The sequence below is a fragment of the Telmatherina bonti genome (assembly GCF_933228915.1).
Source record: "Telmatherina bonti genome assembly, chromosome: 16".
NCBI lineage: Eukaryota > Metazoa > Chordata > Actinopteri > Atheriniformes > Telmatherinidae > Telmatherina > Telmatherina bonti.
This window is the reverse complement of record NC_136614.1, coordinates 23,331,743-23,403,831: the sequence shown is the minus strand read 5'-3', so window position 1 is coordinate 23,403,831 and position 72,089 is coordinate 23,331,743. Positions and strand designations below refer to the sequence as shown.

The 72,089-nt window shown below is 38.0% G+C and overlaps 5 protein-coding genes across 6 annotated transcripts; 1 reads left to right on the top strand and 4 right to left on the bottom strand.

Moving 5' to 3' along the window:
- Window positions 1-2,778: 2,778 nt before the first annotated feature.
- Window positions 2,779-3,363, bottom strand: lnc.lemp (lncRNA encoded micropeptide). The gene is made up of 2 exons (XM_079255274.1): window positions 3,169-3,363; window positions 2,779-3,014 (listed from the first exon to the last, which is right to left on the bottom strand). Exon 1 carries the CDS (start codon window positions 3,350-3,352, stop codon window positions 3,182-3,184), a length of 171 nt encoding a protein of 56 aa, XP_079111400.1. The 5' UTR covers window positions 3,353-3,363; the 3' UTR covers window positions 2,779-3,014; window positions 3,169-3,181.
- Window positions 3,364-5,545: 2,182 nt separating this feature from the next.
- scml4 (Scm polycomb group protein like 4) lies at window positions 5,546-17,229 on the bottom strand (the record flags this gene model as incomplete). Its single annotated transcript, XM_079255124.1, has 6 exons — window positions 5,546-5,671; window positions 6,608-6,753; window positions 7,103-7,315; window positions 11,928-12,057; window positions 13,397-13,599; window positions 16,998-17,229. The coding sequence occupies 6 exons, from the start codon at window positions 17,227-17,229 to the stop codon at window positions 5,546-5,548; spliced, it is 1,050 nt and encodes a 349-aa protein (XP_079111250.1).
- Window positions 17,230-24,443: 7,214 nt separating this feature from the next.
- Window positions 24,444-40,893, bottom strand: sec63 (SEC63 homolog, protein translocation regulator). Of its 2 annotated transcripts, none has more exons than XM_079255989.1 (20): window positions 40,676-40,893; window positions 39,548-39,647; window positions 38,408-38,522; window positions 38,046-38,158; window positions 37,866-37,927; window positions 37,426-37,484; window positions 37,195-37,245; window positions 36,995-37,103; window positions 34,447-34,541; window positions 33,966-34,098; window positions 32,737-32,829; window positions 32,512-32,657; window positions 31,779-31,926; window positions 31,472-31,554; window positions 31,228-31,296; window positions 30,992-31,147; window positions 30,697-30,879; window positions 30,396-30,596; window positions 27,541-27,645; window positions 24,444-26,883 (listed from the first exon to the last, which is right to left on the bottom strand). In XM_079255989.1, exons 1-20 carry the CDS (start codon window positions 40,797-40,799, stop codon window positions 26,746-26,748), a joined length of 2,283 nt encoding a protein of 760 aa, XP_079112115.1. In that variant the 5' UTR covers window positions 40,800-40,893; the 3' UTR covers window positions 24,444-26,745. The 2 variants fall into 2 exon arrangements, with proteins under 2 accessions (XP_079112115.1, XP_079112116.1); XM_079255990.1 differs by having other exon boundaries at window positions 30,992-31,144.
- A 1,616-nt stretch (window positions 40,894-42,509) lies between these two features.
- Window positions 42,510-44,424, bottom strand: iyd (iodotyrosine deiodinase; the record flags this gene model as incomplete). The annotated part of the gene is made up of 5 exons (XM_079255565.1): window positions 42,510-42,692; window positions 42,866-43,022; window positions 43,186-43,345; window positions 43,493-43,690; window positions 44,226-44,424. The coding sequence occupies 5 exons, from the start codon at window positions 44,422-44,424 to the stop codon at window positions 42,510-42,512; spliced, it is 897 nt and encodes a 298-aa protein (XP_079111691.1).
- Window positions 44,425-46,716: 2,292 nt separating this feature from the next.
- Window positions 46,717-68,126, top strand: ppp1r14c (protein phosphatase 1, regulatory (inhibitor) subunit 14C). Its single transcript, XM_079255212.1, has 4 exons — window positions 46,717-47,025; window positions 61,258-61,341; window positions 63,391-63,423; window positions 65,588-68,126. The coding sequence occupies exons 1-4, from the start codon at window positions 46,792-46,794 to the stop codon at window positions 65,660-65,662; spliced, it is 426 nt and encodes a 141-aa protein (XP_079111338.1). The 5' UTR covers window positions 46,717-46,791; the 3' UTR covers window positions 65,663-68,126.
- The last annotated feature ends 3,963 nt before the right edge of the window (window positions 68,127-72,089 follow it).

Genomic DNA, 72,089 nt, shown 5'->3' with positions numbered 1-72,089 from the left:
GAAAGCCAATCAGGAAGCTTATTAAACATGACACTCCCTGAGCACACTCAATATAGACGAAGGACACACGTTCTAAGGTCTTCGTGCCAATTAGGAAAATCAGATCAATCACAGCAGTCAATGTGAACTCTTTCTCTCACACATTATCTCCTCAAGTCACTAAAGCATCTCATCTCCTTTGAAAACTTGAGCACACACACCAGCACTGATGCCGCATACAGTCACGCACAGATTGCTGCAAAATAAACAAAGAGCAGACAAGCAGATACCGTCTACACACACGCATGCTCACGCACTGCATTCCAGAAAGCTATTCATCACAATTTAGCCACAGCATAAGACATTGAGGGACAATAACACTGTCTAGAATCCAAAACGCAAACAGCTTCATACTTCTCCTCCCATGGCATACACTTTTTAATTCCTACTAAGCTGTCATCCATCTTTTCTTTTTTTTTTTTTTTCACCCCTTTTAAATCTTGGCAACGTGTTTCAAGTGGATTTGAAGAGAAAGCCTAATTCTGTTTTCAATGATAATGCATGTGTTTTCATCAAACAGACGTCTCTTTACATCTGATTCCCAATTGATGCATAGATTTTTATGCATTTATTTCTTTTTCTTGCATAACTAAAGTGAACTTTCAGACTTGATAAAAGGATACCACAAAAAGACAGCTTACATGGGATCATATGTGCTATAAATATAGTCTTCTAGTGAAGCATTTTCACACAAATTTGCATAAAAAACTTTCGATTAACTTGGAATATAATTCTTCTTGCAACTAAGTATTAGAATTTGTAATGAAGAGAATTAAAAGCCACTTTTATAAGTGTATCTGTGTTTTTTTTTTTTTTCTATTTGTATAAAGTGCTTGATCATCTCCTTAGATATTTTAGGACCAGTGGTTCTGTGGAGAAATTTCCATGTCTTTGCACTTCTTCCTCAGCACCATGAGATATATACATATATAAATAAATTTAAACATCTGTTTATTCCTGGATGAGTTAAAGCTCAACCTCCACCGATCCTTTTACCAATAGCTGCCCTCTAAAAATCACTGATAGAGTCCTTAAGGAAAAAAAGACTTTTTAAGGTCTTGTCAAAGGCTTGTTGAGACATAGTAATAGCCCTGCTCGTCTGGTGATGATGAAAAAGAGAGATCTGCTCACAAGATCTAATTTCAGAGTCAGTGACTGGAATGCTGGAGGCAAAAACTTCAGAGCATGAAGTATGAAAGTGCACTAGCGCCACCTATGGACAAGTTTAGGATGCTCACTTCTACAGCTGGGACGAATGGGGAATATATTGTCAAATCAAAGCTGGCACAGTGAATCACCAGCATAAGTAATCAGTCCCAAAGATTTGATTCAAATATCTTGATACTGAACAAAGAAAAATTGTTCATATTATTTAGCTACTTCATTACAAATCATTTACCCCCCAACTCACCAGCAGATTCTCTCTCTCTTTTTAATTCATTGTTTCCAGTTCCTGCCATGAGCCATCCAGCTGTGTTGGTCTTTTGATCTGTTCAGGATCAACTTTCCCTGGAGCAGCAACCTTGGCTTCCCAAAAGCCATTCAAAGAGGTGCATTGTTTTCCCTGACAGTAAACCTCAGATTTGTGAAGGGCACAGAAGTTCAACTGGATTAAAGTACGATGAGGACAGAGACCAGGTCATTATTCATTCATCTCTGAGGCCTTTGCAGGCTTGCCAAGCAGTGAAGTACTTGGGTGCATGTGGTGGAGCATTGTGCTGCATATAGATCATAGTCCTGTACCACACAGTTCACAGAAATTCAGTCTAGCAGTTGATAATCAGCCTCAAAGGTCCAACTAGATCTATCAGGAGTTGCATTCCTTTAATTGCTCCATAAAACCTTTGAAAGCTCTGCCTTCATGCATTTCTTGGCCCAAAGACTTTCATTTAGCCATACAGTATGTAGTTCTGTACTGTCCAGGTAGGTTATAGGTCTGGAATATTGTGACAAAGAAAAAGAGCAACATTTCTGGCAGCTTCACATTTTAGTTAATCGTTTTTCTGCTGCCAACATCCACCTTTTCCAGTATTTTTAACAATGTATTCACAATTCTCTCTTTTCCAACATGCATCATTTGTGATAACGTTTGGCAAACTTTGAAATTTTGGTCTTTGTCTCCCTCTCTGCAGAAATAAAAATCAATCCGTCACAGAATTATTCATCATCAAATAGGTAGATAGACATGGATGTATTTTTTTAAAAAATAGGAAAATATTTTTGAGAGGTTTTTGATGATGCAGGCCATTATTGCATCTAGAGTCATGCTATTACAGTGTCTTTGATATATTTTAGTGTTTTCCTTTGCATAAGAAAATATACTTGATATATTTGGCTTTTCCTTTGCATAAAATACCATAAAACGGACACCTAAGTCCTAAAGTCACAAATACAAAAAGGAATTGAAAAACCTTGACCCCAGAAAATAAATAAATAACTAATCCTTTTACGATTAGTAATGTTTTGCATAATCCACTGAAATCCGAGGTGTACCTTTCAATATATTCCAGCAGATGGCGCAATCGCTCAAAACAAAATCCTGTAAAAATTCAGCTTTAATTGAGGAAATTTTACAGGCAGCAGCTCAGGTTCAAACCTTGCTGCTGAATGTCAGGCGTTTCCATCACTTTTATAAAGAAGTTCACTGACAGTCTGTAAAGTAAACTGTCCATCAGTTCAGGAGTAACTTTCCTGTAGCTCACAGATGTAGCTTCAGAGGGAGTGGCTTTCAAACACAAGTCAATAAAAAAACACTAATTTATTTGATCAGACATGAAAATGCCACGCTAGAACAGAGATTTTAGAAAACAAGTCCCTCATATCAGTGTAGGTCTGGCCAGGAACGGAGCTTCTGTGGCTGGAGATCCAAGCAGTTTGGGGAGTCTGAAGATAGTTCTTGTTATGCAAGGTGGGTTGGTAACAGGCATGTAGGAGATCCAGGATCCTGCAGCCCCATGAGGCAGAAAACTCCCAACCTGTCATGTAAAGGATTAGATTAGTCCAACAGAAATGACAGGGGTGAATTAAATAAATCTTATAACTCTCCAGTTGGGCTTTGAAATTCAATAACAACCACTCTAAAGCCTACAGGCCAACATGAAAGCCGGCCCCATGTGTGTCGTTACTAACCTGAATTTACCATTCAAGCCAAGTCCAGTTTCTTCTGCGTTTCTGACAGCTTTTCCTGCAGCCGTTTTTTCCTCCAGTCCAGAAACCTCCTCCTCATTCTGTTTGCTTGCCAGCCTGTCAAGAAGCCAACAGCGAAGGAAATCACGAGGCCAACTTGAAGCGTCCTCTCCGAGACGTCTGCCATGTTCACCTCTGTCTGCCAGCTGCGTGTTTGTGTACGAAAATAACGATACAGGAAGTAGAATGTGTGTCCTCTCGCGATAACACACGATAACGTTATCGCGTGGTCTTCGGGTTATTTTTTTCCTCCTGAAGAATTACTTTTAATAATTGAATTAATTTTAATTTCATTGGTTACATTTGTTAGTGTGGTTAAATACATTTTGGTTAAAAAAAAAAAAAAAAAAGACTAAAAGTGTTTATTTTATTATTATTACACATGTATTTTAAAGGAAAAAGGTTTTGTTGTTTTTGTTGTTGTATTTTTGTTGTTTAAACCTTTTAAATTAAGTTTTCGTAATGACAATTTATGTAATGTGGAAATTTAATGCACCCCAAACTAGATTACTATACTGAAGTATAAGGAGCTTATTGTAACAGTCAAGAGTGCTTAGTCCTAAGAGATGCAAATAAAACTTAATATACTGCAGACATAGAAGTCGAAGTATGACAGAAAAAGAATGCAAAATAATTAAAGGGAGAAAATGTATTAATAAAATCATATCAGAGAGGCACAAAGTATCTATGAAGATGGAAAACAGCTCAAATTTAAGTAAATGATATAGCCACACAAAACAAGTAGAATAGCATACTAGAAAAATAAGATATGTAAAAAGTTTATTCAAAATAAAAATACCTAACAAACAAAAACCAAACTTAAAAAAGATATGAACCGTCCAGAAGAACATTTTTAAAGTACACACTTTGAGACAGCATCCACAAAGTGGAGATTCAAGGCCTCTGGTTCTTTTGTGCTTCAGCCTCACAGTCATCGGTAAGATTAGATGATAAATGTCTGGATTTACAAATATGCCCAGTGACCTCCTATTTAATAATCCATCAATGGTCATAGTTTTTAATCATCAAAGTCAGTTCCAAAAATACAAACAAGCTATATTCATAAGACTGTTTGTGACAACAAATTATAAGCAAAACACATAAAACATGAAAGTTTTAAAAAAAAATTACTTTACAAGCTTTAAAAAGTTTGGTTTGTGTTCAATCATAATGCTTGACATACACTGCATGTGATCGATACATTAGAAAATATGTTTTGCACATTAAATGACAAAACTTCTTTATTATAAAAGACACCACATCGTTAAAAATGACTTTTGTGTGTGTGAGTTTGACTCTTTTTTTCACATTTTGAGATGGAATGATGCTTAAGCAGATGCTTTTGAGAAGGATGCATCATATGAAAAGACTGAACCATCAAACTGAGATATGATGAAGAACGAATAGGCTACATTGAGTCTTGAGACTGTAGTGGCAGAGACTAAAAGAGCACCACGTTGTATTATTATGAAACTATTTGTCCTGTATCACAGTATTTTACAGCCAGTTGCAAAGTGACTTTGCAAATGTGAAGTGTTTTCTTTCCTTCATGTTGCACCTTGTGACTCTATAGGCACCTCTGATTGGTGAAACATCTTATTACTGAACTGTTGTGCTAGGTTGAGGTTTGTGGTTACACAAAAATAATAATAATAATAAAAATTTAAAAAAAAGATTTTTAAAAAGTAGAAAAAAAGCAAATCAATCCACATACCTATCATAATCAAATAGTTTTAAACTTAACATTGAATAGTTTGAAAGTGGTTGTTGTTGTTTGTTATGATGCCAAAGAATAAAAACATACATACATCATGGTTTAGAGAAAAACTTAATATATTAAAATATATATTTAAAAAATCTCATTGCTGCCCTTTTTCTATTTGACATATATGTAAAACAAAAAAAAGCAGCAACAATTTTTTTTTTGTAGAACATGAGTTTGAGGTAAAACACCACACAAGTTTCCCTGCCATGTTGAAACCAGTTTTGTCAAAGCATCATGACACAGAATTATGATCTACTCAGATTAATCCTGCTGACAGGTCAAGTTTTCATATACAGAAGCTGCCATGTACTTCCAGCCAAACTTTTTATAATGTAAAGCCTCTCAGGTGTTCAGTAAATAAAAATGGAGGTAAAATAATAGTTTTTGCAATAAAGAGTCTGAATTTATCCCCTCAAAATGTCTAATTTTGTGAACAAAACTGTATTCTGATGCAGTGAAAACCATCAAGTATGAAGTCTGAATTGTGCTTGTGATGTGCTGATGATTTTTTAGTTTGACAGTCTGCGCGAGGGCTCCATATTCCTCTACAGTAAATCACCACCGGTTCTGTTTGAGCCTGTCGATGTGGTAACAGAGTTTGAGGGCAGGTCCCAGCTTCAGTCCCAGGTACTTCATCATCATCTCACTTTTCAGTAGTAAGAGAGCATCCCCATCTATTTCCTGAAACACAAAACAGAGCAATAAGTTAAAAATAGCAGAGAAATATAGTAAAATATAACATGAAAACGTTCCAATTGTTCAATGTGTATCTTTAATCCTTTAACCCTCTTCAGACATTTGCAGTGAACTTTTTTTGTTTAACACTGATATTTTGAATCTATCATAATTTATTATTTATTTATTTTGATGTACTCTATAAAATATTTACTAAATACTATATAATCATAATTTTATTATGTAAATGTTTTTTTAAAAATATAGCTGTATTATTTTCTTTTTCTATTTATCACACAGGCAAATTTACGTAATTCAAATGTATGCATTTATATTCAGTTATATCATGTATTGATTTATTCTTCAGTGAGTGGTCATGTATTGGATAACTCACTAACATTCACTGAAGTGGTTCATTTACAAATATACCATCCTCATTCATGAATATTCAAGAAAAAAGCTTATTAATAGGTGTCCACTATGCTATTATAACCACAATGCATGAAATTGTTAAAAAAAAAAAAAAAAGACCGGAACACCATTTGCATATCAGTGTTTGCATTGATCTAAAAAGAGGTGGGTCTAAACAACTCTCTGCTCAGAGAAAGAGTTGAGGTCGTGATGGAAACACTCTGGTTGCTTTAAAAAAATGAGTCCAGAGAGAATACTGAAGGTAGCACAGCGCTTCACAGAGATTTGAAAGGTGTGGGACTTTGGGAGAGATCTTACAATGTCTTTAACATTTTCCTTTAATAACATTAACTGAGCTTACAATGACTCATAGTGAGGACCACAGGGCACCAAGTGATGGATTAAATCTAGAAGTACAAGCGTGTTCTGCCCCTTTCCTATCTTAGTGTTGTTAATGCTGACATATGAAGCTTCATTCATCAATCTGTCAGTTCATGTCTCAAGCCTCAATATCAGGAAATCTGAACTCACATGCTTCCTGAAGGTTTCAGCATGAGGTCCCAGGGCCTGGGGATCAGCCTCTTTGATGAACCAAACCACATCCTCTACACCCCAGTTGGAGGGATCTTTGCCAGCAAAACGCTTGCTTTCTCCAATATCTGGCATCAAGTTGTAGGCTGTGTATCACAGAGAGACGGGAAGAGTAAATGAGTGCAGTCTGGAAACAGATTTGCAACATACCAATAGTGACAATAATCATGATGTTCAAGGAATTAAATCTTGACAATGTTTTTGTAATTTGCATATAATAAAATAGTAATTTGGTCTTGTGAATGAAATTAAACATTGTGGACTTGTTGGAAACTTGTCGAATGGGTCCTGGGGTTGCTTTTGAAATCAGTTGGACCTTCTGGCAGAAATTTGTACATAAAAGAAATATTTTAATTGTTGCTGAGGATATAGTAGGAATGTTTTGTTTTTTTTTTGCTGTTTTTTTTTTATTAAGACAACTATATGAAGCCTCACCATTTCTGTTTCCATCCTGGAAACTTGCAGGGCTTGATGCTTGTCTGCATACAGCTAATGGAGCAGAGCAACTGCTGCTACGGTAACTATAAGAGCGCTTAGTTTGGTAATTGGATGACATGACGTTGAAGGCTGAATCACTGGGATCTACGGCATAGCGCTTCGAGTCCACAGGAGGGTCACATATGAAGTCACCTGGCAATGGTGTCTCAGCTGGAGGAAGAAAGAAATATTATAAGGAAAGTATTTTTTGTTTACCTTCCTGTAATTTTTTTGACTGGCTGACATTATGATTGCCATAAATGAATTGCAATTCAATATGGTACACTTATGTCCCTTAATGTCTAACAATGACAATGACAAATACCCCACCAGCTATGTTCACATCACCAGGCTGAACTGACTTGAATTAAACTTTTATCTTGAGCTGCGTGGACACAAAGATCAGATTGTGAATACCTCGCATGTGGATATATGGAGGTGAGGACCGTCAGATTGGATTAATACACCTTTTTGCTTACACGTCTCCTGAACACTGCAGCAGTACTACAGCTGCAAACAACAGCAAAATATTTAGCCGTCTAGCTTGTCTTGTCTTCACCAGTTTTTCCTGTTTAGCTGTCTGCCATTATGTTTGCTAAATATCCTTAATACATTTGCTGTAATAGCTTCAATTTCAGAAATGTTTGTATGTCTAAACTACTGAGTGGTCTCACAAATATCAGAATCAGAATAACTTTATTCATCCTCGAGGGGCAATTTAAGGGGGCAAAGAGCAGCATGATAAACAACAAATACTGATGAAAAAAAAAAAAAAAAAAAAACTCAATAAATGAGAACAAAGTGACAATTAGCATATTTGAAATAATAAACAAAGGTTACGGTCCTGGTTCATAGGGTTCAGGAGGAAATATTACATCTTCTGTTGTGATATTGATAAAAGATGCCTGCAAGAGGGTGTCGTGAAGTTTCAGAGACAAATAAAATACCTGCATGTGGATCTGGATCTTGCTTTAACACACCTGACTCAAATGGATGGATAACTGTGCAGAACTTCATTACAAGGGGTGTTTCTCAATTAAGGTTCTACACACTTCCAAGAGCAGATTCGTCAGCTGCATGCGACATAGTGGCGTGCCAAGTGTTGTCTCAATTCAAAGGCTCCTTCTTGTCCACCTTTCACATCCGCACTTCATTTGGCTCTAGATGAGCTTAAAATGAATGATACAAGAGATGCATCCTAAGCGCCCTCTCCTATCCCAGAATTGATTGTACCATTGATAGAAAGGAATGAGCAGCAGAGCGCCGGTGTTAGGTACCACACCAGCCAGACCGTTTGTTTATTTATTTTCATGTATACACACACACACACACACACATATTTGTCCCAGCAGACAAGCTGGGAGGACAGCGGTATTGTGTCCAATAACCACAAATGAATTTAATTACAGTCGTCCTCAGATGTCTTCGTCCCCTTTTATTAAAGAAAAGGCTGAATTTAATACAGTCACTCAATTAACTGGAGACTGAAATTCAGAAAAATAACTAAAAATATCTTCAATTGTAATTCAATGATAAAAGACACTGTCATTTAATTGAGTTAAAGAAAAAAACAAACAAATAAATCGCTTCTGGACATGTTTTTTTGATGAACAGTGGGACAAAATACCTGTCAACAGGTGCAAAAGTCTGACTGGGAGGAACAAAAAACATCTGACTGGAGTGGAAACATCAAAGGATTTTTTTAAAAAAAATATTAGTTTATGAGTGATGTAACGTGTTATTTTATCATAATGGTTTGCTTTTTAAAAAATCTTTCTGTTGAACCAGAATTAGAAAAATGTCATGATTTTCATAAAATTTCCATTTATTGTTACTTTAGTCAATTTCAGCTTATTTCCCAGGCAGCTGTTTTTCCTCCTTCTTTAATGGGAGGTCTATGAATCCATATGAGGACGACTGTATATGTGTCTAAAAAGGATTATTTTTCACTGAAATTAATGTCAGCTTGACAGGATGAGCTATCAGCCAGAGGAGAGCTCGTCTAAACCGCCTCCTCCACATTTGTAATTTAATCACAAAGGAAAATGAAAATAAATCTGATTTAAATTACTGGCACCATTTTCTGTCATTTGAAAAATATTTTCATTTTTTGTGGAAGAATGGGATCAGTAATTAGATAAACTTGGCATATGTAGTTGCTAGGCAACAGAGGACTGGCGCACTATGGGTAATTCTCATGCACTAGATAGGCCGTCTCATTATACTGACAGTAAACACACTTACTTGTGTGCAGACGACGTTGAACACTTTGTAGCCTATGTAGTCTGCGCACTTGGAGGTGTGCAGACCCTGAATTGAGAAACACCCAAGCTGTTGGATGCTTTTAATTTGAATCGGGTGTGTTCAAGCAGGGAACTAAAATCTGCAGGAAAGTGGACGCCTTACATAATGTTTTAACAGTTACCAATCTCAAGAAGGTCCTGAAGTAACATGATTCTGTGCAAATTTGATTTGATAAAAAGAAGTGATTCCTTACAGAATCCAAACTCACTCAGCTATATGTTTGTTTTACTAGGCATGGTGCTTATGTTATTCATAAGAACTTAGGCCTAGCGCCTATCTGTTACATTGTTGATTACTACAAGTCTAAAGCTCAGCTGTGTGTCACCATGCATGATAAAGAAAAGAGGATAAAATTAACTTGACCATCTTGGAGGGAGGGGAAGGAGGGGCACCCCTCCCTAATACAATGGTAATGGAAACACTGTATGTCTTTGTACTATTTTCAATTAATTATTGGATAATTGCTTTCTGTTGACATGTTGCACAGCATCCATATTCTTTTGGAGATGAGGCTGTAGTTCAAAGCACCACTCTACTGAAATGCTACTTTAAGAGCTGCTGAGTGGCTCTTTATTCCAAACTGGATATGAGAAGCAAAATCAGGATAACATGTAACTCAGGTACCACTGAAAATCACTGTTCGTTGTTCGGCTCTAACAAATTTGCAAGAAGTGTTTCATGTTGTTTTCTTGGACCAAAACAACACCTTTAGGGCTGCTTGCACAATGACAGCAGTTACACTTTTCAAGCTTTTTAAACAGAAAATTTTCATGAAAATATACCACTAATCTTTAAGTAAGCTGAGTTAAAGCCTTTTCAGCATTTAATAGTAGGGATATAAAATGGATGAAGGGTAGACAGTATTTCCTGCGACTCTGTGCTCTTTGTGCCAACTATTTTTCAGCTTGTCAGTAATGCAGATGTCTTGTGGTTGCGCTGGAACCGGGGAGTTATGGATTCACCTGATGGCAGATTTATACAGAGATGCTCCTGAATTACCTCAACATTGTCCACAGGCAAAGGTCAAATGAATTTTATTGTATTCCAAGAAATCAATTAAGTGATATCATCTGCTCGTGTGATTGTGCAAGACAACGTACTGACGCAAGGACACACTATTAAATGTACACACAGAGAGCAGCACAGCCTTTGTTTCATTCAAGAGATTGCTAATATTTTAGACTTAGAGATCCCCATATGTGTTTTTCTTTGTTAAAATATATCAAAATGATTTTTATTCCGGGATAATATTATTTTCAACTGTTTTCGTACATCTTCACATTTCATATAAATCCACTGTCGCCATGTGCGTACTCGGGATGGGGGATTGGATTGAAGTCAAGATTCAATGCAATCGGTTGATTTTCCTCATAAATTGGCTCAAACTGGTGTTTGTCAATTGCCCTGAGATGACATTGTTGTAAAGCTGAAATGAATTAAATATATAATTATAATAAACTAAGTTATATCGTAACAAATGTATAAGGTTTTGGTTAAATAAGTGTTTCCAATAAAATCTTAATCGACTGTGCTATATGCTTGAAATGTATATATAAGTAAAAAATACAGGGACTATTTTCAAAATGCTTCTCCATTTCACCAGTGGAAGGATTTACATATCTGTCTTGGTGTCACCACAGGAAGTGCACTGGTTTGTGTGTATGCTTACATGTGCATTTGCACTATTCCTCTGCATGGCTATGCCCTGACATCAAACACTTTTCATGATTTGCAAGAACAAAGCATGAACAATTGGTCCTTGACACATGAGAGTCCCATTCTAACATCAAATGCATAAAAAGGCAGTCTTGAAATATTTGATTATTCAGAACAGTAGAGGCCATTAGTGAAAAGAAAAAACAATGAAAGGCAGAAAGCCCATGTGAAGTCAGTTTTATTTTTCCAGATATTTGCCTTTCTGCAGAGCCAGATGGGAGGATTAAAATGCAATGTGGAGTTTATTGTGTTTGAAGGTGTTAAGTTTTATCTTAAAATCTTGTAAGAAGAGATAGTAAATCTGTAGGCATTTGTGATCTTTTTGATTTAATGGGATTTGATTTAACATTCATAGTCAGTATTTTGCATATAAAACTGCACATATAGGGATCGTAGCAGACAGCAGTCACTCACTGGCAAATGTGAAGACAGAAATGTGTATATTAGTCCTGAATTAAAATCATAGTTAGAAAAGGGCAGCTAGTGGTAGAAGGTATAAAACGGAAACAAAAAAAAAAATCACACTCTTACCCACACCACAAAGTGCTAGTGTATGAAGAGTGCATTAAATATAGTCTTTTTTTTTTACTGAGGAACATGCAGTCTCAAGGTTATTTTGCAATCTGAATGAAAACTGTACTTCTCCAGCATCACACCATTCTGCCTTTTCCTTCCTTCTTTGCACTAAACCTTTAGCATAATTTATGTCTGCTTTACTGAATAGAAAAGCTAATATAAGTTAATATTTTGTCTGTCCTCTTACCTGTTAGAACCTGTGGTGTGGCAGAGTGGGGGACAATCGCAGCATCCTGTGGGATGGAGCCCATCTCAGGCTCTGGCGTGCTGCTGGGAGGTGAATTAGCAAGTGGGGACATTACCATCCTGGGCTTCAGCTGCACAAGAGAAAACATGTACCAAATTATGGTAGATCTATAGTTTTCTTTAAACAAGAACAAATATATTCAGTAGAAGGAAATGTAATTATTATTTGAAGAAGCAGTTTTAAGTTTGAGCTAACAGCTGGAACTGAACGGTGTGTTAGCAGAGGATATTATCATGAGGAAAAAAGGAAACGTGAGCTATTAGTGAAACTCATCAGTACTATTAGTACACTTCAATTCTGTAAATGGAGACAATTATACAGATAATGATATTTTTACACAAAACCTTCATGGGATAGCCCTAAATTTCATGTGAGCTTTCCAATCAATTCTAATCAACCACTGCGGCAAAGCTTGTGTCAATATCTTTATTTATATCATTATTTATGACAAAAAAAAAGGCACCACTGTTCGTTAACGTAAACAGTGACTTATCATTTGAACTTTTGTGTCGGAGAATATTCTGTCTCTTCGAGTCATCAGATACTTTCACATCCGGTGCAAAAAAAAAAAAAAAGTGTGAACATTTTTTTCCACAAGCTTGATTTTTTTTTTTTTGTTGTGTGAGAGTTACACAAACGATTAATATTTTCAGTAATTACATTTTAAATTTCCACTATATGTACACGCTCATGCAAGTACAAAAGATGTGCAGAAATAACAGCTGTGATGTAATGTTACATCTTTATGAAGACATATATAGCTGTTACACTCTCACTGTGTATTGTATTGCTATATTTGCTAAAGGGCAAAGTACCACAAGGTGAGTGAATGAAGCTTTTTCTGCAGATAGTGTGTTAGTGGGCTGTTATTATCTGCACTGGAGGTGTGTGTATGATGATATCTTTTACAGTTGGCCTTGCTGTTACACTACTTGAACAAGCTAGCATGGTGCTATATATCTCCATTTAATTACCTGTTTAATGTTTACCTATTTATGCGTATAAAAACAGCCCATAGTCCCTTCATTAACGACATAAAACATGCATTGTATCCAAAATTTGATACACATCCTCAAATACAAATTTGAACATATTTACACTGTTTGCCAGGAAAAGAGAAAGTCCAAAATGCCATCATGAACAGCTTCAAAATTACTTCTTTTCTTCCTTTGGGCCACAGTGAAACTGTTTAAAAGTTTTTAAAGTGTTTATAATGAGCTCTTCTGGCTGCCCAGGTCCAAGCAGCGTTTAGCTTGGCTAAGCATGCATGGTTATATCCTGTCTACACATACAAGTTAAAAACCACTGCTGCTTTCACTACACAGCCTGTGCGCACAGTGTTTAACACTCACATCAAAGAAGTGGTGATTCCAGTCCATAAAACGAAAATTAAACAAAAGCTGACTGACCTTAAACCCAGGTTTCCTGCCTCTCTTCTTGGGAACCTTGAGGGACGACAGAGGCTCAGTGTAGTGGCTCTGGAACTCAAGTTTACGGATAGGAGGACGTCCTCTCTTCCTGCCCGGCACCTTACCCTGAGGCCCCACTGTATACTGAGGAACAAGAGTGGAAGTCTGCATCTCTGAACTAGCAGACAAGGTACTCATCAGACCTGCGAGAGACCAAAAAAAGTCTTAAAACATAAATCGAAAGTAGGAAGCGACAGCTTCTTAAAAGCAATCAAACAAGGCTTCAGGATCAAACTGGAGCGGAAGCTTAGATGTACATGTGATACTACCCCTTCCACACACACTCTCACTCTTTCTCACACATATATACGCAGAGAAATGATAGGAAATAGTAGAAACAAAGCCACATAAAGCTTTGTACTGAGCCACACCCCTCCCCCTCTTCGGCTGCAAAGATTGCAATAAATATCATTACAGCACTGCAAGAGAGAGACAAAGCCCCGCACATGTACGCGCACACACATACACAGAGGAAATGAAAGCAAAGCACAGAAACCCACAACACCCACACAATCAAACAATCAATGACGTATGCTGTCACACACACACAACAGTAGTGTCAAGGGTTTGTCTCAGTGCTACTCATTCACAGGGGCATTACTCTTACACAATACAGTTCTTCCTCAGACCACTGAGTCTTTTTCACTGATGCAACATTATAAGTACTCTGACATGACCTGTGATTATGAAGCTAAAGGCTGTGCTTCCACTGAGGCTGGACAGTCTTGCATTTGCATGACAGTCTTTCTATTCTTCGCACATAACACACCAGTCTAACTTCATTAAAGTGCATAATGACATATCTAAAATCCGATTTTTGAGATGACATAGTATTTGTTACCGCCAAAAATAACAGGAAATCAGGAATATAAACTGACCATGTGAAGACTATGGTACCTTCGGTCCTCTTTCTCTGGCTCGGTCACATGAGAAAAAAAAAAATTACCCTGAATTAGCATTACCTACCATGCACACAGCTGTCAGTTTATTTGTGACTGCGTGTGATGCTTCACTCCAGCAGCGGGTTTCCGGATACTCCCCTGACAGCTCTGCTTGCTCCAGCTACGGCTGCTGCTACACTCTGTCAAGACGCCGGCAACTCTGCGAGCCCGTCTGTCTTCCTCAATCTCCGACCACCTTCCTCCGACCCAACCCCCTTCTCCTCTTCTCTTCTACCCTAACCCCCTCTTCCTGTGTGTCCCTTTACAGTTGTCATAGCAACACGCCTCTAACATCCCGTGGCAGCCAGCAGACTCAGTGCCGAGCTCAAAGCGATGTCTGTCTCTGAGTGTGTGTGTGTGTGTGTGTGTGTGTGTGTGTGTGGGTGGGGAGGTAATGTAATTACAGTTGCTGCAGCTCGGGGTTTTTCCTAGCTTTTTTTTTCTCATTTAAAAAAAAAAACAACATAGGATTCCAGCTGTGCTATGATGTGCTACTAACACTTGCAAACTGTAATCTGAAGCTTTTCCTGATGGAATTTGTATTTCTGTGCAAAGAGTCCAAAAAGAATAATGCTTTAACTCTTCAAAATGTCTTCCATAGACTTTAGGTATAAGACAAATTTTCCTAAAAAAAAAACAAAAAAAACAACAAAGTTACAGCTGAAGTGCATCAGGATTTCTCTGCTGTTTTTGTTTTTTGGTCAAATCTGACAGTGCTGTCAAAGCTTATTCTCCTCTCTTTATATCTAGACCTCTTCTGACTTCGTGCCGGCAAAAGCAAACTGCTTTTGTTTTTTATCTATAATACAAGAAAACAAACACAGAGGAAAAAAAAAAAAGCACCAGCCAAAGGCAAGAATGCATGTATTCCCCCCAACAAAGGTGCAGATATTTAAAAGTAGGAGGCTCCAGGGTGCCTATTTGCACCAGACAGAATTCATTTTTTAGGAACCCCCCCCAATATATATGAATTAGTTACGTTCAGGTTGCAGTAGCGATTACTATTCAGAGCCAAACGTATAGGTTCTGACTCAATCAAAATCAGGTTAACCTCTGAAAGTGGGGGCGGATCACACATGCAGCTCCTGCTGAGTGAAAAGAGATTTGTCAGGATTTGGATGTAGAGCAGTTGCTCACAAATAACGGAAGTGACAGGCCAGGCACAGTGTGGAATGTCATTATGCCGAGTCTTTACATGATAATAAAAAGTGCCAATAAACAGTGAGGTCAAGACAGGCTGTGATACTGAGTGCTTGCACATGTTCCTGAAGTAAATCTGCTCTGAACGTGATTGTTGGAGGTGTGTGTGTGTGTGTGTGTGTGTGTGTGCGTGTGTGTGTGTGTGTGTGTGTGTGTGTGTGTGTGCAGTGGGGCACATAAATCATAAAAGTAATTACACAGTGAGATTAATCCTGATGTCCCTCCTTAATCAGTCGTGTCCCATTACAGCGTGTCACATTACACATAGAGACAGACAGAGAGAGAACAGATGATTGTCTCTTTCTTAAAAAGAATGGGCTCTAAGAGGTGGAGGGACAACACTACTTTTTGCACCATTGCTCTGCAATCTAACACAATGCATCTGGGACCAAAGTCTAATTTGTTTACAGCTAATTAAACAATTAAGTGGTCAGTGAACCCTTACACTGGATTTTATTTTTCAACCAAGGGGACATTGCCTCCTTTTGGAAGCTGCGTGTTTCAAAGCTGTTGGTGTTCCAGCCTCAGTAATGGAGCAACAATCAGCAGTGATTAGCATAACTTAATCACTGGCTTCAGGGGAGGCAGATTTGTATCTGTTTCCACTTATGGAGAGGGGAAACCGCGATGAAGTGAGTTATGCTAATGCCTTGCTAAACTGCACACCTACACACCAAACAGCAAAACAGTCTAATCAACTGCCAGGGCTACAAATACACCAAAATAGATGCATATAATTCAAAAAATAAGTGGATTTCATTTTAAAATTACCCACTCTTACTTGAAACCAGAATTGATTAGTCTGTCTGCAAGTGTGTGTGCATGTGTACATGTGTGTGTGAGATGTTTGTGCTCTCTAATCAATGTAACAATATAACAACCCCCTCTGAATTTATTTACAGCTCAGGCAGGGTGTCACCATGGTAACAGACAGTGAAATCGGATACTGCAACAAAGTCATGTGATAAGGTGGGAATAAATAAACGCATACAAAACAACAATGCGTGCATTAAGTAGGCAAGCTCACGCACTTCATGTCTCCTATGCACACACTCACACACACACACACACATAATGCTTCTCCTTATCTCCAATAAGAGCCCTCATAACAATTCAGAAGAGAGGGAGGGTGAGAAGATGTGCTGCTCTTTTCACTAGCTGTAGGTCAAAAGGAAAATGGAGAAATCAGACAAAGTCACACCAAAACACGTTTTCAATAAGACACAACAGATTGAGCGTTGGAAAAAAATATTTCTTCAGTAGTTTTGTTTCCTCCTGATGATGTTAGATTCTGCTGTACTATGCGGTACTAATATTTTCTCCAGTGTTAAACCTCAACTTGTCAGCAGAACATGAGCCTTTTTGCTCATATCACCAATAACCTTAGAAGTGAGCCCTACTTTGTATGCTAGTGTCAGGATCCCTGCTTCTCTCTCCAACTGGCTCTGACCCTGCTTCCAAGTTGACCAGATGCCAACAGTCCCGCCCCCGGTGATCACGGCGATCCAGGCGCAGACGCAGTCGCACGCCCCTGCTGAGTACGCCAGGAGGCAGCCAGGTGATGGGAGATGGAGGAGGAGCCAGTTCCAGGTGGCAGTTGGGCTTGAGATCCAGGTCTCCTCGCAGTCTCATGCCCTAATAACCTGCCGGGGGAGGCCAAGATACATCACACTGCATGAGCAGGGAAAGAGAGAGAAAAAACCTTGAGATGAATCTCCATTGTTCCATTTTTTTGGCAATCATCAAGATTTCTGCAAAATTAATACCCTTTAACCCTTATACAAGAATGAGCCTGGAAAAACAGGCCAACTGAAGAACAGAGGAAGTATAAAAGAAGCAGATGGGATGTGCAGAAGAAACATTATGAAAGACGGAAGTAAATCTGGGAAGGTGGTTTAGTGATTATACCAGTGTGTGGAGGCTAATGGGAGAAGATGGCGTTTCTAATGATAAAAGTATTGAGGACAATGTATCTTTTGTGCTGCAAAGTAAATGAAATTTGGCCCCCAGGGTGCTGGATTTACTGATTAAAGCTAACTAGACTTAAGATGGAACAAAAGCAATTGTGGAGGGGAAAGAAGGAAACATGTTCCAGCTATCACAGCAAGCTGCAAGCAGATCCTATTTTGACTTAATAGCTATTTACAGTTTTCCAAGGGCTTGGCTTTATTTATCACCTTCAGATTTAGGGCAACTTCTTTCTTTCAATTTTAGCTCCTTTTGCCCTTCCCAAGGCAAAATTTTGATTTCCACCACTGCAGATTTAGGAAGAGCTCTAAAGCATTGTTTAATCCTAAAAAATATTAATTAGAGCTTATGATAAAGACTTCTTACTGCAAAGGCTTTATAGATTATCAGCAAGTGCAGTTTGAAAAAGATGAGAGGAATCCATCACTATCACAAAGGATCCTTTTATTTATTTACTTATTTGACCTTTTTTTTTTTTTTTTTTTACCAGGCAAAACATTAGGAACAGATTTTATATACAGTGTTGGCCTGGCAAGTTCCAGACAATAACTTGTACAACAGAAAAACAACAACAAAATTAAACAATAATGCACAGAAATTTCAATAAATAATTTTAAACAGTTATTTTTTTCTGTCACAAAATTAGCTTAAAGTACTTAAATGTCCTTAAATATGGAGGGGGGGGTATATATGATCCAGCTGGAAGTCTTATTACTTCATCCAAACATTTCACTGGTATTTCTGTAAGATTGAATGTTTTAAGCCTTTTTAAACATTTTAATGTTAAAACGTGCAGTCAAGGTCACTCGGTAAAGCTGCTGTAAATTCGCTGCATACAACAGTTTGAGGTAGACTTTTAATCAAAGACAGAGTAACTGTGTAATAAGTTAAGTCAGTTAAGCTATTAGGAATTTTTTTTAATGATCCACTTAAATGTAATCCCTAAAAACATACGTGCTCGAATTTATTTTTTTTAATAGGTCAAAATGCATGAATCATGAATTAATGAAATTTGTCTTCAAGACAAATGAAGACTATTTTGTTTTTTCAAGATAATGCAGCTTCCACATAAGTCAGACATTAAAAACAATTTACTATTGATGCCACAGAGGGGGGAGGAAAGAGAAGGTGGTGTTATGACAAAGCAAACTTACATGAAGCATCACAGCTGCATCCAGTCCCAAAGGAAAAGGTGTAAAAAAAGTGCAGCTGTCCACAAAACATGTCAGATGGGCCTTAATACTGGGTTGTTTTATATCAGAGGCCTCAGTTTAATCCCATCCACCACCTCTTTATGTGAAGCCAAACCATCAGTGAGCAGTGGTGTCATCGTGTAGCATGATGCCACAAGCGAAGGGTCACAATATAGATGCAGAAATGAACGTGAAACCTTTAAGTCATCGCATAAGTTCAATTGCTTTTTAAAAAAAAAAGTTCGATGAGATAGTGATGGTACAGTTTTTAAGACTTCCTTGTGAAACTTTTGTTTAGCAAATCAACTTGGTTATTTTACTTTTTGCCAGAGACTGAGACGGTGATGGACATACGGCAAGAAGCAGTTTTAGTCTCAATGGATTTAAAAGCCAAATTTAAATGCTCATGCTCTTTAGGAACGGCATGAGGATTTATTTTGTGAGGAGACATGCAGAAAATTGGCAATTGAGATATTAAAATAAATGAGCCAAAATCCATTAGTTCACCAAACAAACTGGTTATACCTATATCTTACTGGTTTGACCCTACATGCCACAAAGACTGGGCACTACAAAATACATCAACAGTATTTTGTAATGCCCAAAGGTTTTTTGCATTCTTTACATCAATTCAAGCCTTGTCAGTTGTAGAATAAATATATATTTATACCTGTAACTTGAGACATTATATATTTTAAGAAAGAGGTTATATTCTCATCATGAATGATATATTTGCAAAATCCTAAAGTACCAATGCAGTGGTACCTAAACTATAGAAATTAAAATGTCAGAAAAATTATATAAAACACAAATAAGATGATGAGTACAGTTAGGATATTTGGTCAAAGTGACCATAAGGGTAATTGTTAGTACAACAATAATGCTGATAAAAAAATAATCTATTTTTCAAAATCTGGTAAGAAATAAAATATCAAAAATATCTTTAAAACTAGAAAAGCACTTGGAAAGAGCTAACCTCCACCAAGGCCTTCAAAAAGTTCCTGAATCCAAAGGGTGATCCGGATCACCACAAAAATGAAATCATTTCTTCCTTTTCAGATTTCAAGCAACTCTCGAAAATTTGATGAAAATGTGTCAATAACTTTCTGAGTTTTCTTGAACACAAAATGACAAACAGATAAATGCCGGTAAAAACAAAACTTCCTTGGCAGAGGTAAACAAGCCCTGTTAATGTTCACCTGTTATATTTCATGCTTAACATGATCTAATCTAAGTTTGCCTCAACCTATGAAATTCACTTAGCAAAAAAACTGAAGATTAAACATTCATTCTGAACACACACACAGTCAAACAACAAAGAAAAACATCCTATTTGATGAAACACGGTGCAACCCAGAGTACATCTGTACCAGCATGCACCAAAACACGCATGCACACATGTAGAGGAGAATGGTTACACGTCTTCAGGCTCCATTTCCCAAAAGAGCAGAAGACACATATAGATCTAGGCTTTTTGGTTTTTAATTAAATGAAACGTGTAGTTTTTTGGAACATGTTGAAATGGAAAAAGCACCAGAAAGACTTGAAAGAAATATTTTCTAAGGTATGTATAACTGTGTACACAGACCTGATAGCTCCACATTTGTACACTTTGCAAAGGTATCAAAAGTTGCATCGGTTTCATGGAAATCAGGCCAAGACTACTGCTAGCACTACAACTACAACTTTTACAAAAGAATAGAGATTTAAATACAGATGTTCCACTGTATCAACAATGTGGTAAGTTGTTACTTCAAGTGCAGATATATGACAGAGATTCTGAATCGTTTTAATCAGTGTGGCATATGGAAATGAAGACATCAGCACATTTAAATATGCTAGCATGTTGAACTTAAATTCTTATGTATGTATAATTTTTTCCATTACGGATATGAGAAAAGTAGAAATAGCGATTTAAGGGACTAAATTGAGCTGTACTTTGTAAAAAAAAAAAAAAAAAAAATCACACCACAAAGAGTTTACTTCCTCATAAATAAAGTATTATAATACAATCTCGAAGCACCACCCTAATTGGCTATGGTTAACTGAAACCAGTTGAACTTACTCAGTACCGGTCTATACTAGTCATGAACTCTCAGCACAGGGACCATAAACCTTTGTAAACAGAAACCATGCTACAACATATTAAAATTAGGAAGTGAATTTATCAAATGTCAGCAATAACATGGAACAGAAAATCAAGCATTAACTATGTGATATAAGCAGGAACGCGCAGGCTGGATGAGCAACACATCAGCCACGCAGGCTGCAACCAATTAAATAAGCTCCAGATCAGAAAATGTTTAGTGATTAAAACACGGCAGATTATTAACTCAGAGCCAAACAAGATTTAAACTTTTGGCTTTAAAAGACTCCAATTATAACCAGCAAACATTTGAAAGAGGTTTTTTTTTTTTTTCTTTGTCCTACTCATAGACTGCAGAAATATTGATGGAGCCTTGGTGATGTCAGCTGTAGGTTTGTTGTTTATGCATTAAAACAGAAAGCCCCCCCAGTTTGGGAAATGCTAACCTGACAACCATAGCGCTGTGTTGATCAGAACTCATCCATCCTCCAGCCCGACCAGCTGTTGAGTAGCTCCGGTCACAAACGAGTGAGTTGACGTGGGAGAGTAAGAGAGTGATTGATGAGAAGTGACAGAGTGACTGGAGGGAATGGGGGCACTTAAGTTTAACAGTAAATGTACACGTTATAGTTGTTTTGGCTACCGGTTGTCCAGACTCAAAACATTTGGGGCTGAAGCTCTGCAAAAATTGGAAACTATACGTGGCAAAAAAACCCCCCAAAAAAAACAGTAAGCTTCCTAGTGTGACTGATAAGCAAACTACTCATTCAAGTCTTGATCAGTACAGTGCACTGGAGGAAAAAAAATTGGAAACCCACGTAAAATCTTCCGCAATCCTTTTGTGTGTCAGGACCCCATCATGGGGAATCCCTGCTTTAAGGTGTTCAGAAAGCAAAGAGCCTAAATTACTGACTTCACCTGAAACTCTCTTCTGTCTTATGCTCTGTGAAATATTATCAATTAATGAAAGGGTTTAATGACAAAGTAATTATTCTGTTTTCCAACAGTTCAGGTTCGAGATAGTTTCATTTTATAGGACGTAACAATCGGCATAAACTTAAAAACAATCTAATCATTAAGTTAGGAACACACTTGTGTTACCATGGAGACGTGGCTCAAAAAGTTTGGGAACCACTGCTTTAGAGGAGAACCTCAGGAATGAACAAGATCTAATTAGTTCTGTGAGGGAAAAAAAGGGTTTGTTTATCCATCAGCAGGGTTTCAGATCTGGAGTCTTTCTGGAGAGTTCCAGGTCTTGGTGCATGCAACAGGGACAGTTTATGGTGACTGTGTGGGCTTTATTGTGCTCAACCTAAAGGTGGTTTGGCACTAGAAGCTAAATGTTTGCATTTATTGGAAGTGATTAAAGCTAAATTCCTGAATCTTGCAAGTTCTCTGCAGCAGGACCTTTTGGCTCTCATGATAAGAGGTCTTCTGTGATCTTTACTCATAAACAAAGACATAGTTCCTGGCTGAATCTTGGAAAGGAGAAGTCACTACAGCTGGAAACATTAAACCTCTCTGAATGAACATGCATTGGAGTATTTTTGCTTTACGGCCTAATCTAAATGACTTGTGGCAGAAAATGTTTCACAAACCATTTCAACTCAGTTAATGCAACTGCACAATATATGCCACATACATCCTGTGAGGGACTTCTAAGGACAGCACATTTTAAAATCAGTAAAAATGTAAAATGCAGAAGAGGCATGTTTGGCAGGCTGTTCATTATTTACTGATAATTAATATTTAATAATTACCGTTGTGAACACTGACCTTCATCTGACTGCATGATGCCAATGTAAAGTTTCTTCCCTTACTTTTATATAGTCAACATAAATAGCAGCTCTCTGATCAGTCGCTCAGTTCTTTACCAAAAAAAAAGCAGAAAATAAACCCTCTGAATCTTTGTGTACTGGAATCACTCACTTTCAATAAAAAAAATTTAAATTTTTTTTTAAAAAAGGCTGTGGACGGTACATTTTCACAGATGGGGGCTGATGAAACCCTCCATCATGTTTCTTTCTTTTTAATGGGTGTATTTTGAATGCACCAGAATAATATAAAACCCATGGATAAATGTAAAACTTCCTGATGATATGAAGGCAGGGGGAAAGGTGCTTTAGGGACTTTCATTCATTGCTGCATTTGCATGATTTTCAAATGAGCAAGTAATCCGTTAGAAACACAGTTTACACACTCACACAAAGTGTTCAGCAAATTATTCTGCAGGTGTTTGAGGGTCTGTGCTTAAGTGTCTGCAAACAAACAATCCAAGCAGAGCCATGGGGGGAGAAATGAATATTAAAGGATTGTATGTGGACTTCCACTCAGTACATAAGACCAGTGAGAGTTTGTCATGATGGTGTGTATAATGTATAATCAGAACGCAGGAGTCACAGCATCTGTCAAATTCACTCTACGGAGCAGTAAAAGTGTATTTTGAGCTTACAGGTTAGACTACTGCAGCCTGTTTGTAAACCTAAACACTTCATTTATGTGGTAAATATAGCATAATGGTCGCATTTGTGGCGGCAGGTGTATTTACCTGTCTGCAAGTGGTCGTTTCATCGGCGGGAATCTACATCAGCGAGCCGGTGGGTGAAGGAGCTGAATCCGCAGAAGCATTGGGCGGGCTCCAGCTCCTCCAGTCCAGCTCTAGTCCAGTCCACCTCCAGACCAGTCCGGGTTCCACCTCTGCAGATGTATGGCAGCGCGAGCTGGTCGGGAGTCTCTGCGCGCGCAAGCCGCAGTCTCACCTTCCTGAAAACTAACTCCGGGAGCTTTTGACTCGAGTTAAAAAACCGCAACTTGAGAACAGACAGACAAAAAATAAAATAAAACAAAATAAATTTACTTTTTGCTTTTCTTTTACCCAGGAAAATTTGAAAGGACAGTTTCTTATCAGGTATAAAAGCAGCTAATTTGTCTCCACTGCTTCAGAAAGGAGAGATAAGGCTACTAAACAAAACAAGTATCCCACCTTTAAACTGAAATGATTCAGATTCCTGTTTAGAAAGTAAATAAACTCCTTAACAGGAGTGCTGCAGCCTTTAACAATGAACGTCGTCATTTGGAGAGTTAATCTTTACAATAATTGGCTACACATTGACCAGTTCAGATTACAAAGTTATTAAATATCCTCTTTAGATAACGTAACAGATAATTTTGTTATCTTGGAAAACTGACCCCAAATTTGCAAAACGGCCAGGCAGATAATTTCCACACACTCGTGCAGGTGAAAACTGTTGAACCACCATCTCCTGTAACTCTCCAGCACAGGACCGTTCAAATACCAATACACACAAACAGGATCCAGGAAAAAGTAGGAATTCTTTACTGTAAGTGGTGCAAATACGCAGAATAAAGTGCAAATATTTATATTTTCTTTAACAAGTGACACCCAGGCTGTTCAGGTTGGCTTATTAGTTACCACCACAAGAACATACAAGCATTTATGAAAGCATACATGAAGGCCATACAATGTAGGATGATCCAAAGTAAATACCTGCTGCTTTACTGACATCTTTATTTGTGATACTAAGTCAATAACAGACTCAGGCTGTCAGAGAGTGAAAACAAAAGGCACCTCATTTAAAAGTTTTTATTTGAAATGATTTTAAATACAAATAATATATTGTTTCCATTTACAATGACAGTTCCTTTGTAAACAAAAGTGGCAGATCGATAGTCATTTGGGTAGTTGCTTGTCCAAACCTAGGCGGCCACCAGGCCAATCACCTGGATAAGGTCTGTCATGGGAGAGATGGTGTCATACCTAACCTCACTGCGGTTATCTATTTTGTTTTTTCCACACAGCATTAATCACTGATGCTACATTCTATTGCAGAGCGGTAATACTCAGAATATAATGTTAATGTTAAACACCTGCTCTGAACAGGTGAAGGAGGGTATAGTTTAAATGAGTGTGCAAGTTGTTGGGAGAGCATGCCCTCGAATATTCAAAATTTCATCTCTCCCGGTAACACTACACACACGCACGCGCGCGCGCACACGCACACACACACACACACGAGTATGAGATATAGGAAAATGAACCGTACAGATACTCATTGTGAAAGGTTACGCATTTGATGTAAAATCTCAACTAAAGTCGTTGACACAGTGAGAATCCACAGAGCTACACAGAGCTCAGACCCCCCCCCCCATAACCTAACACATGGAAAAGTCAAGGTTAGAATGCAGCAAAACAAAACGTGTAGTACATTTATAACTTCTTCTTTATGAGACAAAAAAAAGAGGGGAAAAAAAACCCACTTTAAATGTAATGGAGGTAAGGTTTTTGCTCAGCCAGAACTGCTTTGCATTCCTCTGATGGAAATGTGAATTTCCATCGCAAGATTAAGCCTGTTCTGACGATGATTAAGAAGAGAAGGTGCTTGAGAAAGTCTGCTTCGTCTCACACAACAACTTATTTTTAACTGGCCTTTTCTCAGGACAGCTGTCAGATCACGAATGTGCCGTTTGGCAGGGATCCATTCTTCAAATCCCCAAAACGCAGCCAATTTTCACATAAAACTGCAAAATGACTGTTCTCGCTGGATGTTTTCTGGTGCTAAGTGAATGATATGTATCCCCAAGATTGAAAAGCTAGAGATTACTATGAAGACACAAACTCTAAATGGAAGCAAACACTTCAGTTTTTAGCCCAAACAAACAAAATTTAAAAAACAAACAAAAATATATCTGCTCTCCAAGCAACCACTGGTGCATAGCACCCAAGGACTTGTGTGTTGTAGTATTTCAGTTGTATTCATAAGGCCTTTTTTGGACAATGAGTATACACTGGAATGTGCTACAATTGTTCAAAGAAAACGAGAAAAAAGCCAAAGATATCTTAGCCTCTTAAAAAGACTAAAGACTCGTAAATTGTATGTATAATATGAAAAGTCCTCACAAGTCCATCATGTTTTAACACTGCAAGTTGTCTTATCGCTCCCAGCTCAATTCATGTCACCAATCAATCAATGCTTGTTTCTTTAAGAAAAAAAAAAGTACAAATCACATAAGCATCATTAATGGGACCACTTTGTAATCATCATCATCTCTCTTTTGACATTTCCTTCAACATACAGGAAGTACACATGAAAGGCAGGTGTAACAGTGGAACAATGGAAAAAAGGAAAGTAAAAACATTTAATAATAATGATCTGTGCCTCCATGAGAGGAAACCATCCATAAATTTGACTCCAAACTTCCCAAATAAAAAGAAGGGTAAAGCTCAAACTTGTGCAGAGTAAGTATACATTAGAAAGTATCATTGGTGTGGAAAACGTGGGCGCCGAGTGAATTTTAAAAGCAGGAGCGATAGTGATGGCATGATTTCCATACGGAGGTCAGTTGTTTGTATTCATCTTGGAAATGGAATTTAGCCGTTTTACATCCACTCTCCCAATCAATAAAAAAAAAAAAAAAAAAAAAGAGCCCATATTATAATAATAGGTCCTCCAGTCCACAGTGTGTCCATCTCTCATACCTGTACAAAGACATACTACATTACACATCATACACACACACTCACATGCACACCCACACACACACACACAGGCCTGTTAGTATTCACAGAATTCTTTTCCACCAGCTGTGGAAAGTGAATGAAAAGTCTGTAAAAAAAAAAAAAAAGGGGAAAACTGTTGGGGGGTGTGGGGTGGGTGGGGGTGGGGTGTCACAGTTTATGATATTGTAAAGGTGGGATGGTGGAGGGCTCTGTGTGTAGAAACTGTCCCCAGTGATCGCATTGTGTGTTTGTTTCTGTTTGTGGCAGGCACGGCTTCGCTGCTCCTCGTCACAAGTGGAGGGTGGCAAGTCAGAGAGGGGGAAGGAGGGCGGGTGGGGGGTTGGGAAGGTGGAGGCGGGGCTGAGTGTGTGCGTTTAACGCATTCAGTCGTTGTCCTCGTCGTCGTCATCACTTTCCTCGATGCCGTCGCTGTCTTCCTGCTCCCCGTCCTCCTCCTCCGTGTCGGGGATGTCCCACTGTGGGTGGTTGTCCAGCATGGCCTTGGCCTCGTGAACTTCCAGCTGAGAAAACACACGATGCATGTTTGTAGTGCAGAGAGGTTGCACGTTTTATAGCTGCAGTTTAAAATTTGTAACTTTTAGACCACTTTTTTTCCAGACATTATCAAAACCTGATCAATTTAAGGCGTCTTACTGTGAATATTGTCACGGCAGAGTAGGGCTGCACAATTAATCAGATTTTGATCATGATCACAATTTTGGTGGCCACAGTTAAATAAACCTGATCGTCAACGATATTTACATTCAAAACACGAGTTCTGCTGCGTGCGTCTCTGGTCACTCAGGTTCTCAACTAGTAGTCTGCCGACCACAAGGGGGCGAACATGTGGTTAACGCTTCATTAAGATGCCTAAATCCCAAGCCCCACACCTTTTACCAGCAGCCAGTTAAGTATCGTTGGATTGGTTGGACATCCGAGGTGGGCGTGGTTAACCCGGAAAAGCATGAAGCAGTGAGATGCCGTTTCCGCATTTTTTCTGTTGCAGGTAAAACGTATTGTTTTGATTAAACAGCTGATCGAGGTGGTAAAATACACGAACCCTGCCGCGTGTACAACCTGCCTGTTACATCCTCTGTGAGAAGCAAGAAGTCACTTCTGCATTTTATAAATAACCAGCTTAAAGCTTTCAAATCACATAGAAAAACATTTCTTGTTACCTTAAGTGGTTTGATCTGGTCCAGTCCCAGGTAGGAATCAGAACGGAGGATGACAGAGTACTGGTAGTTGCCTGTTTTGGAAGGGGCAGGAAATTTAAGCTCCACCTGGAAAACACAAGCAGATTTCTTTATGTAATCCAAACAAATTCTCCCAGTTATTTTTCTTCTTTTAGTCAACATAATGCCACAAAAGTTAGTGCATACTCTGTTTCTGAGATTCAAAATTTATTATTTCTTTTATATATGTTGATTGATATAATTTGGACTCGTAAATAAAATACATTTGATGTATGAATAAACATTCAACTCATAACTCAGTATGTAAATAGAATCCAACACACAATCAGTTCAAATCAAGTTGTATTTAAAGAGAAACGACTGAAGCTTGGCAGATTTTTCACACGTTGCACCCTGAATAAAAGTTCACTGAGCTAATACTAGCTAAACTCGGGGTAATGTTGCCTCTTGCCTCATCTTTGGCTCTGTCATTTTTTTCCCTCTTTCTTTTCTCCTCCACTAAAAAATCTGTCTTCTTGCATTTCTTTGCTCACTCTGCTATGATGCATTCTCAAACCAGCCAGTGCTGATATACAGCTGCCGGAGTGTAGTGTGGTGTCTCATAACACTGCAAGGCAATAACGGCCCCAGGACAGTGCATACTAAATGTAAATATCCCATCAAAAGGAGCCAGAAATCTGGTTATCCACAGGCAAACCACAAGAGGAAAAATCTCAAACCACAGCTTAGTTCACTTTTCCAAAACGTCACAGACTTTCATCAGTCAAACTTTACTTTAGAAGATAGAAATGTGATCAACCCAGACCACGAGGATCTGACACAACTCCATGTTTACTTTCTTCTGGTGAAGAGTTTGGTTTTTTTTTTTGTTTTTTTTAAAAGTTTGATTCATTTGAGAAGTGCAGTGTGAACACAATATTCATCCAAAATGATATGTTATCACACTTTCACCTCCGTGTTTCACTGTAGCACTACACACACATCCTCTGTGTTGGACCTAAGAAGGCTAAAATTAGACATGATGGATACCACCTGATACAAATAAATTATCTTAGCAAAAAAACAAAAAAAATGTTCCCTTTGTTAACAAGGCTTCTTTTCATTGCACATAAAGTTAAACCTTGCATATGTGTACTGAAAAAAAAAAAAAAAGGTTTTTCTTTAACTTTTTGGACATCATCCAAAAGTGTGTGATTTTAGAAGGTCCCATTTCCACTCTCTAAAATGCTGCAGAGAATTATCAGAGAAATTTTATTGATAAACTTTGTTCAAGGCCTGACGACATTCCCATGTGTTTTTTGAAGCTACATTTCTTTCTAACAGAATGGGGTCTCGTCTTTTTAGGAGGGCAATCTCTGCACCAATCCCTGGAGCTACGGACCATCCTTTACCTCTGGAGCACGCCATCCTCATGAAAACCAACAACCCCAGCATGTATTTTCTTTCAGAAGCCACAACACACATGTCAACAAACTCGGCTTGTGGCTTCTTTCATTTCATAATAAATCTTGGGAAAATCTCTCACTCAGCTGTGCATCTGCTTTTCTTCCCATGAATTAATTTTAGGACTTGCATTTCCATTTGCATTTCTCAAGTGTTTGTTTTTAGTTGTTCATTAGAAGAAATAATTAACTTGTCAGTAAAGAAATATAGCAAAAGCTGCTGGGAGACGTATTGTGATGCAGCACAAGCATAAGCTCCTTTCTGCTGCCAACATGGCTGTTGGCTCAACATTACTTCATATAGTTAGTGCAGTGATAGATCAAAACACACTGCGATACTCCACCGTGGCTGCGTTGCTGCTTCGACTAATAAATATAATTGCCCTCTTCTAAAGAAACAAGATGGTGCGATTGAACAAGCTCACCCCTACAAATCACCTCTAAGCACAAAGGAACAGCGAGGTAGGTGATCACAAATTACCCAGAGCATGATGACAGGGTCCAACTGTAAATACTAGACCAACGCTACTGCCGGCTGTGATTACTAGATTGTGCAATTATATAAAGCAAACATCTCATTAATGAAACAATAAGGCTAACTATTCAGTGTGAGATCAGAGAATGAGTGATAATCATGGCTACTTTTTCTTTTTACCGCCATTTTTAAGTCATGAATGCAGTCCATTGGCCTTTCAAAAAAGCATCTCCGCCAGGGAGGCTGCGTATATACACAGTCACGCAACGCTAACGGCACAGGAAGCGGTTGAATTGACATGCTGATTGCAACGCCGTGACCCATCACGCATGAATAGAGGGGAGGGGGCACCTCGTGTGATTACGTTCCTTCGGACTGCTGACAGCCGGTCACGCAGACTTACCCAAGGCTCTCATTAAGACTTTACCTTGCTGTCAATCTGTGCCGTTGCTGGAGAATTGGTAAATGTGTGCAAAATAAACATACTTACACACTACTCTGAGGGAATAATGACAAGTGCAAAGAGTTGCCTAGCAACAGGATGTGTAAAAAGGTTATAGTGCACAAGAAACAATGTGAACAGACAGTAACTTATTAAGATCTTTGTATGATGAATTATCAAACAGCACACAGAGTACTATTTTGGTACTGTGATATAGCACAAAGAACTAGAACTGCAATTGTAAAACTCCGAATAAAAGAAGTAAATATTGATGAGAGTGAAATATTGTCAGCATATAGTTAAAATATGCAAACTGTCAAAATGGAAATTTAGTCTCCTGGATAAACCGTTCAGATAATTCTACAATATATAGGGTGATGAATTTTACCTTTTGCATTTATTTCATTTAAATAAATTAAAATATTCATTAAAACATGCCAAACACTCTCTTTGCGCAACCCTAAACAAGCGGTCTCACCTCTTCTGTATCTTTTAGTGTGCAGACGTGGTAGGGCATGGAGACAAGGGTCTGGTCTCGGCGGTCCGCAATGTAAAGCCACCACCATTCTTGCTTCTCTTCAGGAAAGTAGAGGCTGTAGGCCGAATGTGTGATCTTTGACTTGGTTTCTAGCAGTGCACGCTCACGCCGTTGGATGCTCTGCTGCAACGCCTCCCACTCCTGACGGGTGTGGAGAGAGGTGGGTTAGTGTTCTGCTTTGAGCAGCTCTAAAAATCTGCATCCTAATCCTGTTATGTGCAGCCCTGAAATGCGGCCTCACCTCCTCATCGTCACCAGCCATCTCATCGACCTCTGTGTCACTCTGTTTGTCGCTGTCTTCATCTCTCTCACTGGGAGAATCTTTGTTCGCTTCACCCTCTTCTGACTCGCTGCCTTTGTCTGAGCCTTCATCGTCTTCCTCCTTTGCTGGTGCTGATGTCGATGTTGTCTGTTTCTCAACTTCCTGAGAGACCAACATGTGTAAATACACATGAGCAGTGCCATCAAATGTGCAAAAAAAAAAAAAAAAAAATACAAAAAAAAAAAAAAGCGGAAATGTAAGAGTGGATTCTTACATTTCCAGCCACGTTGCCATTAGCCTGTTTGCTTTTGGCAGGAGCAGGAGTGGCCTTCTTCTTGGTTAATTTTTTCTTCTTGGACTTGGCTGTCTTCTTAGCCCCTTTATTTTTGTTCTGCCATACTTTGGTTTTGGCTTTACTTGTGTCTGCCTGCTTTACAGAAAACATTAAAAAAAAAAACATGAACCATGCTGTCTTTAAATCATTACTATACTGAGGATTTTTGGCCTTACTGCTTCTTCTGTATTTGCAGCCTCTTCTCCTTGACATGGTGATGACTCCTGCTCTTTTTCAAACATATCCTACACAAAGAGTAAATAAAAGGAGAAGTTCAGTGATACTTCCCAACCAACAAAAAGTCAACAGCACACTCTAGTGGACAAACAAAAACCTGGATAAATAAATGTCCTTCAAGCATAAAAGAAATTTTCTTTGTAGTAAAGTACTGAAATGTCCGTTTTTACACTAAATACTTACAGCCATCCGCTTTCTGGTTAAAGTGACAGTTACTGTGACAATTGAGCCAGCTGTGATGTTATTACTGTCCTCGTCATCAAGGACTGCAAAGACATACGGAGAGAGAAATCGAATGTTGTCATCATAATTTTGGACACAAGTTTAAATGAGTTTACTTTCACAATGAATTTCTCATCACATTCAGCTGTTAAAAAACAGACACGATTAAAGCATTTATCTATCATCTAGCTTATCGGACCACCAACCCAACCACAGCAACACAAACTTACCGTAACACAGTAAAACATGTCTTTCTTGTAGGACTCACCCTGCAGTTTTGTCTCCATGGTGATGTGAGGGAAGCTCCCCAGCACAGCTATGACCTCATCATACTTCTCCTCGCCTAGGAAACGCAGCATGCTGCGTCTGTCCAAGTCCTTCAGACTCACCAGGTCCTGCAGGGTTCGCACCTTGTACTAAAAAAAGACAAGATGAGGATGGTAGGGAGAAAATTTATCACCTGTTAACCACCAAACTCATGTCTATTACATCATATTTAAGAAGAACAAAGCCAGTCATGGTTTTGATGAGGTGATTCCTTCCTGCAGGGTTTTGCATGTAATTATTCTCCATATTTGTAGCAAACAATATGAGAAGTGTATGGTATATTTGAAGGCAACTCTGTACTTCTTTTTAACTCACTTACCACTTAAAAATCAATAAAAGTAGTTAGGTATCTTAGTTAACCACAAAAGCCATTAAATGCCAAGTGTTTTATGTCATTATAAAGAAGGCATTTCACAGAAGTTAGTTATTTTTGCTTTTCTAAGTATTTTACTTATTACCAAGATCATGTTCATCAAGTAGAAATGACATAAATCGGAAGACAATCATGTTTTTAACATCACATGTATCAATAGTATTGAAGTTAAAAAAAAAAAAAAAAGGCATTTCTACATCCACCTTCCCACTTCTGATCCATCCGTTTGAATAACATCCGTTCACACAACCAAGCAAATACTGGAGTTTTCTTAGCGCTAGGACATTCACTCTGCACATACCTTCTTAGAAATGCAGTAGCGAAGATGCTCCTCCTCAAAATGAGGCAGCTGCAGCAGCGGTGACTTTGACTCCTGCAGGCCTTGCACCACCATCTGAGTCAGCTTCATACAGTTCTCAATGGTAACCAGTCGAGGAGCATGGAAACCTGTGGGGAGGCATCATGATGTCGATAATACTGAAGGGGAGAGGGGATTTGTAGTTTGAAGCAACAACAACGTGTGTACCTCCTCTGCTGTTGGCCATCATGGTTAGTTGACAGCCCACGTTGATCATCTCCTGGAGGAGAGCTGGACTTTTCCTCACCACAAACCTCTGATCTGGAACAAAATCATATAAAATAGGGCTTAAGAAAAAAAAGAAATAAACTAAATAACATTTACAATCTGTCAGAACTCAAAAGAAGCATTATTTAATCTGGAAAATCCTGTTAAAGTTTACACTGCTGTGAAATTTTCCATCATTCCTGATTCACTCGTATGGAAGTCAAGGATCAAAATGAAACAAGAGGCTTAAAGAAAAAAAAACCTCCAGGCATCTGAATATGAGCGTCATGTCTGCACAGAATGCAGAAAAAATAAATACATAAAAACAGTGAAGAAAGCAGCCATGATATTTATCTCAAGTCTGAAGAACCAGTTCTCTTCATTGTTTTCGTCTTTGGAGAAAAATATTGTGAGGCGACTGACACACATACACGCCGCTTTATATCAACATCTAAAGCACAGCTGACAGTGTGAGTAAATATTCACAGCACTTTAGAATTATCTAAACTAAAATCTTTATGTGTTATTCTTTTAAAGCAGACAATAATTGCAGACAAAATGGTAAAAACTAATATTAACCTCTTTTTTATGGAACAATAGCTCCACCAAGAAAAAAAACAAACAGATTCAAATAAAAGTAATTGTCAAAATGACATATCAGCATATAAAAGTCATAGTTTTTCATTCTGAGCCACTTTTGGTCTGTCCACTATACTGTTCCTCTCCATGCTAAGTAAGCACAAGCTAGGCTAAGAGAGGGAGGGGTTTGTATCAGATTAAATTAAAAAGAAATTCAAATTTGATACAGAGCAGGAAGTGGGAATTGTGTACAGCTGATAAGGCCAATAGTACCCTAGTTCTGTTCTGGGAGACAGTTTGCTACCTGTGCACACAGTGTGGTCTCTTTCTGCAACTCCACAAAAAATGAAGCTGGAGGCAAATTTTGGTTGAAAGAAAAAAAAAAGATGATTTTGCACACTTATCAGAGATTACATGGATTACCATATGAATTAATGGGCCTCTAGTCTACTCTTATAAAAAAAAAAAAAAGGACATAAAAACTATGACAAGTCCAAATTAGAACAATAACAATTTGATTCATAAAGTAAATAAAGTCTCTAGCTTCTATTTGATGAATTGTATCAAATGAAAAAGGAATAAACTATAAAGCCCAAACATTTCAGTCTTACCTTCCTCCAACTCCTCTGACACCTCCATGCGGGCCAGGTGGGAGAGCACCAGCACCCTGGCCTTCAGACTGTACGGGTAACAGAACGGAGGTTCCTTCTTCTTCACATTGATATTTCCCAATTCACGAATCAACTGCGAGAGAGACAGAGCAGTCTTTGTGTCTTCACTAAGCTCCAAGAACATGAAAAGAATAATTCCTCAAAAATAAAGAATTTTTCCTCAATAACCACATTTCCTGTTTCCATTATTTGACATAAAAGGCTTTAATGATGAGGAATGACTTTTTCTCTGAACAGCTGATCCAACGGGTCAGACTAAATGTGCTTTCCTTCCTCATGAGATCCTTTTCTCAAAAAAGGACAGAGGAGTCTTAAAATTAGATCTGCTTTATCCATTCTTCACGATCAAGTGCTTCAGCTTCACAGAGCAACTTGTTTCATCTGCACTAAACCAGTTAACACACTGGAAAGATGTTTTTACCTGCGGCACTTCAATGTTGTCTGTGGGTCTTATTGTGGCTTCCTTATTGCTGCGAGGGTCAAATTCAAATGCTGCAGTCAACACCATGGTTAATCCTGAAGTGTCAAAAAAACACAAAAACACCCATTTCATGAAATGAATCAATACATCAAAATTAAAATATAAATTTTATATTTATCAATCTATCTACATCTATATCTACCTCTATATCTATATATCCATCTATATCTACCTCTATATCTATATATCCAGCTATATCTACCTCTATATCTATATATCCATCTATATCTACCTCTATATCTATATATCCATCTATATCTACCTCTATATCTATATATCCATCTATATCTACCTCTATATCTATATATCCATCTATATCTACCTCTATATCTATATATCCATCTATATCTACCTCTATATCTATATATCCATCTATATCTACCTCTATATCTATATATCCATCTATATCTACCTCTATATCTATATATCCATCTATATCTACCTCTATATCTATATATCCATCTATATCTACCTCTATATCTATATATCCATCTATATCTACCTCTATATCTATATATCCATCTATATCTACCTCTATATCTATATATCCATCTATATCTACCTCTATATCTATATATCCATCTATATCTACCTCTATATCTACCTCTATATCTATATATCCATCTATATCTACCTCTATATCTACCTCTATATCTATATATCCATCTATATCTACCTCTATATCTATATATCCATCTATATCTACCTCTATATCTATATATCCATCTATATCTACCTCTATATCTATATATCCATCTATATCTACCTCTATATCTATATATCCATCTATATATCCATCTATATTTACCTCTATACCATACATACACACACACACACACACACACACACACACACACACACACACATATATATATATATATATATATATATATATATATATATATATATATATATATATATATATATATATATATATATACATATATATATATATATATATATATATATATACATATATATAATTTATTATTGAAATTAAATTGATAAAAATGTAATAAATAGGCTAAACCAAACTTTAAAAAAAAAAAAAAAAAAAACCAGAAAAAAAAAAGACTGCAACTTCAAAAGCAAGGACCAGAGGGTCTTATGGTCTGCAGGGGCTCATACTTTAAAAGGAGGTCAGATTTATAAGAAAACCAGAGACCATTAAGACATTTATAAACAACTAAATAAACCTGAAAATCAATACTGAGCTGCACAGGGAGCAAACACAGCGCTTTTAAAACTGGTGTAGTGTGTTTTAGCCCCCTGGTCCTTTTCAGCACATCTGTAGCTGAGTCCTGAGTCCTGAAGTAAATGGAGGTTTAAAATACTCTTTTTGGGAAGACCAGAGAGCAGGTAGATTTGTCGCTACATGTAAATGATTGTGGCTCACACATGACAAAATAAAAGCAGGTATGCCTTCAGAATTCAGATTTTTTTTCCGATGTTATAAATTATAGTGTATGAACATAAAGTCTATATTTGCGAACCATAATAAGAACATGACATTGTACTCAGGAAATGTGACACTGCTCTGCAAATAACTTTAGTCTCAACAAACACTGCAGTCTCAACTGCCTGTCTGGTTCTGCTGCGGCTCGTTCGAGTGTGGAAAGAGTAGACAGCAAAGCAAAGCTTGTGAAATAAGCTTTTTACATGACTCCATGAGAAGCGAGAACTTTGTTCCTGTTCTCGACCCCGCAAGAACAAGAAAAAAGTTGGTTCTGGTCGGGGTGTATTGTAGTGGCGTGGAGGTGGCATCTGTGTCTTCATTATAAACAACCAACGTGATTATTCAGTCAGGTAGTTTTCAAAAGAAGTGGAAGGGACCAAAGCGAGAAAATCAGGTGACACCAGGTGACAAAGCCGTCCCCAACGGATTAAAAAAACGAGACATAAAAGTGTGTCCAATATGTGGAATAAAAATTAAGCTCAGAGTCAAAAAGGACACGCAGGTTTCTCACGGAATTAGGTTAAAAATGCTTCTCTCTTGTCTTCAGGATCAATAATCAAAACTTTGGTTTTGTCCTGATTTAGTGGCAGAAAAATCTCCCCATTACACGAACCGGCTCCAGATCATCTGGAGACACGGCAATGTAACGCTGTGAATCATTAGCATTGCTGTGAAAATCAATGCCATGCCTCCTGATTACATTCCCAAGTGGCAACATGTACAGAGTTACAAGAATAAGACCTATATTTGAAATTTGTGGCTTCTTGATGAGCATAGATCCATCCTAACTAAAAAACTGTCCATAAATAAGACAGGCATAAAACCTGTTAAGAACAGTTAAGATGGCCATCAGGCTCTTGAGTTTTTTTTTTAATAAGAAGTTGTTCTCTATTGTATTGAAAGTTGTGCTTAGATCCAGAAAACAGATAAAAACTTGTAATCATAACTTTTAAAATCCAAGACCACATTGAATGTATGTATGTGTGTGTAGTGTACTAGCAGAAAGCTACAGTAAGCCAAGAGGAAACTCACGCTTCATGTTCATATTTGGTGTCTTGTACATGAAATGCATGAAGAGCTGGGTAGTGTTGATGAGGATTTGGTCTCCACTGTACCGGATTGAGCGGTACCACCATGTGCCCTGAAGATCGAAATAGGGAAATTAGCAAAAAAAAAAAAAAAAAAACAGGATTCCAATGAAGAGATGACCTCCATTTGACAAAAAAATTTACCACAACAACTGGAAGGATGACCATGAAGGCAAGTCCATACACCAACAACACCTACAAAAGGAAAAGCCAGCTGTCAGAGGAGATCCAGATTTAAAGTTGACCTACATTAGCATGAACAGGCACCCTAAATAAGCAGGTCTTTGAGGGTGTTTATACATCGGCTCTGAGCTCTTGAAACGCAACAATCACAAACAGTTTAAGCTACAATGACTTGAATCAGTAAATGTATACCAGCATTGAGTTCTTCTGGTCAACAATCCAGGCAGGCAGGGCAATACCAAAGCTGGTGGCTAAAAAGAGACGTTAAATCAACACACACACAAAAAACAATCCTGCCTGTACTGTACAAACACTGTAGGCTCTTTCTACACAAGCACATTGCTACATTGTGTGGGGAACTGAAAACCACTTGACGCAACTGGAAAGATTTCTAACTGCGTTATCTTAGAAAGTAAAGTATTAAAGTTTAAAAATGTTTAATAATAGATACATTTGCATAAAGGAGCGAGACAGTAAAAGCAAAGACATCTTTTTCCTGATTTACATTGGTTTTCTGAGAATATATGAGCTGTTGATGTTGTCAGCATCTTTTAGTTAACACGTTCATGCAAACAAGTGTGACTCAGCATCATAAATACAGAAGGTATGTCAACACACAGAGCTTTACTCACCGCCTGGACCATCTGGATTGCCGTAAGTTTGCCAGTTTATTCGCGACTGCTCATTGGTTAGACTGCAGAAGAAGAGCAAAAAGTTTAGTCATTAAAACAGTATGTTGGAAAATACGCATCATCAACCATGAATACAGAACTTGCTGACTAGTTTAAAGCCCAACGCAAAATGACACTTACGCAGCGTATGCTTTGGTAATTTTCAGGAATGTTGTCTCATCACCACCTTTGTCAGGGTGGTACTTCAGTAACAATATACGGTATTGCTTCTTAATTTCTGCCGGTGTTGCACTCTGGAGGAAAAACAACAGCAACAAAAAATAATAAAGAAAGAAAGAAACTACTGACCACAGTATGCAACACATGACATATAAATATATAGATGCAAATAAGTCTTTTTTAAAGAACTGCTCCAGAAGTGTATTAAGCATTAAGTATTGAATAAAATATGGTTAAACTATTATGATACAATTTTATGAAGAAAAAAAGAAAAAATAATAAAGAAAAACAACAATTAAGGACTTTGGTGACAATCTATTTACCTGGTCCAAGTTAAGGACTTCATATGGATTGTATTCCTGGTACTCTCTATCCAGCTTGGACACCTTGTAGGCTAGCAGCAGAAATACAGCCCACCCAAACAGCAAGGCTGCTTTCCTGAAATCATTCACACACAAAGATGTGAAAAATCTCAGGCTATCAAGCATGTTTTTTTTTTTGTTTTTTTTTTATATAGAAAGACTTTCACACTGTGGCTTGAATCACATCATAGAAAATTTAAAGCAATAATCAACCCTTTTTTTTAATTAATATTATTTTAAACAAAACAGCAAGACCATTTCAATCTACTGTATACAAGCAAAATAGAAAGCCACATTAAGATACTGTTTGCCATTTATATAAGAAAGTTGAACTTGTTTCCATGACAGTAAATAAAGAGTAGCCTGTGCTGCAGCATCTGTTGCCATGACAACATCTCAGTAGCCTCAGTTGTCTGCATAGCTTGATCAGAAAGACACATGATGCTTTCCTACAATAACTACCATCCAATGATGTGGCTGTGAGAGAGAAACATGCTGGGATTTTTAAAAAGCAGCTGTTTTGACTCAACTATCCAGATAAACGTGCCGTTTTTTTTAAACCAGCTTCACTCTCAAATGCAGCCATGCAAGAGGAGGATTTATGTTTAGGTTGTGAACACCGGATGCTGGTGTAGTCACAGAGTGGACAGTGGATGTATAAAGACAAGCAGCTGAAAAGTACAGGGAATAAACAATTTTAAGAAAAGTCGGGGATGTTAACAAACATGCAAGGCAGTGCAACAGTGCATTAATAGCAACATGCAAATGCCACTGAGGCGATGACACATGGAGACAAGACAGAGGATTATTTTGACCCCAAAAATAAAGAACTTTTCTCCACAAATACATGCAAACCTGAGTCTGTCAATGTATGTGGAGCATGGTGTGTGTTTAATCTTCAAACAAGAGAGAAAATGTCTAAATTCTGATACAACGACAAAAGAAGGACTGAGCTTTCTTAAAGTAATCCAGCTAAAACAGCATGTGTAGTTTGTGTCATCAGTCATTTGGTGATAAGCATTCAGGTGTCTGAATTAGTCTGTAACCTGCACATTTACAAAAAAACAAAGTTAATGATGAGTTCAATCTCATTGGACTCACTTTAGTGTTGGGACAATGCTCTGCTGTGACTTCATCAGCCGCAGACGATACCACAAACACCTGCCATGTACCCTCCGCAGGCTCTTCAGACGCAGTTGTTCTGGACAGAGGATGAACAGGGGGGTTACCGACAGATCAACACTAGCTAAGCAATAAGACATTAACTGCTGTTGTTTAACATAAAAAAATGCACACCAGGTCACCTTATTTTTATTTGATAAGCAAGAAGACAGATCATCATATATATATATATATATATATATATATATATATATATATATATATATATATATATATATATATATATATATATATATATTGTTTATCACATCTTTAATGTGCATTGTATATAGTATTTTGCTCGTTTTGCTTGTTCTTTAGATTTTTTAACTCGTGGTGGATTTTAGTTATATTTTTATTTTTATTATTATTATTATTTACTACCAATTTGCACTATCCACTTTTTTTGCACCATTCATTACTATTTGTTTCTGAGAGCCTATGTAACAGTGAATTTCTCCACTGTGAGATAAATAAAGTCTTATCTTATCTTATCTTATCTTAAATTGTTCTTCGTTTAGGTTGAATCTTGTGATAAAATATGTAACATCACATGAAATTAACTCTGAAGGGCATTTTGAGCCACAACCAATAGCTATTAGTCTATTCCAGCTGACTGTGCTCTGGTGTTGACAAACATGTAGAAGCATGATGATAAGAACATATCAGGATAAGCTCAATAAAGCCATGAATTTAAGAACCTGTGAGAGTGGCGCTGGTGTTTGGTGTCGGAGTTCCAGTTTAACCATCCACATCTTAGCTATACAAAAATATAAACAATAATAGCTAAATATTTCTGAGAAAAACGGAATTAATGGATTATAAAATAAGTTTTAACCAGTAAAACTGGCGTTCAACTGAGGTTCACTCGCTTCGATTTACATGATTTAACATTGTAGTCTTTGACTGTAAAACTAGTGCAGCATAGCCACAAACCAGCTGGTTATAATGTAAAAGCTATTATGCTGCCAAGGCAGGTGGTGTTCCATTAGCTGAGGTTAGTTACTTACTTACTTACTTAGTAAGTTAGTTAGCTAAGTTAGCGCTGAGGCAGACTTCAGGCCTTACCAGCATTCTGATCCCGCGGCCACAGGTAATATGTAGCCGGGATCACAATCAGTCCGACGAAGGACGTAAGGAAATAGAAAAATGTGTTGCCGCTGTCATCGTACTGGAACTGTTGCCCGGCCATTTCGTAGCGGCGCTTGGGTCGCTGTTCTTCTCCACCGCTGCTCTTCCCCCTTCAGACCCAATGTGTGATACCTGACAGACCGTTAGCTAGCCAGCTAGCATCTAGCCGAAACTCGATGGATCGGGTGTACGTGGTGTACGCCTGCGCAATGTGGTTTCTCGGCAAATTCTGTTGCTTCCTGCAGCAGTTGAAATAACACTGACCTCTAGTGGTGGCAAGAGAGATGAACTTGAAAAACTCCAGGAGGGAACAGACGTTTCACATTTAACCACGCAGGACATAAAAATAGTGAATACACAGGGACACAAGCAATTGAAATTTTTTGTTTATTTGAAAAGAAACATTAATTCACTGTAATTTCATTACTCCTACCTGATTCAATAATCACATTTGACATTTACCCAAACATTTAACGTCAAATACTAAATAAACAAATGAATAAATAAACAAATAGAGGTAATGGGGGAAAAAAACTGATTTATGAACACACAAAATGAAATATTTTCATCTTTGACAATAATTTGTCACCAAAATCGAATAATAATTTTAAACATGACCATCTTTGTTACTTCTGATTTATAAATCAGTAAAGCAAATCCTTTTTTAGACAATACAACAGTAAAATAAAATAAAACTTGTTTGATTAAAAAAAAAAAAAAAATAGTGATATATTTTGGAAGTTTTAAACCATTTCCAGTTTTAGAAAAATAGGAAATGTGAGTTTGGATTTTAACAAACATTCGACCCACTATAAGCCTAAGTGGCACAATCTCAGCATGATTGTTTTAGTCATAAAAGAAAAACGACATAACATCAAGTTTTGGGTTGAGTTTGGTTTAAGAATAAAAATATAGAAACATTTTGAATCAACGCTAAAATGAAGCCTGTAATATCACAGCCATTGCATCTGGTTATTCTTTAAGAATTCCTGAATGATCAAAAATGTCCTCACTGGGGATGAATAAAGTATCCATCTATATATATGCTTATGCTTATATATGCTTACCTTAATTTGCCTTTAAACTTGCCAGCGATATGTATATTTGTATATATATATATATATATATATATATATATATATATATATATATATATATATATATATATATATATATATATATATATATATATATATATATATGTATGTATATATATATATATATATATATATATGTATATATATATATATATATGTATGTATATATATATATATATATATATATATGTATGTATATATATATATATATATATATATATATATATATATATATATATATATATGTATGTATATATATATATATATATATATATATATATATATGTATGTATATATATATATATATATATATATATATATATATATATATGTATGTATATATATATATATATATATATATATATATATATATATATATTAAGGTAAGCATATATAAGCATAAGCATAAGCATATATATGAGAGATGTGATGGTACCAACAATCAGATAAATATCATTTTATCAGGTCTAATAACAACTGTTTATTTCTTTAAAAGAATATAAAATTCTTAATTCTAGCTATGCAAACACATGTAAATAGCAAACAATTCATATAGTTAACATAAAATTTAAAATGAAACAGCAATTCATTGTTGACAGTTGTGGGTAGCATTTTTTATTTCTGAAAAAGTAATTTTCAGATTACATTTGTGTTTTCCTCTGCAGCTGCTGTGTTTAGATGTGCACCATAATATCATCGAGCTGTTTGCGTTTCAAGTCTGGCACTGTGGCATCTGGAGCAGGATAACCTACAGGAAGCAGCATCAGCAGCTTCTCGTTAGCCGGCCGCTTAAGGAGGAATCTGAGCTGAGGGCCACAGTTGAGGGGTGTCGATGTCACTGTAACAAGACCCACGTTCTAGAGGCAAATGTACAGAGAAAATAAGCTCAGTTGCTTTGCCTTAAAATGACACAACTTTTAATAAAACAAACAAAAAGTTCAGTTATAAAGTTAAGGTAGCTCTGCATATCATAGTTAAAGATAAACTTCTAATTTCAGGGAATTTTTTTTTTTTCATGCGCACAGATTACCTGTAAAGCAGCCAGCAGGATTCCACATGATATGGAGACACTGATTTCATTGTAATAGTGTGTTCTTTTCTTGCTGTCTGGTAGAATCCCATAGGTTTGTTTAAAGATGAGGATCAGGTACGGAGCAACATCTAAATACTCTTTAATCCAGTTTGTTCTGCAAGAGGAGCGGCATTTTGAGGAAAAGGTGTGATTTCAAACTGTAGACAGACTTTGCACATAAAAATAAAAAATGACCAGAAATGTTGTGTATATAATGTTACCAAAAGTATAATTTACCACAAGTGTGATTCTATTGAAATATGAAGGAAGATGCTTACCTTAATTTGGCCAGATCTTGAACCCATTTATCCCCCATCCTCTGGCGGTAGTTCATCTCCTCTTCCTCCTCCACTATCAGCCTAATTTGATGCTTTGTCTCTGGATCTGACACCACGACAAACGTCCAGGGCTCTGTGTGTGCTCCACTAGGTGCAGTACCTGATAAGAGGAAAGAGAAGTGGAGGAGAAAATGCACAGGAAAAGAGAGAGAGAAAAAAAAAAGAAAACTCTCAGTTGAAAAAAAAAGTATCCTTTACTCCTCTTGTGCAAAATAAACTTCAGTTAGTTAATGGAAAGATTTCTTGCCTGCAGTGAGAATGACATGATCGATTACTTCTCTTGGGACTGGCTCTGGACTGATGAACCGGACAGATCTTCGCTGGTTCATCAAGGTGTAAAAACTCTTGGATCTCTCCAACATTGTCTTCTCAGGGTAACGTGGTGGTGAGTAGGGCACATGCGCAAGATCCTCTTCCTCACTATTGTTCACCCATTCATCATCATCTAAAAAAGATAAAAATTAAAATGATATGCAAAACTCTATGGATGCTTTTAATACTCAAAATCAATGCGTAAGTAAAGACATTTTAAAAGGAATCAACACCGTTGGCACAAAATAGTTATGCTATTTTTGCAACAGCATGAATTGTCATTTCTTATTTTGCCAGTTGCATTGGAAACTCTTGCTGTTTTCTCTTAGCAAACACAAACATTTATTTAAATCTTTCATGTTTCCTTAAACAAGAGACTGAGGAACATTTTCCTCCATGCCACATTAGTAATTCAGGTTCACCTTCATTTGGCACAAAATGTGTCATTATTTCTCAAGATGCATTTTTAACGCAAGTGGTGACAAAACTGGCACTCTTTTCAATAAAAAAAATGCAATAAACAACTAAAAAGTGCTTAAAATATACAATGAAGTGCAAATTTACAAGGCCTTCTGTTTTCTTTTACCCAAAACTTGCAGCTCAATCACATGACGTACAGCCAACCTGAAAAATAAAAAATTAGCCTGAACTAGCAGCTGAGTGCTCACCTCTTCCTCCTGGTGAGATTTCTGTTTCATCCTGTAAGTCCTGATCTACCCATGGTCTAAAGTCAGACTTTGATGTCCTGTTAGTTTTGCCCTGGGCTGTCGAGGTGGCCTCCGTCTCCCGAGATTTCACCAGCATGAAACCCACCACCAGGCACAGGATCACCACTAGCACAGGTGTAAGGAAGGACAGGAGAGCCATGACCGTCTGAGCGTAGACAAGGGCTACGGCCACTGCACTGCACAGCTGACTTGGCCAGTAAACCTTAACTGAGTGCTAACTAAAGAAACAACGTACTGCTGTTATCTAGAGAGGGCATTTATGCTGAGTCAGACCCTGAAACACACATGAACATGACATCTTCCTGCAAAAGATAAAAAAAAAAGAGATGAAACAGGGTTGTTCTCAAGGTAGCAAGACCAATGCAAAACACCTTCAAACCCGGGTCACAAAGTCCTACTTTGTAGTTAATATTTCACCTGTTCTGCGCCAGCTCAAGCATTAGACCGAGAACTCAAAGCGGAAGCAGGATCAGGGCTTGCTCAAGGGCCGGACCATGAAATTCCCAACAGAAGAACTGACTTTGGACTAAAATACATTTTCTGTGAAGGTGATAAATTCTGGGACACTCTGCTACACTCACTAAGAGAATGTCCCACATTTCTGGCTTTTGCAGCTTTGTAATGATTTTTAATGTCAAAAAACATTTTACATAAGTTTTTTTTTTTTTTTTTTTTTAAAGTTTAAAATATGTTTTTTTTTTTCCCCCAGATGATTATTTTATCGTACAGATGTTTTCTATAAATAATTCAATACTCTGTTTTCTTTAAGCCCACTTATGATGAAAGAAATCAGATAACCTTTGAAAAGAACAACAGCCTGTTTATCTAAACTATCCCAAAAGAGCACATCAGCACCAAGTCAGAATTTTTATCACTTAATGAATGTTTTTAGTTGTTTTATTAACCAGCATTCAGTTAAAGAGACAGTATTCAGGGTTTTTCGGGGAATGTGGGTGGGAGTGTGTGGAGGGGTTATTTGCTCTATGTCCTTGTGTGTGTGTGTGTGAGTGTGTGGAAAGTGCTTGTGTCTATTATTTTTAAATGCCTTTTTATCCACTGTTTGTTTTAATCCTTGTGACTTGATTTTATCTTGTAAAGCACTTTGTATTGCCCGTGGCATGAAAAGCGCTCAAGAAATAAAGTTTGATTTGGTTTGATTTGATTTGATGAACTTTTAGACTTTCCACACAGAAGATGCACATGGCATGAAATGTCAGAGAACGCCATCAGAAGAGCATCAGGTCAAAAAGCAATTCTACTGAACGGTTAAATGTAATATTTCTATAAGTTTCATCCAACTGTTTGCATTCAGGCATATGAAAATGGCAGGAACAACTATGCAGTTATGATAGAGTAGCTCATCTAGTTGCCATCGTACAAATCAGCTATTCTTTCTAAAGACAAAAAAAGTTATTCTGTTCTGAAAAAATCTGCCTTGCTCTGCTATTAGACATACCACAAATGCTGCTGTTGTGCAAGGCCTCTGTTACAACAATACAGAACTTTAATTTAGCCTGAGACCGTCTGCATAAGTAGGATTTCAGACTATAGGCAATGCCTTTAATACAGCCAACAAACATTCATTGCAGTGAAGCCCTGGCAGCACAGAAAGATGAGATAATCCTTCCAAAGCCCATATTTTATTTTATTTTTTTAAAAATCATAACTGACTGAACTCTACTTTGCTTTAAAAGTAAAAACTCTGAACCGATTTGACCCTTGAACCGATGTGCACAAAGAGGATGTTTGGAGATTCAAAGCACACTTATAAATCAGTTGTTGAGGGGGATCAGACGGAGGGTTATCAGAGTGTTGTACAAAAACACACACCAGTTTTCATGTAATAGTTTGACCAGCAGGTGGAGCAAAAGATATTTTTCAAGATGTATGTACTCATCCAGTAGCTTTGTGTGTAAAATGTATTATTATTATTATGATCAATAATAATAATAATAATAATAATAATAATAATAATAATGTTGTTATTGTAATACTACAAAAAACACAAATTAATTTGCTTAAAAATACAGCATTAAAAACACAATCTGAATGAGAAAAGTACCTCTGCTTTCACATACCAGCTTGGTCTCCAGTGCTCCACTGGTGAGGGAATTTGGCTACACGCTGCAAAGAATGTTCAAATATTTTATTTATTTATTTTAATCCATCACTAGTTAATATCCTTGTCATCCAAAATAACCTTCAGAATCTGGTTTCGCACATTTCCATCAGTAAAGTCGCTTCACCTATTGTGTTTATCATCTGACAGCTAATTCATTTTCTGAAGGGGAGGTTTGATTTTAAGTCCAGCTCAGGATTAACGCTTCATTTCTTGCAGCGCTCGCTCCGCCTTCTCGGCTGTCTCCGGCGCTGCGCTTTAAATAGCAACTGTTTAAAAGCTCCTCACATTCTCCTGTCTGCCGTGCAGAACGCAGCCCCACTCAGCACCGCAGCTCCCCCCCCTTCATTCACACATTTATTTAACAACAAGCCTTCTCATCCTGCCATGTCGGCCGCCAGCACCGAGACCAGTGCCCCTCTGCCCCCCGCCGGCAGCCGCGTCTTCTTCCAAGCTGCTCCCGGAGTGGGCTGCGTGGGGTCCGGTCCCATCACTGGGGACGACCCAGTCCAGAAGAAACAGGGCAAAGTGACGGTCAAGTACGACAGGAAAGAGCTGCGGAAAAGACTCGTCCTGGAGGAGTGGATCATTGAGCAGCTCAGCGAGTTGTATGACTGTGAGGTGAGTCAAGGAGAAGGCACCCATCCGTGGCCAGCGGTGCGCCCTTGGCACCCATACCTTCAAAAGCACATGGAAACACGCGGGGAATCAGCCACAATAATGGAAACAATGCCTTTGAATACAGGCTTTAATCAGTTTTCCTTTTTTTTTTTTTTTTAAACTAAAATATAACCAGATCTACTCTTAAATCCTTCCCTGTTTAACAGAAACTGTGTTTGCTGTGTGGCGCAACGTGCACTGTCTGTGTCAGTCGGTGCTGCAGCTTAGCTGATCTGTTATTTCAGATGTTCGAAATCATTAAAAAAATAAAATAAAAATAACAATAAAAAAAAAAACAGCTAAATATCCAAGTGGACTCTAACATCATCCACTGAAGCGCTTGCATCTATGTACCCTTGATTGTCTTTGTCCTCTGCAACACAATGTCATTAATCGGGGTTCTGAGTTTCAAGATGAGGTGTAATGATTCTCTTTTCTAGTTTTTCTCTGATATACTGTATTATCTGTCAGGCTCTAGTTTTTAGTAGCTTTAGTGACTGATAGAATGCTGGTTTTATAGACCATGAGGGGAGGATGGAGATGCGAGAGAAAACACACGGTTGCTCTTTTTACGCACTAGTCACCTTGGTCTTTTTTTTCCCCAGACTTGCAGCCATTAAAATGACCATTTGTTATTTCCAATAACTTACATTTAAAAACTACACTTTGTTTTGCTGTGAATTTTTTTTAATTTAATTAGCCAACTTGTTTTATTGTACGTGTGCAGAATCCCCGCGAGCGCGACTATCAATTCTTCTGACGTTTCTGTGGCTAAATATCTGACCTCTCCACTTTTCTGGGGTGCATCTGTCGCCATGCGTTATTGGCAGCCCAATTGCTGTGCGCTTTCACGTCCGCACGTCGCATTCTCTAACATTTAAAGAGGATGGATTGAAAAGGGGAGAGGGGGGGGGGGGGGGGGGGGGGGTGCAGCGAGAGATGGGGGTCCAGAAAGAGAGCGATTCTGTGGTTTATGTGTGTGTGTGTGTGTGTGTGTGTGTGTGTGTGTGTGTGTGTGTGTGTGTGTGTGTGTGTGCTATACTGCCACATACACCATGCTTTCCATGCAGAGCCAAATAGGGGGAGGGGGCTGGAGACAGGAAAGAAGGGCAGTGGGTTAAAGGATGTGCTGATGCTGTGACTCTCCTCACCAGCCAATCACCTCCTCCCGCTCTGATCTCCCTCCTTGCAGCTGAGTCTGCGCTAACACATGTATGCACATACGCAATGGCTATATTGCATATCTGTCACCTCAGACAGTGAGCTGAAAGTGTATTTATACTAATACAGTCAGAGCACCTTAAGGAGATGTGCTTTATATAAATATGAATGTGTGTATGAAGTTGCAGCTGTTGGTGTGCATGGGGTTAATTATTCATGCAACCATGACTGCTGGACTGAACGGAGTGTGTGTATTTGTTGAGCAGGGAAACTCCTGCACAAATCACAGCAGGACTTTAACATCAAAGTGCTTGTCTCAGTTATTTGTTCCTCTGCAGACAGAGGATTGCAGTTTAAATATTTCTTCTCCACTCTGGAGTCAAACAGACTCTGCATCAGTGTGCAAAGTCTTTATGATTTCCTGTAGCTCCAAACGACGCTCTTACCTCTGCTAAAAATGCACCAAACTTTTTTCGAGCCATCAAAACGCATGCTGATGCTTCTTCATCTCTGTCATCTTGCATTATTGCTTCCTCGTTCCCACTTTATGGTCCTGCTGGGAATCTCACTCAAACTGAGAAGAACTGCAGCCTGTCAGATGGATGGACTGGTTTAACATTTCAAAGCTGGCCGAGCCCTTGTCTACATGTCAGTCTGTCGTCAGCAGGTGTATTTGATGCTTCCACACGCAGACTGACTGAACTATTTGATGTTGTGATGAGGGTTGGAGGGCACCGGCTGTTCTCAGGACAGCCCATGCAAAATTTCCCTTTTGCTCTTTCAGCAAGGTTGCGTAGTGAGGATTTGTAACTTGGTCTTTGATTTGCTTTATGCAAATTTGTTATTTACATGAAAAACAGAAAAAAAAAAAAAACCACAGAAGGCCACAAGATGCAAGATTTCTGGTGCACAGTTATTTTTCTGCTGTTGCATGAAGTCCTTTTCTACACTTCAGTTCAACTGCAAGACCAGCGGAAGTCCCTGTTGTCTAGATTTCAGTCTAAATATCCTCCACAGCATGATACCGCCTCATATTATGTTTTTCACACAACAAATGGGATAACATCCCATGATAATCCCCTGGTTCTCTTGCCAGTCTCATAACATGCTGGAATAAGAAGTGTGTTACTGTCTAGCAGACAGATAATTTTGACACATTGTCATTTCAGTGTGTTGTTGAGGCTTTCTTTCAACTCCTGATCTGTGTACCGAACAGCTAGAGGACGGCAGTGTGTAAGCAGGTGTTCTTTATTGCTCAACTGATGATGTTTAATCACATGAATAAGCAGGAAGTCACTCCCCCTCCATGTCTGCAAATACCTCCGTGCTGAAACTCAAGATGGACACATGGGTGTACTTTTTGTGTATGTGAGTCAAGGAGAAGGAGAGGTTGGGTGATTTGACCATGCTGCTCTGGCGTAAAGGTCAGCTTCTATATCTGTTTCATCAGATAACCTGATACTACAGTGGAGAGCATCACAGGGGCTTGTGTACAAGTGCTGGTGAAATAGATGGTTTTGTGTTGATGCAAATAAAATAAATAAATAAATGATGGAGTGTAGAGAGCATTCACTTAGACATAAATGGGTTTTGATTCCTCATGAAAAGCTGGTGAAACATTTTGTTTACAACTGAGGCTTTTGCACAGCAAAGAGATGAAGTTAATGGAGTCCAAATTATTTCCTGCAATGGAAGGAGGGGGCTGGTTTTGTCATATCCAAAGATAACAAAATCCACCCACTGATATCTCAAGTAATAAACATTTCATGTGTATTACGTTAAATCCATAAGAATACAGTAAGGAGGCTTATGAGAAGTCATCCCTGAAAAAAAAAAAAACTTTCACAAAGTTATAATATGTTAATGAGTTTTATGACTACTGGAAGGAAAATTGTGTTACGTTGTGACAAAAGGACCATAAATAAGAAGTGAATGTGACTATCACCCACTTGTGTGTCCTGTCTAGTCCTGAAGTAATCCCATGTGGCATTTGATCCCATTCATCCAGTCTTTTTTGGAGCTAGAAGTGGCTGCATCAGGACAAGATGGAGTTGAAGCACATTGCATACATCTGACTTGAAGGAAATTTCTAATATGTATGCAGAAAGCATTCAGTTGCATCTACACATGAATCACACCTAGGGAGCTCAGACGGCAAGATTTAATCCCACCCTTCCTAATATTCAGAAAAAAAATATGTATGAAGACTTTGTTGGCAATAATGTTCAGGGTAGAAATCTGGTTGTAGGTTTACATACTAAAGTTCTTTGTGCTGCTATAACTCTGCAGATTCTCACTGATATTATTAAACATATTTTATTTAGAGGTTAAAAATTTGGATGCTTATCCTGAAGCCAATAATCTGGGGAGTTGTTGAAAATCTCGCATAACATTCTGGGCTTTAAGGGACTGATCTGATGTCCTTAGGAAACTACTTTGCCTCGTGCTTGAGCAGCAGAAACTCAGACCAAACTCAACACACCCAAAAGCAAAAGTGAAGCCTAGATGACCTACATATGACCTAAAAATATTAAACATTTAAATGATTTTTTTTTGCTGCTTTTCATTCTTTTATTAAAATAGTTTTGTTGTGATACATCTGCCTCAGGCTTCTGTCTTTCTTCCTCTCTGGGCGATGTAACAGAAGGTGAGCTCTGGCAGAGATGGAGTCCCCTCTGTTATGTGACGATGACTTCATTTTTCTGTTCAAAGGACAAATTGAAGTGTGGAGAGGAAGCTGAATAAAGTACAAGCAGAGAAAAAGAGAAAGAAAAAGTCCAGGCCTAAGTGCTTGCAGTTCAGCTTTAAATAAACTGGAAACTTTGAGAACTGGGTATTTTGCTTATGTTACTCAGATGTTGCAGACTCTGTTTGTTCCAGCATTAAAAATGGACATAAATCAGTCAGTCTAGGAGTTTGTTGTTAATGAAAACCAACTAATACACACCCTCTCTGCTGAGATTCTAAGGTAGACCGTATTAATGCAGAGGTCAAGTCAAAGTGTTTAAAAAGCAGAATGTGTCGGCACGATGACGAGTCTCACTGTCTGAGAGAAATCAATGAAGTATTTCAAGTCCATTTGGTAAATCTGTTATGGACTTACATCCTCTACTGTCGTGTTTATGGTGTTGGGGTTGCACAACACAGAGAAAGGGGAGGAAACTCCCATAATGCCCTACTTTTATTGTGATCCAGCTTTAGTAAAGGCACACTTAATGATGCATGTTTGTTTTCACATACACAGGCGGTATACTCTGCCCTCAGGTACTTGGTGTCTGAGTTAGTATGAGACCACACAGCTTTTTTTTGGGTTGATGATGAGAGCGCTGCTCTTCGGCAGACGTGGGGCATTGAGCGGTCTGGGGGCTACTTTTCATGAACCGATGAGCATGAGAACGCGCTTACAGGTCAGTGTACATATTCAGGCCAAATGGAGCAAAGGGAACAGGGACATGAAGCATCTTCTTGCAGATGATACAAATGCATCTTTCCGCTGCTCTCTTTCTCTCTGGATAATCATCACAATAAGATTGGTGGGTTAATTTCCATACTGTGTTGTGTAGGAGGGCCTCTAGGCAGAATTTATGAGTGTTTGTGAAGCCCACAAAGGAATTTGGGTTTTGTTGCTGAATTTTCTTTTTTTTTTTTCCTTATCAACCCCCCAAGTGTCAACAGTGACTTTAATGTGGAAAAAAAAAAACTAACATCTTGATCTCTCTCCATCTTCATCATTAACTCCCCCCCCCCCACCTATTTTGCTTCTCCTGTGACATTGTCGATAACATTTACCCCTTGCTTGCTTTCCAAGTGTTTCATGCTGGGAAACAAGAACAACTGCGTATCAAGTGAGCCTCATATACAAGCAGAAGAGTGCAATTCAAGCCAAGTCATTAGGGAACGTTCAATAGCATGCAGGGGAAACAGACACACCGAAAACCAAAGACTGGAGTATTATTTTACCGATATACAGGACTGCATGTATATGTATACAGAGCCAAACAAGTGCAAGTCAGCACTGTTAAGAGCAAAGTAGATCTATTGTTTTCTCACAGTGACTGTCATTAAATCAGTTATTACAGCCAGACTGACAGACCCCCCCATCCCCCCACTGGGAGGTTAAGCCAGTCATCCTGTTTTAACGACTGACCCAGATGTGTTTATGGATCCAAAGAAGGAAGGTCACTGTTGTGTTTATCTGCGCTCAGAAAGGCAGACATTTATTCAGCTGCCATTTAGACTGCACGGACAAAAATAGATACTCGCCTTCCGTGTGTGTCCGAGCACGAGAAGACGCATTTCACATAGCACCTGCAGACACGTGCATCTGCTGCCAAACAAATCAGAGGTGTTGACAAGAAGACTTCTCAGCTAGCACATGTCCACCAGCTGCTTGGACAGTTAGAAGCATAGTGTCAGCACAGAGTGTCCATTTCAAGAGCAAAACCGAGGACAGAGATTATGATGTGATTATTGAACCTTTGCTCTTGGTGAATTTTCCATCCTGCTCTCACTGTCCGCACTCATCATCTCCATCCGCTCTCTTGTCTGACTCACTGGGATGCTCACCTCTCTGTTTTTGTTTGTTTGTTTTTTTTTAAATCCTCATCTGCTCTCTCCTCTCTGATTCTTTCTTCATCTTTGATAATACTCAGATCTTCATGGCTTTTTCACAATACATAAACCATATTAGATAAATTACCTTTGCTTTGTAAGTGTACAAAAGAGCTCAGTTACAGCCTTGCCTAGAGGTACACATGCCATTGCAAAATGTAGAACATTTTATCAAAATTCAATCAACATGTGACTGAAACGTTATCTCAAAAGGAATATTAATGTTCGGAAAATGAAAAATGAAATATTGGCAAGAACATGCTGCTGACTTATTATTTTGATTTTCCAGTAATGGTGGGATTTTCTTTGTATGAAAGCTGGAAACATTTCAAAGCTGAACCAACTGCAAAGTGTGCAAGCAGCATTCATCAAAACAAAATACAATCAGAGCATGAATGGAAGAGATGCTGACTTTTCACGCTCACACACTGACTTTCTTGTCTTCCCATGACATCTCCTCCCATCCCAAGGAGATCCAGTTAATCACTGCTTTCATTGTCAGCAGTCTGAAACAGTTTATAAACTGGCCGCACACAAACACTGACTCACTCTCTCTGGTTGGAGCGACACCGAGATGCAAAACACTGTCATCATTCACAGAGAGGAAGACCAAGAGAGGAGATGGTGGAGTGACGAGGAGGTTGTTTTGACTCTCAAAGTCAGAGGGTTGTCTTAACAGATGGCTGCGTTTTCAGTCTTCATATCTGTAAAATGTCACATTTGATGTAATGAAGTAAAGAAGCTCTTTATTCATTAAATGGATGAAGAAATTTTTGGTCAGCTTTTCTGTCTCTCCTACTGCAAGTCACTTATTTCAAAGAGGAAACACATTTCTGATTGCCTTTTCATTTCCATAAATCCATTAACAACCTGACTAGCCAGATATCATGTTCGCTGATTGTCTGGCTTCTCCTGACCTCGTCGTATTGATGTTTTTAAGCAGTTTCCCTGGAAGCCTTTGCTTTACTCTGAGGTTAAAGGTCCGAATGGGTCCCAGCTGTCGATAAATTAGCCTCAGGGAGGAACTGTCTGGCTGGTAAATACAGTAAATAAACCCTGCACTCCTGAATCACAGAACTGTGAACTAAAACAGAAAACAGATGCTGGCATTTTCATGGTTGACAATCCGCGATAATGGCTTTAAATCAAGATTTCGAGCACGGGGGTTGAAGTGATTTGAGGTATTCTAATTTAGCATAACAGCAGTATAACTATTAATGTGTTGGCAGCAGCTGCTGTAGTTTGAACTGTTGAGGCTGCTGATGCCAGCTGTTCAAGCAGCGCTCCAAGATGGACTAGCTAAAACATAAAGGCTTTCTCATTAACTGACTGTTGAAATGCTGCCCGAACTTCGTCTAAGGACACGTAAAATGCTGAGTTTAAGAAAGAAAGCGCTGTGGTGTTTGTAGCCATTACTGATTGACCAATGAGATTTAGACATTCCTCCTCTAAATTACAGTTAAATTTGCCCCAAGACAACACAAAAGAGTAGGCTAAGCTAATGTGGAAGCTAATATGTCACTGTACTAACTAAACATGAAGCAAAGTGTTTCCAGATCTGCTCCTATGATGATAATCTATCCCATCAGAGATTGGAAGTGCCCTTACATCACCATTTAGGACTGGTTCGGCTCAACTGGACTGTAGACTGAGGCAGTATAAAAAAAAAAAAGAAGAAAAAAACAAAAACAACTGGTTTTTTGGCATTAACTATTCACATAATGGAAAAACATTAAATGTAAAGAATGACTAGTCACACTACAACTCTAATACACCAAAACAAGTTCATCCTTTAGAGCTGTTTGAGAAAGCTTGTTTATTACACCTAATTTTTAATTTTTGTGACTGTGTTTTTTTTAATCTTGGAAATGTCTGCAGAAAAACAGGTTCAAACATCTATTGGCTTGACACTAAAAGATCATGCCTGAACCCTGCCAGTGTAGATCGTTCCATGATTGTTATCCTCAAGTCGGTTTTGCAAAAGCTTTGAAAGTGTCATCTCAGTGCTTTGACAATCATTAGCTAAACTGGAACACCTTTGATGTACCTGCAGACAGACAATAATGGCAGTCTTCCTTAGACTCAAAGAAGCTGATTGAAAGACAAGGAAATGGTTGAAGGTTATGACATCAAGATCTCCACAACACTGTTGTGACAAAGTAACTATCACTGAAGGAGCGCCGAATAACAAAGATGTCATGCATGCTGAAATTTGGAGGCTTATTGTGATGCTAATCATTGTTATTTTTAACCAAAACTTCCCTTTGAGGATTAATTTCACCCCCCCAACTCTCTTTATCTACCAGCTCTCCTCTTTGATACAGTGTCCTCTGGAGTACAGCTGAATCAGCGTGGGAAAGAGCTTTTGCAGCAGCAGCTAACTTTACCCAGTAAAGTCACATCATCCATGCTGTATAGTTTCAGCAAATTGCACTGCTGGAGGGTATGAGAGAGGTGTTGGAAGGCGGGGGAGAGAGGAGAAACAGTCATATAGCTTGCTGTAATATCAAGTATTTCTTGCTTTTCTCATGCTAAGACTTAAAAAAAGAAAAACAAAAAACATATCATCACGCTCCCTTGATCCTTCAGGATGATTTCAGAGTCCCATCCTCACACTGCTGTGTATTCTTTGCCATGCTGTAGTTTCACATCCCCTACCTTCCATTAACTTGCTCTCACAGGATGAATTCATCCCACCTTCAGCTTCCCATCACTTTGATGTGACACAGAGTGGCAGCATAGAGAGAGGGTGAAAGCTGAGCTGTGAGGTTTTTACAGTGTTGCACAATCCTCCTCCTTTTTTGCTTCTGCATCTTCCGCACAATGACCCACTTATCTGTGCTCCGCCTTTCTCTCTACAGCTTACCTTTCCCTTGAATGTATACTAGATGTTGTTTTCTTAATTTTTTAACTCATCTTTCGCATCTAACTTCCTGTGTTTCATCACAGGATGCTTTCTAATGTAACACACCACATCTGTGAGAGCGTTTTTGATTACAACTAACCTGCTAAGGAACCTGAATGCCTTTTTTATCCACAATTGTATACAACTACATATCTATAGTTTTTTATTTATTACGTGATGCGAATGTTTGTCACAGTTCCAGGATCTTTAACTGCTGAAGCCCAACTGCATAAGATCATAGATCTTTCACTATGAAAATTGCCCCAGGTTTAGTAGTTCTCCTTCCTCTCTCTGCATTGGAGGGCAAAGTTGACAGACTGTTAATACGTCTTGGCAGGTTAATTGAGCTGTATGTGTTATTTGAGAGTCCAGAGTTTAGATCAGGATGAAAACAGCTAACACTGTTCTTTGTATAGGTTTTGATTTAGTTGTAGCAAGGCAGATTAAACAGATGGAATGCTTTTTAATCTTATGTATGTTTTTTCCGTATAGCTTCATGTACAGGCATCCATATAAACTCTTCTTTGAAGTTGTAAGACAGCTGAACTAGCTTAACATTAAAGGGTGGCCATATTGAGCTGCCACACAGGCAGTAATTTCTTGATTATGTTCTGTTACTTAGAATTTTAGAAGACCTTAATAATTTTTAAGATTCAACAGCAATGGGTTTTTAATGAAGAAAATGTTCAAAAATGAGGTTAACTGGGAAATATGCTCACATGAATATTCATTACAGTTACATAATGCATTCTCTCTTTTTTGCATATTGTTGCTTTGATTAAATTTTTTAAAAAAAATCACATGCTCTGTCCTGACAAACATGAGGGGAAATAATTAAGAATTGCACAAAATTAAATCCACCTCAGTTTTTGCTTGAAGGCTTCATCTGTGATCATGTAAAGCAGGTAGTTCTGGTTCTTATAAGAGAGCTGTAAATAGGAATACTCATGAACCATTCAGTCAAGTGAAGTGATTCCCCAAGTCTTTGTTCATGGAGAGGATTTAAATAGGATTGGGATATCGCAACGGAGTTTGCGTTGAGTCACAGGGTCGGGCTGCTTACATTAGCTCTGATTCACCTCATCACAGATGACCCAGACTGAAAATGCTTCTGGCTGCTGAGCTGTCGATGAAAACAAGTCTGACACGCATGCACTCGATGCCGCCTGTCTCCACGCACAGCGAACACACAGCCTGGCAGTCCAGCCCTGTGTTTTTCCCTCTCAGCCTCTTGTTTGCTCGCTGGCTTTTACACACAATCACCACAAAGTTGCCTTCTTTACAAACAGTGCTTCTTTTTATCTCTCCTGCTCACAATGTCCCCCTAACATAAGGTGTACACTAACTCTTTCACTATATCTCCCTTCTGCAACAAAATTAGCTAACATCTGCATCAACCATCCCTAAAGAGGACATTATTCTTATTTATAATCCTTTTTTTTTTTTTTGGTAACATTATGAAAATTATTTTCCTTGGAGTAGTAAATGTGATATTCACTATTTTCTGCTCTCCTTCTCTGACAGGAAAATAACATTTTCAGTGTTGTATTAATGTGTTGCATGTGAGTGTATTATGTCTCTGAACTGGTTGGTGTTGCACGCAGTGTGTTGTGTTTATGCATGCAGACTGATGGTAACAAAAACGTGTGTGTGTGTGTCAGCATAGCTGGTGATTGCCTGAAGTCATGCTTCACACACAGGCCATGTTTGTAGTCATAGCCAATCACAGTGATGGAGGGTGATGGACTGCCTGCTGACAAGTGCAAGGGTCAGGGACACATACACACACACACACACACACACATTGTAGTCAAAGTGAGTGATAGCCCTGACAGAGAGAAAGACAGATAGAAAAAGAGACAGACAGATTTGTCCTTTACCCTCAAATCCCAAGTAGCTCAGTAAGTTCCACGCCTGTCAGGCCTCCACCTTCCCTCCGCTACTCATTCTAATTCACTTATTCATCTCTATTATTAGGTTAAACCTGCAGACCGGTTCTGTTTAAACATCACATCCGCTGTTTTTGACATTCCTGACTGAGGCCATGATCTCAGTACTCTGCTCACATGTCAGAGTTTGCATGTAGCTGCTGTCACGTGTTAAAAAAATATGACCTTTTAGGAAGGAGCAGCCATGACTGACAATGTTCTTGACATTCTTGTTTGGATTTTTAATGGGTTTCATCAGACCTGAGGGCATGAAACTCACCTAAGAAGCTAAGTTGAGAATGTTATGCAACTATAAAAACTGTGACATTGAAAACCAGGTTTAAGGTCTTTCACATAATATTGTCACATATTATTGATAATTATTAATTAATTATTAATCAAAGCCTTAGGATATTTTTTAAAATGTAACTAGAATTCCATTATCATTTCTTGAAATTGAGAATTCTTGCACAATTATTTCTGTTCTGCCTCAAACTACAACAAATCCTCATGAATCATGCGCTTGACATTTTTTACCCTTTTTATAGGATATTCTTTTAATGTAGTCAGATGTTGTCAGGCAACTAAGCTAAGGCATCTTGGCTAATGGGTGTCCATCAAATATCATGACCTCTGAGTCATCCAGCAATTCAGCACAACCATGTGAACTAAAGGACTGCGTAGAGGCTTAATTTTTATTGTTTTGTCTGTGGGGAGGCTCTCTTTTCTGGCTTTTAAAATACATGCAATGGGATATGCCAGTTGCATGTTCTCCCTGTGTATGCGTGGGTTCTCTCTTGGCACTCCAGCTTCTTTCCAGCATCAATATACATACATGTTAGATTAACTGGTTACTCTAAATTGTCCCTACGAGTGAATGTGAATGGTTGTTTGTCTCTCTGTGTTGGCCCTGTGATGGACCGGCAACCTATCCAGGGTGTACCCTACCTTTTGGCCAATAATTGCTTGGATTCCTGTGATACTTAATTGGACTAAGTGGTTAAGAAAATGGATAGATGGATGGGATATGCCAGTCACTCAGGTTTGGTTTTAATTCCCAAAGCTGAATATAGGAACTGCAAAAACATAATCCCCTGCATACAAGCATTACAAGCATGAAAAGCACTTTTTCAGGTAAATTTTCCAAAAATCATGTATAATAAAAATGACAGGCAACCAAGGCATGGGTACAGGGTGTCATTACAGTTTATACACACAACAGACAAAAGTGCGTAATACATGTAAACTGCTTGACTTTTTCACATCTGGCACCTCTCTTTTTTGTCATAGTTTCCTTTTGATTCCTTTATCTTTCCTCTCCTCAGTTTAATATAGCAAACTTCCCCTCTGAAACTCAGATCAATGCACAAAGACAGAGAGAGATTTCAGGAGGAGGTCGAGGGGGGGCGCTTGTTTGTAGAAAGACAAAGATACTTGAAATGCAGGTTGTGTAAACACCTCTTAACGGCTCAGGAATAAAGATGACGTTAGACTGGCTTTGTGCATAGGGGAGTGCATGAGATGCGATCATAAAACACAAAGCAGATTTCTGCATATTTTTTTCCATGTAAAACTAATCACTTTCATCTTTATGTTTAATTTTGAGAAACATCAAGTCATCCATACAGACAAATATAGTTCTGTCAAGCATTGCACATAATGTGCAACATTAGTATTTTCCAAAGTACATTAGGTATTTTTGTTTAAATGGTGTAATTGTACACCAGCTCCATTCCGTGCACATCAACCCACCCACACAAAAGTGATCACAGTGACTGAGCTTTAATGCTGTGAGCTAAAACTCTCCTTTTTTCTGTGTCTGAATACCACTGTGTGCTCCTGGCTAAATCATACACAAGTCCTCTGAGATGCTTCAACAATCTGACAAACACACATATTCAAGAACAACATTTTCTGTTATTTTAGCAACAAGAACCAGGGGCTATCCTAAAATGTTATGGCTATTGTTAGTGAGTGATTGTTGGCATGCACCGTGTGGCTGTGAGCCAGATTCCACAGTCTAGACCTGTGACCTGAGTGGGCTTCTCTGATAAGAACCTGCTTAGAACCTATTTTTGTACGTGTGTTATAGACAGTGTGGATAAAACTACAATCTTTAAGTGTGATAAAATACAATGCTAAAGTAGTTAGAGGGATTTATACATAAATTATACAAACATCTGCAGATTTAATGCAACACCGATATTCCATTAAGGTACATGGATATAGTTGGAGGACCCACTACAATCAGAAGAAATATAAAAAAGTAGAAAAATAAACTTTGATCAACTTTCTGACCACTAAACCAATGGTGCTACAAGCAGGATATTAAGAAAAGCCAAACAATTGTTCAAAATGTGCAGAAGTTGAATAAAAAGCTGGGACCAGTTTAAAGGAAGAAGTACACACAGTGTGATATCTAATAACCAAAGAAAGAAGATAAACTAAGGGACCTTCTGAGTGATAAGTATGATGATTGGAGGATGAGGTCAAGTTTGTATGAGGGCAGGAAGTAAACTAGAGCAAGCCTAACCTAAAGAAAAAACTGGGAGATGAAAGCAAATCAAGACATCAACCCCAGAAACCAAGAAAAAAAAAACTAACTCCAAACCAAAACATAACCAAACCCACAGACCATGACATGTTTACACCGAGCTCGGCACAATCTTCCACATGTTCCACAAAACAAAATGGAGTTGACAGATGAAGAAGGTCTACTTGCTTCTGTCCTTTCCCTTCAAAATGGTCCCGTTAACCTTCAGGAGAACTACACAAAAAAACTAAACAAAAGCCTTATTGTTGTGTGAGCTTATTGCTGTGAACATCAGTGGCTTTGCCAAAAACACAACAAACTTGGGTATGGTTGGAAAACCCACTGTGGTTTAAAATGAACGATAAGATCAATCAGCAAAAACACTACTGACAGCTTAAAATCTGGCAAAGTAGCGTTAGATGTTTGTGGAATTGTCAAAATGTCATAACTTTATGGAGCCTTGACATGTTCTCTGTTGGAGTCTGACAGCACTCATAAAACATGACAGAAGGTGGGTTAGAGAGGATTTTTCTGGAGTTGTATTATATCCAGAGTGTTAATGTTGTAGGTTAATGTTGGGAAAGTCAGATGGAAACATTAATTACAAGTCTCTGATGCAGAGTCCGTTTAATGAGAAAGGCTGCTTGCTACTTGCTTCCCAGAGAGGAAAATCTGGAAGACACGTCATGTGGCGGCTGGGAGATGAGAGGATTGATCCTCCCTGCACATTTCCTCTGAACAAGCCATGTGGTGAAATAAAATGCAGCTTTAAAACACAGGACCTTAGAAGTGGTGTTGAGCTGAACGCAGTCTCAAGCCACCGAGCCTTAAATGGCCCAACCCCGGCTCAATGACATTTCCATGTGAAGTCTGTTCCTAGGAGGCAGATAAACCACTGTATTATCAGACTGTTTTGAGTTCAGAGGCACAGAAAACATGGCGACAGCCCGTTTCCAACACAAATATCCTTGTTCAGTTTTACATTTCAGGTTTTTTCTATCATATTTGCCCTCATTTGCAGCTCTTGTCTAACAAAAAGCTTCTTTGTGTTCCAGGAGGAGGAGATGCCGGAGGTAGAGATAGACATCGATGACTTGTTGGAGGTCACCAGTGACGATGAGAGAGCCAGCAAACTGCAGGTGTGTGTTTATAGCCTGTGTGTGTACAAGTATTCAGCAAACTTGGTGGTATAGTGAACTAAGACTGCTTGTCTCTGCTGTGATTGGTTGATTTGCTTTCAGGCTCTCTTTGCTGTCAACAATGTCATGCAACAGCAAAGTGGGCCAGCTGCCAACTGGACTAAGTTGATTTTTTATTTATTTATTTGCACATTTTTAAATAAACAGCACTTCAAATTGAAATTTCTCAGCCAATTCAAGAACATAAATTGTTTAAGCCTCTTCTAATAAAAAGATTCATTATATTGTCCTCAAACTCAGAGCAAGACCATCACTATGCTCTCATTATCTAAACAACAAGCCAAACTTGATTAAAATGACTGAAAACAAAAGCAGCAACTCTGCTGCAATTAAAAATATGATGGAGTCAACAGAAAAAGACTTTCCTTCTAACATATTATCATAAGAATGAATAGAAAAATATTCAATTACTTCAATTCAAACTGGAAATATGTGAGTAGCAACAATCTTGATGAAGCTCTTAACTAACACAACCAACTACAATACGCTGAGTGATTTAGTCCATCACTAACCAAACTCATTATTTTCTGTGCGGCACATTGGTGGAGGTTGGGAAATCGATAAACATTTACTACTGTTCCGGTTAAATTTATTATTTGTGTTGATGCAAACATAACAACGTATCAAAATCTGAAATTGTATTACTAGTTTATACTGCATCCAGGTATGAATGATATGTTTGGTTCCTGTTAGAGCAACTAAAATTAAACTTATGAAACAATTCTGACTTTCTATTGAAAACATTGATATTGTATTATGGTGGCTGCATGCTAGACTGCACCACCATTTGCTTGGAGGTAGGTGCATTACAACCTGAATTATTGTAATCAAGATGTGAATTGTGTTGGCAACTTAAGGTTACTGCTTTCCACAGAAGATAGTTATTTGAAGCAACGTGTGAAACAATTAAAATAGCTTTGAGATGGGCAAATCAAAATCCTCCATTTATGTTTAATGCTGGCATTCTGGTTCAGGTTGTGGAGATAAAACACTCTGTACAGGAACCAGTTCAACACTAACTTGCTACCAAACAGCAGTCAAGCAGCTTTACCTTTACCGATTTCTGAGTGTATGTGATGATGTAGTTACTCGAGCCAGAAAAAGGTACACTAGATGTTGGTCCTTGCACACTTTTATGAGACTGTTCTGACAGAAAAACTCACATTTTTTACATCCTTTCTAGAATTCAGTAGATTTACAAAGCATTACTTTGCACCATCAAGAGCAAATAAGCATTTTTTATGTGCTCGCATATTATTTTTCAGTTGATTTTGTTTACAATTATGCTGAATGGACTCCAGCTTCCCTGCGACCCTTAACTGGTACATGCGGTTTGGAAAATGGATGGATGGTATATGTTGGGTTACAAGTTACTTTTTTCTGGTTTGATTATACTTAAGTCTGTCAAGACAACTGTATAATATCAAATACATACAGCTTCAGAGATATCACTTTATAGCAGATAAGTTGCTCAAAACCCTGTTCAACAGTATCCAATGCTTGCAAGGGGGCAGAAGATATTTTACATGGTGATAAATGCTAAAAATACACTCAAAAAACTTTTTTTTCATTAGTTTTGTTGAAGCACTAAATTAAGATTTGATTTTTTTTTTTTTTCAAAATGGACTTTTCTATTCTAGTTTTTCTTTAACTGGGCTCTAAAGGGTTAAAGAGCTGTACAGCATGGTTTGTAAATGAGACACAGCAAAAAATTTCACCTTGTGGTTACACATTGTAAATATGTTCAAAGGCATTTATGTAGAAAGATACCAATGCCTGGTATTAAACTATCAATGCTTCAACAGTTTTAGCATTTTCTTTCACCTAGTTTGATACATGTTTCCTACAGCAGCTTTACAGCGGGATATTTTATAGCCATCTACAAAACTAACCAGAAAATGTAGTTTTTATGTTACATGATCAGTAAAAAGTTACGTATCCAGGAGCTACATTTCAACTCTCAACTTTCTCTTTGTTTCCTCTCTTTAGGAGTCATTAATAGACTGCTACAAACCGACAGAGGTGAGTTTATTTATGGTGGCTATTATTTACAGTTACAATAAAATGTTAAATGTCTATGCTCGGCAAGCTTATTAGTAGGTATTAATAGAAAATACCATAAAAAAAAGAGCTCACAATACACACACATGCTGTTAGGCACAAAGATAATATGCACACATACACAATTTACTTGTCACGTCACCTTATATTTAGTATGTACAGTATGAATGTTGTGTGTGTGTGTGTGTGCATGCAGGTGTTAAGTTTCTGGATGTGAATGAGGTGGGGTTAAGCTATTTTGGAGATTAAATGTATTACCATCCAGTCACATTACATCTACACATGGCCGTCTTGTCCTGTCTCAGCTGCCCATCTGTCATCTGTGAATGTGTGTGACCAATGACAATCACAACAAGGTCATTGAAATCCAGAGTTACAGCAGTGCCCAGGCAGGTTGGCAGCTGCTCTTCCGTGTTACTCCATCACACCTACAGACTCACACACACACACACACACACACAAACACACATTGTGATTCCCTGTCTATGGAACTCCTCAGATGCCATTTTGAACGTCATCCTATAGACATCTTCTGGGGTTAAATACCAGACTATAAAAGGCAGAGGAGATGAATATAAAGGAAATGAAATGATTAAAGGAAAGGATAGAGATGCTAAGTGGCAGGAGATGAAAGGAATAATGTAAAAGGGAGAAGCTATAAAAAATAAAAAAAAAAGAGATGTTGGGTAAATTGAAAATAAACCTGCAAGGTAAGAGATAGATATAGCTGCGGGAGCAAGGAGAAGAAAGGTAATGGAGGTAAAAGTATCTAATTTTGTCATTAGCAGTGCTTTGCCTGAAATAATAAGACAGTTGTGCACATTCCTCCCCCCCCTTGCCTACACTATCACAGACCTTTGCATCATCACCTCCTGAGATGAGGAAACTTTTTGTCCTCCTCCCTTGTTGACTTAATTTGCCTGCTGATCCAAAAATATTCCCCTTTATGATTAAAATGATAATACTCCCATTAATGTAGCTTGTGGACCAGTGTTCATTTTCTATGCCTTTGCACTACTTCTTTGAGATGTTTTTCTTCGTTCAGTATAATTTTGTATAATCTTTACTCAGCAGCCGCAGATTTTCTTTTTTCCTTGTAAGACTTGTGAAATGACCAAAGCATCAAGAATATCAATTGATAATACTACAATAGAAAGTAATTTCTAGGTAGTCTATGTTTTCTAACTCCATGCAGCAGATATGAGGACCCCAAAAACAAATTCTTTAACTGTATTCACTAAGAACCCCAAGAAGTAAGATTGCTGTAAGCAGAAGCTCTCAAAAAAAATTAGATAGAAATGCTTTACCCCAGTTTTATTTTGTCTATTTATTTTTGTTTTTTGCTTTTTCATTTATTGTTTCCACATAAAAATGCACATCTCCTTTGTTTTTGTCAACCTTTTTTATTTGTTTTTAAAAGTTTAGACGCAACTCTTATTTTCTGGCATAGCATAAAAACTGAAAACTGGGAATTACAATTCAAATTTTGCATCCTTTGCATCATAACAAGCTAATTACTATATACTTTGGCTTCAAAGTTAAGGTATATTAGGTTCATGTAATCAGGACGTTTTTCTTTAAGGTTTGCAAATAGTAAATTTTCCAATCTAAACTTGTTAGCTGCTCGGTGAAAGATCTTTGTCTCAATTATCATATTGTAAAATGTTTTTGTCCCATGTAAGTCATGTACTAAACAAGTTTTGAAACAAAGAAATACCTGGTCTGGAATGCAAACTTTTATTGGACTGGACAAAGGTTTTCAATTGAAAGAACTGTATCCTCTTTACTGGAAGCAAATGATAAATGTAGAAAACAATGACAACTTCCTTGAACTGGATCTTGATGTTTGTGTGTTATCATGTGCGTGTTTTTCAATTTTATAATGGGAGAAGATATTTATAAGGACTTCCTCTTCACCACTAGGACCAAACTGCAGTCCCTAAAGGTGCAAAAAACAGGGACGTTTGAGGGTTAAGTCTTAGTTTCAGAATTGGGAATATAATTATGTTAAACTTAGGTTTAGGCAAAGCAATTAAGATTAGTATCTTGAAGCAGTAGTTTAGTTTAAAGGTACAGGCACATAAAACTGACTGTGTGACTTCTCCTTTTTCTGTTTTTCCTGCAGGACTTTGTCCGCGAGTTGCTGGTCAGAATAAGGGGAATGAGGAAGCTCAGTGCTCCAAGCAAGAAGGGCCTATAATGGCTTTAATATCAACCATCAATCAGCCATAAACTACAACATCTCAGCTCCACCTACTTTCCTCACTTAACATGGACTGTCATCATCACAGAATAATTTGTCAAAACGTTAGTAACTACCTTGCTACCTGCAAATATGCATCATAAATCCATAAATTAGCACTAGTCATTCATCACACGATCACACAAAATAACAAGCTGTATCATAATATTTGACTGTTGAATGGTACGTAAGTTAAAAAGAGCTAATATATTTATCATAGCCACAGGAAAACGAAAAGTCTGAGAATGTGCCAGAAGTGGAATTGCGCTTTAACATGAAAATTCCCACCTAATTCATGTCATGTTCAAACTTTTAACAAGAAAAACAGCCATACAGACTAAAACACTGACAGATATAAAAAGAGGTGGTAAAAAAAAAAAGTTGGGATAGGTGTAAAATTAGCTGTAGCGCTATGTTAACACAGTGCTTCTTTTTTTTTTTTTTTTTTACTGAGGTGTACTGCTGTTACGTCATTTTGAAGACAAATGTACTGTATGTTGCCACTTATTGTTCATGTTAATCAAATGTGGTATTGAAACTGTTTTTCTTTCGTCAACCTCATCATTATTATTATCCAACCAATGATTTCACCTGTAAGGGAGCTCTGCAGTTTTGTTTTGAGTTCATTGAACAGCATAGAGCATTACTACATCTGTTCTGTCCTTTTGTGATGTGTAAACCCAGAAAAAAGTGGGGGGGACATTTTGCAAGCCAGTCTAAAATACTGTCAATATTTTTGCTTGCAACCCACTGTTCTGGTATATTTGTCACTGCAGCAAGGCATGATGGGTGTTGCAGTTCTCTAAATGAGACTACAAAACCTGTATGATTAGCAGCCTTTCACTCCACATGTTATGGTGTTCTTCATGCTACCTCTACTGAGGACATATCAGTTGGCCATTTAGGTTTGAGCCCAAAGCTCCAAAATTGTGGTTTCTCAGCCTCGCTTAACTTTGTGAACAGATCCCTAAGTAGTGGCTGATGTTGCCTTTAAGGGCATTCAGGAAAAAATTCACTCTTTCACAGCACAGAACCTTAGCTACTATGGTTGAGTCACAACCTGGTGGCAACATAAAACATAGACTACAACTTGTCTAGTCCTGTGACTGAAGGTGTGCCAAACCTGGGATTATTACAATCCAAATGTCATACATCATGAGGCATAAGTCTGATACAGCATTTCAAAAGAGATTGTTTTAATTTGTGTAATGTCTGTGGGTGGGTGCAGAATTTGAAGATGTCTGAAGCCTTACCAGTTTGCAGAAAAGTATGTTGTAACGGCATGATCCTTGGTTTAAAAGGGCAGATTCAGTTATTTATTGTTGTTACTAACCTTCTCTGCACCAATACACTGAAGAAGCTGTAGCTCTGGTACAATCATGCCTCTGTCATGGGGTTGGGCCCAGTTTAATCTCTGAGCAGTTTCTTGTGAACTAGTCGCAATGGGACAGACTTAAACCTGTAGTGTGATACATCCCCTGAGCTGCCAAAGACAAAAGCAGGGCAATGTTTGATTTAAACACTTGCTAAGCACCCATCTTGCATGTATGTTAACAAGAGTGAAGAAGAAAATAATAATATTAATAATTCAGAATATATTATAACCTTATAATCAAGTAAAAAAAAAAAAAGGAAAAAGAGTTGTTGTTTTTTTTTCCTTTTTTGACTTGGCTACGATGTACGACTTTGTAGACCTTTTTCTTTTAAGACAACGTGAGTTTCACGTTGAAGAGAATCCAGGAAATTTTTAAATGGTGCTGTTTTTGATGTTCTTCCCAGAGTCTTGGTTGTGTAAAAGGCATTTTCACTGTTTGCTGATGATAAAGAAATGTGTCTGTAAGAAATGTGTTGGTCTAAAATGGCATCCTCCTTGTATGTTTTTATTTTTTTTATTTTTAATTAATCTGATCAAGGGGTTCATCTCAATCCACAAGTAATGGTTCATTTGTTCAAAAGATCAAAAGATCTTATGCCGTTCTGCTCTGAACTGGAAGGGAATGTCAACGAGGAGGACATTACTGGAAAATGACATGCACCCAGGATTCATGTAAGGTACATGGGATTTCCTATTCAGGGGCAAGAGGCAGATATTTTATAATTTATGGAATTTCATGTGACGAGTCTTTTGAAAGTGACCATTCAAGAAAGCTTTAGTTTGCATGAATTTATAAAGTAGCATGTTGAGGGGAACACTTTCTTGGCCTACAAGTTTTTATTTCACAAACTAAAACCTTTTCCTTTTTTATACATTTAGTATTGTTGTTATTATTACTATTATCATTATTATTAGGACTGAACTATTCAATTTTTCAGCTGAATTATTGTTTCTGTACATCCACAATGAACATTCTAGTTTCTGAAATGTAATGTGGTGTGTGGTTTGTTTTTGCTGATAATAAAAATGCAGAATGACTCTGTACTGTTCAAAGAGATGTCCCTACCTGAGTCATTTGTCATGGACGAATTATTTCTGTATGACTCATTTATCATATATTTTATGCTTCTTCTTCTTTTTTTTTTTTTTTTAAAATCTTTTTTCCTTTTTCTTATTTTAAAGTTTATATATATTAAATGAAGCCCAAATAAAGCTTGGAAAATGTTCAGTTTGCTTCCATCTGTGGAGCATGGTGGTGGAAGCCTCATGGTTTTCAGCTTGTATTATAATATTTTGGCCGAATACAAAAAAGAAAATTTAAGGGCATGGAAATGCAGATTAAATTTCAAGAGAAAGTGATTAGTTAATGTATGAGAGTGATGCAGTCAAACTTTGATCTTTATTTAACAGGAAAGATGTCAGGAGGACCTGGAGCGAGTTGTTCGAGTGAGGAAAATCCACCATCATTCTTCAGTTGAAGTCTGCTTATGCAGATGGATGGGCTTAAACTCTTCTCGGCTGATGCTTTTTGACAGCTAAGAAAAATTTCCAGAAATGTTTTGCATAAGGCAATTTCACCACATAGTCGACAACAAATGTTCACACACTAACCTTTTGTAACACAGAGAGTGAATATTAATAACTGACTACTTAAATATTTGTTTCCTTGGGTTCTGTCTATTATTTAATAATTATGGTGTGATTTGCTTTTTGTTTTTTTTAATCTTCTTTAGGAAACAGATAAATATTTAAAAATGGTTCACACTTTCAATATACCATCACAGGAAGAGCTAGATCTCCTGTTTTGTGTGGTAGATTCAAAATTATGCTAATTTTCTACCATTAGGTGGTCAGTTTAGCCTAGCGTATAGACTACGGTCCCCATGCCCAGGTCTGGTCGTCAAGATCTACTATCCTGCAACTTTTAGCAGCAGTCCCTTTGACTATTTCAGGAAATGCTGTGATGCTATGTCCCATTGCTGAGACAATTTTTTTAAAATGTTAATTAGCACAAAAACAGAACATATTAAGTCTTTGGACTTAATATGAGACTGGATTGATAAAGCTCCTCAATTACTTAGATATTTAATCTTTTTAAATTGGTACACAAGTCCTAAGTTTATCTTTTCCCTTTTCCAAATCTTTATGCTAAGCTATGCTAGCATGAAACCTATAGCCTTTCTTCTCCACAGATACATAATTAAATGATATTCTCCGGAAGAAAGCCAAATGGTGTAAATGTCAAACTCTTCTACTACACAAGGCAAACAGGGACTCTACATATTTATGCATTTCAGCAGCTGAATATATGTCATTATTCAGACGGAGTGAGTACTGCTGGGATTTGGTGTTTTCGCATTACTGAGGACAGGGAGCATATAAGCACCTCATGGTTGGCAGCATGTCCCTTCACAGAGTAGAATAGTGTGGCAGAAGTTTAGTAGGACATTCTTGTATGCTGTCTGATTCTGTAAAGAGCCCATCAGAGTAGATATTATTGCTCAGTGTGCGCATGAGTAGTCTTCCTCTGAAGCATGTCTAGCCCCATATGCACTAGCCCACTGGTCTAATGTACCCTGTTGCTAGGTAGAAACATGCTCATTTGTCTCAGAGATCAAATTGTTTAAAAAGCTACCACTATAGACTAAAAGAATAATCAGAGTGAAACTTAATTTGATATTATACAGGGTATGTGTTGGAACCAACTTAGTACAAGTACTTACAGATTTATACACTGACATAATGGGAAGTCATGTGGAAGAATATAGGTCATTTTTCCAGAGGAGTCAGACAGAGACATATTTCTTTAGGTGTGATAGATTTTATTTCAGCAGAAAATTCAACAACAACATACTCCTGCTTCCCTGAGAACACATTTCAAAATAGTCATAGTGGATTTCACTGCTGGAAACAGAACTGCATACACAAGCTGCTGCATGCTGGGAGGAACGTAAGCCAAGGTGGCGCCAGTATGAGCTTGCATTGAACCAGGCTGTGTGTGCCTTTAAATTCCATGACCCACTTTTCACAGCTGGGGCTGGCTGGCAGGGAGTGCTCGTGCACGCTGCCATGAATAATTGGGACTGCAAGGTGAATGTGAGGAGAATAGCTAAAGACGGGAGCATCCCCCCGCCAGCAAGCTAGCTTGCTTCAGTTAGCTGGCTGCACACCAGCTAGTCTCACACCACAAGTTGTTGGTAGTCATGGTGTTTGTGTAAAAGCTGATGTGAAAAGGAAGGCAGCTGTGTGATGAAACACAGGAAATAATAGGGATGAATTAAAAGGAAATAGCAAGACTTAGAAAGTGGCAGTTTCTATTCTCAAAGCTGTCCAAGATCACAGCACAATAGCAAGCAGAAATATAACACCTAATACCTTCCATATGGAAATGCCCAAAGGAACCAGCTGTAAATTTTATATCTTTCCATCCCCCTCCTCATTTTGCCATTCTCTCCCTTGATCCTGCCATTTCCTCTCTTGTACTATTTCAATGTCTTTCCCCTTCCCCCTTGTGGATAGAGTGATCCATCATGCAAATATCTCCCTGAGAAGGAAGCAGTGGAAGGGCAGGTTGTGAATAAAGGAAGATGGATATGTGAATAGGACAGTACAGAGAGATGAAAGACAAGGTGACACCAGCAGCATCTCCACACCATTCTCTACAGCTGGAAAATACATCCCGTCTCCACTGCTGTGAAACTTAACAGCAACATCAGACAAATAGGGCGACATGTCACACTGAAGCAGCCTGCTCATTCGTTCACATGACAGGCAATTCAACCATACAGCATCACTTATTAGACAGAGAGCAAGAGATGGTGGTTTGATGCTTTTCTGTTAGCTTTCATGAGACTGCATGTCTTCATTCTGCACATGAAATCTGGCACACGTGTCATAAACAGCGCATGAAGGATCTTCTCGTCCCAGTCAATATCATCACCAAACTAATATCATTACAGTATACCTTTAGAAAAAGTCAAATAAGAAGATAAGAAATACATTTTTATTAGAATCGGAGGTCTCGGATACTTGCTTGACATATTCTTCTTCCATGTTATTAAGTACTGTCAAACCTCTGCAAACAACCTGTTTTTACTGCACTTTATAAATACTGCAAGTGTTCCATTTACATGGCTTCTTGTGTGCATGTAAACATGCAGTGCTTCTCCTGGGAAATCTTTTTATTTCACTACACTGAGTCCCCCCCCCTAATTCTTTTTACTCTACACATAAATGTTACAACTCTTGCTCTTTGGGCACGAAGAGACGTAGGCATCTACAAGATTGCACTGACTTTACAGACAACTTTGAGTACTATTACTACTACAGTTGCTGTTAAAGTCTGTAACTGGAATTACTTTTGTGCATTTAATGCTGTTGTACAAAGATTTCCTTTCCACCTCACATTTTTCAGAAGGAATGCAGAGTGAAAACAACAAAGTAGTCCTCTGTTTTTATGTCGTTTACGTAGCTGTCTGACCCAGCGACAGTGAGGATGGGGGTTTTCATATTAAGCATTTTTTTTCTATCATAAAATGAAAGCTGTACTATTCCTCTGTCCAGTCATTTGTATCCTTCAGAAAAAAAAATGAAATACTAAAAAACACAAAAGCTCTCTTATTTTTTGAGGTTGCTCAAATTTTAATGGTCTTGTCATTAAGAGAAGTTTGTACCAATATCTCTTGGCAGACTAAGAGAGCATGTCTTTCCTAAAAATACTCAAAATTCTGGAGGAAACCCTTAACAAGTGGAACAACTCGCTCTTAAAAATGAGACAAAAAGCTAAAACAGTGAAACTGATAATAAAGCTTAATTTGGAAAGACATCTACTGTGCAGTTCAGTTCCATAAAAAAAATGTGTGGAGGCACTTAAAAAAAACAATATGGCAGCAAGGGACGGTCTAAACAAGAACAAGTGCAGACATGCACCTGTTAGCGATCATAACAAGCATTAAATTACTTTCCAGGCAAGTAAAGGCTTTGTCGCTAGTTAATGATTCTGGATCTTTT

Excerpts from the sequence above, each read along its gene's own strand:
- lnc.lemp (XM_079255274.1), bottom strand. The coding sequence starts at position 3,352 with ATGGCAGACGTCTCGGAGAGGACGCTTCAAGTTGGCCTCGTGATTTCC.
- sec63 (XM_079255989.1), bottom strand. The coding sequence starts at position 40,799 with ATGGCCGGGCAACAGTTCCAGTACGATGACAGCGGCAACACATTTTTC. Across the intron at positions 37,485-37,865 it reads CAATCCAGATGGTCCAGGCG|CCACCAGCTTTGGTATTGCC; the intron begins GTGAGTAAAGCT and ends GTCTCTTTTTAG. Across the intron at positions 37,246-37,425 it reads ACCAGAAGAACTCAATGCTG|GTGTTGTTGGTGTATGGACT; the intron begins GTATACATTTAC and ends TTCCTTTTGTAG.
- ppp1r14c (XM_079255212.1), top strand. The coding sequence starts at position 46,792 with ATGTCGGCCGCCAGCACCGAGACCAGTGCCCCTCTGCCCCCCGCCGGC. Across the intron at positions 61,342-63,390 it reads AGAGAGCCAGCAAACTGCAG|GAGTCATTAATAGACTGCTA; the intron begins GTGTGTGTTTAT and ends TCCTCTCTTTAG. Across the intron at positions 63,424-65,587 it reads ACTGCTACAAACCGACAGAG|GACTTTGTCCGCGAGTTGCT; the intron begins GTGAGTTTATTT and ends TTTTTCCTGCAG.